Consider the following 72,089-nt stretch of genomic DNA (forward strand, 5'->3'; position numbering starts at 1 on the left):
ATGGGGAAAATAAAGCTCTGGAGATGGAGGGTGAGGATATCTTTACAACAATGTGAATGTAATTAATGCCACAGAACTGGATACTTAAAAATGGTTTCAATGGGGCTTCCCTCGCGGCACAGCGGTTAAGAATCCGCCTTTCAATGCAGGGGACACGGGTTCAAGTGCTGGTCCTGGAACATCCTGCATGCCGCAGAGCAACTAAGCCCGTGAGCCATAGCTACTGACCCTTCGTGCCACAACTACTGAAACCCATGCACCTAGAGCCTGTGCTCCACAACAAGAGAAGCCACCGCAATGAGAAGCCTGCACACGGCAACAAAGAGTAGCCCCTGCTCGCCACAACTAGAGAAAGGCTGCGTGCAGCAACAAAGACCCGACACAGCCAAAAAATAAAATAAAATAAGTTTTTAAAAGCTTTTAAAAATGGTTTAAATGGTAAACTGGAGTATTTTGTGAAAGTGGAAAACTTTATACTGCTATTTAAAGTTTTTTTATACACTTGAAATTTACTAGAAAACAAAGTACTTATCAAAACCACCATGTCACCACGCCGGAAACACAGACATCAAACTCTGTTATAGAGGCCAAGCCCTACCCAGATCCAGTTCACCCGCAGTGGTGATGCTAATCAGCCCTGTAGCAGTCCACATACTACAAGAGGCACCGTGGGAAGGTTACATTGGGAGCCACTATGTCTCGGGTGCTGAGGAAGACCCGGATGTAGCTGAAACCGTGGGATTGCTGAATTCTAGTTTTCCACATTCAACCGCCAAAAAACTGTTACAACTAAAACATGAATTCAGTAAAGCTGCAGGATACAAAAAAAGAAAAATCAACGCACAAAGATCATTTGCGATTCTATACGCTGATAAGGAACCATCAGAAAAAGAATTTTTTAAAAATCTCACTTACAACTGCATCCAAAAAGATAACGAGGAGTAGATTGAACCAAGGACGTGAAGGACCTGCACACTGAAAACTGGAAGACACTGATAAAGGAAACTGAACAGACAAAAATAAATGGAAAGGTACCCCGTGCTCATGAGTAAACAGAATACTGTGAAGATATGCATTCTAAGGTGGGACTTCCCTGGCCGCCCAGGGGTCGGGACCCTGCACTCCCGCTGCAGGGGCCGCGGGTTCCATCCCTGGTTGGGGAACTAAGATCCCGCATCCTGCATGCCACATGGTGTGGCCCCCAATTTTTTTAAATTAAAAAATATGCATCCTAGCCAAATTAATGTACACATTCAATGCAATCCCTACCCAAAGTCCAATGACATTTTCCATAGAAACAGAACAAACAATCTTAAGTTGTGTGTGGAGCCACGAAGGACCCAGAAGAGCCAGAGCGACCCTGAGGCAGGAGAACGAGCCGGAGGCATCTCGCTCCCAGACTTCACACTTCGTTACGAAGCTACAGTCTCAGCGAAGTGTGGCATTGGCACAGAAACAGGCACACGGGCCAGAGGAACAGAGCAGAGAGCCCAGGAGTCAACCTACAGCTATGCGATCAGTTAATTCACAAGAAAGAAGCCCAGAACGTACGCCGGGGAAAGGACAGGTCCCTCAATAAACGGTGCTGGGAAAACCAGGCGCCACTCGCCAAAGAACAACACTGAACTCTGTCTACACCCCACACAAAAGGGGCCAAACACCCAGTTTGCCACATCAAGCCCTTCCTCTCCCGGGTCCTCTGAAGACAGACACCCGCAGCGGTCAGCCACGCACAGGAACCTTCCCCCCACTTTTCCTCACCTTCTCCCTCAGCGGCATCACCTCCCGGCAGGTCCCGAGGAGACCAGGCTCCTCTCAGCATGAACTGGACCCTCCAGTGTCCCAGAGCTGAAGCCCCAGCGGGTCCTGAGGAGACCCGGCTTCCGTTAGTGTGGACTTGACCCCGGGTTGTACCGAAGCCAGGCCATCAGCGTGGACTCAGCCCCGCGTGTTCCTGAAGCCAAAGCCCCAGCAGGTCCCGAGGAGACAGGGCTCCTCCCAGCATGAACATGAACAGCGTGATCTGAACAGACATCCGGCGAAAAAAGATACAGATAGTAAAAGTCGTACAGAAACAAGCTCAACATTATATACCATTAAGGAACTACAAATTAAAATCATGAGACACCATAGCACACCAATTGGGACTGCTAAGCTCCAAAAATATGACAATACCAATTGCTAGAGGGTGAGGAACAGAAGGAACTCTCCCTCATAGCTGGGGGGATGCCTGTGCAGCCACTTTGTAAGACAATTTGGCAGTTTTTTCCAAAGCTAAACAAGTCTCACGTTGGGATCCAACAATCATACTTCCAGTATTTAGGCAACTGCTTTGAAAATCTATGTCCAAATGCAAACAAGGATGCAGTTATGCACAGCAGCACTTCCATAATGGCTAAAAACTTGAAATCAGGATATCCTTCAAAAGATGAATGCATAAGCAAATTGGGGTACATCCATGTCAAGGCGAGTAGAATATGCCACCCCAAAATATGTCTCTCTGGCATAAGGGTTATTGGTCTGCTTTAAAAAAATAGGGCTTCCCTGGTGGCTCAGTGGATAAGAGTCCACCTGCCGATTCAGGGGACACAGGTTCGAGCCCCGGTCCGGGAATATCCCACATGCCGCAGAACAACTAAGCCTGTGCGCCACAACTACTGAGCCTGCGCTCTAGAGCCCGCGAGCCACAACTACTGAGGCCGTGTGCCACAACAACTACTGAAGCCTGCACGCCTAGAGCCTGTGCTCCACGACAGGAAAATCCACCACAATGTGGTGCCCGCGGGCCGCAATGAAGAGTAGCCCCTGCTCGCCACACCCAGAGAAAAGCCTACATGCGGCAACGAAGACCCAATGAAGCCAAAAATAAAATAATAAATTTGTTTTTAAAAAAATCTCAGAAAGCTGAGTTTGCCGTTTTATGAAGGGCATTTACAATAGAGAAATCTCCATTTATAAGGGTATGTCCCTCTTTGCACCAAAAATAGAAGGATAATTAAATCTTAAGTAACTCTTTTCAATGGGGAAGTCCTGACTTAAATGTGCACACAGCCATACCCTTGTTTACTGTGCTTTGCATGATAACCTTCCATAACTGGCCTTCCCCCCTTCCCCAGCATCTTTTCTGTGTTTAGCTGAAGACGGTATTGAAGGGGATGGTTTGGGGAGTGACTCAGTTTTCCGTGGTATCCCCCCTCTATTCAGAAGGTATACATGTTATTAAACTTCTGCTTTTCTCCTGGTAATCTGTCTTTTATTACAGGGGCGGGGGGGGGGCCTCAACCAAGAACCTAGAAAAGTAGAGGGAAAGTTGTTTTTCCTCCCATACACATGCAGTGGAATACTACTCAGCAGAAAGGAATGCACCATCCACCTATGGAAAGACATGGATAAACCTTCAGCGTGTACTGCTAAGTGAAAACTCCAGCCTGAGCAGGCTGCACACAGTATGACCCCATTGATGACATCCCGGGAAAGGCAAAGCTACATAGATGATAAGCAGATCATGGGGTGGGGGGTTTGAAGTGTTCCATGTGATACTCTAGGATGGATACCTGTCACTATGCATTTGTCTAAGCCCATAGATGTGTGTAGCCCAAGGGGCCAATCATAATCTACTCAAATTTAGTTATTTAGGGTGTAGGATGTTGCACGATGGAATACGTCATGTGACAGAATCTAATTGTATTAGAAATATATGGAAACAACTCACTGTAGGGGATGGGGTAAAAGCTGCTGACTTAAGTTACCTTTGGAAATGAATGGAATCTGTAGGCTAAAGGCAAAATGGCCCGTATATAAACAGTGGGCTTTGTTTTATGAAGTTCTTTCCAGGGTGTAGCAGCTACCAATTCTGAAACCTCTGCACATGTAACCTGGAAAGGAGCAATGCATAGATAAATGGCAGATGGTGGGAGCCAGGCTCCTTGCTGTGGGAGTGCGAAGTTACAGGTACGCAAGGGGAGAGCCTCTGCCCTCGTAATCCTGGATCTGGGCTTCCTGGGAGGATGCCGACTGGCCGGGGGGAACACACAGATCTTCACGCCGGGAAGACCCTGCAGACATAGGAACTTCACACCCCATCTTTCCACCCACACCTGCTGGAAACACTCAGCACTCCGTAATCAGTCAACTGCAGCGTTTAAGACATTCTCACCCCTAAGCAGATAAAGGAGCATGAGGGTCTGGCTTACCCCTAAGCTGTCCCAGAATCTAGGCCCTGGGTGGAGCCAGGTTGGGGGTTCCTGGGTCTCTGAATCCAGGCCCTGGGGGTGGAGCCAGGTTGGGGGTTCCTGGGTCTCTGAATCCAGGCCCTGGGGGTGGAGCCAGGTTGGGGGTTCCTGGACCTCTGACCAGCAGGTGAGAGGAAGGAGGAAGACTGTCCTGAAGACAAAGGTGCCCTGAAGTCTGTGAGCCCAGGAGCCCCGATGGGACTCATTCCCAGTGAGGACATGGGCGGGGCCTGCAGTGGTTCTCTGTTCCCCCTGGGCCCTTTGATGAAGCCATGGCAGCACTGGGCCCAGACGTCTCCTGGCGGCGTCTCAAACTCTGACACAGTGGTTTTACAAAGGAACAAGAGAATGGAGCTGAGCCCCTGACGGCCACTCCTTTCTGGCTCTGAGTTGCTTCCAACAGGACCGCAGTCACCTGCATTAATCTGCTGTGACCCATCTGCCCCCACTTTGCCTTTCCTCTCCCTCCCTGCCATGATTCCAGTGACATTTCCAGCCCGGACCCCTCTCCCAGGCCAGACGCCTCCGTCCAGTCACTGCACACCCATCTCACCTTGGGGGCTTAGCAGGGTTTCAGAGGACTGGGATCCTGCAGCTCCCCACACCCAGGAGCAGCCCCACCTTCCCAGGTTGCTGAGCCCAGGCACCAGGTGTAACCGAGCAGGACCCTGCGGGGCCTTCCCAGGACAGAGCCCTCCCCCACACCCTCTGCTGTAGCTCCTCTCTGAAGTACCTGGATAACAGTGCCCGATGCATGCTTCCTCCACCACCAAGGGGAAGAAATTAACTACTTGATGATCAGGAACAGGTAACCCCGGAGCTCCTGGTGCTTAAGAATTTATAACGTTAACCGCCCGTTACCTCACCATCAACCAGAGAATCGTGCACCAGCTGATCACATACCCTGCGACCCCCCTCCTTCACTTGGCCTTGAAAATTGCTTTGCTGAAATCCTTCAGGGAGCTCGGGGTTTTAGAGCACAGGCCACCTGGCCTCCTTGTATCGGCACTTTGACAATTCAGGCTGCACCTTCCTCCACCACCCCCGGTGTCAGTAGACTGGCTCTGCTGCCCTCGGGCGAGCGGACCCACGTTCGGTTCGGTAACACTGGGGCCTCCCAGGCTCCCACTCGCCTCGGGCCCCAGTGACTGTCAGCTCCTCCTCCACAGTCTTGTTGCAGCAAAAACAGAAACGAAGTTTCCCTGCCCTGAGAACAAGGGGACAGCGAAAAGACTAGAGAAGAAACGTAACCTGGGCTGAAAGAGCTCATCACTCCTTGTTTCACTTTGTCATTCATTTGTAGTAACTAGATTTGTACTCTACAAAGCTAACCTCACTCCCTGACACTATGGGATTTACCTTCGGCACCCATCACCCCTCACTGTGTGTGTTACAGCCCCTGCTTCTCACTCCCTAACCTTATTATGTAACGCACTTACATTCTATACGCCCCTCACAACAAATCACCCCCTAGTTTTTCATTTCAGGGACAAGGTCACCGGCCGATAAACCAGAGGCAAACGGACGCAATTACCAGTCTGCTGGACCCCAATTACCGGCGACCTGATGCCAGCGATGACTGTTTTGAAATAATGCAAAGGAAAGGAGGAATGCAAGACCTTCACTACTTTGATCCTTATCCTCTACCCCGGACTACGGGAGCCCCACATATAAAATCTTCCCTGATTCTCAAAGAGGGGTGCCCAGCTCTTGTGGCTCTAGCTGGCTGTGCCTTCCCTGCTGCCTGGCAGAAAAATAAAACCATCTCTCTCTTCCTCCAAAACCCATCTCCGTATTTCTGTTTGGCCTCAGTGCACAGGGAAACCGATATTTCGACAACAGCCTGTGGCCAGTTCCCACACTAATTCCCCTCTACGCCCACAGCCGTGGCCCAAGCCCGGTCTTGTGCCTGGTTCCTCCATCAGGCCTGACAAACCTCCCTGCCCCACGGTGCGTCTCACACCCCACCCCAACGTGGTCTTTCTGAAGCATAAACGAGACTGTGACTCTCTCCCTCCTGTAATCCCCCAAAGTTTCCCCACTTTCGCTAGGGTATCTGCCAAGGCCCTGAGAGTCCCCGGCAGCCCCACTAGGCTGCTGACTCCTGGGTTCCCAGACACTGAGCACCTCAGCGGGCCAGGTGACACGGCAGGAAACCCCAGAACTGCTCACCTCAGGAGGGGGCTGGCACTGCCACTGCCTGATCAAAGAGAGCAGAGAAGGGTTCCCCAGCTGGGACACAAACTCTGCACGAGTGGCCTCTCCTTGAGCCATTAGCTCACCTCGTGTGACTTGAGGGAAGGAAGGACCGAGGCACACTTGCTTCCTAAGGAGGACGGTATAGGCTCAGTCATGTCTCCCCAAATCCACATGCTGAATCCCTAACCCCCAGGACCCCAGGATGTGTCTGTATTTGGAGATGGGATTTTTAAAGAGGTGATCAAGGTAAAAATGACGTCACTAGGGTGGATCCTAATCCAATAGGATTGATGTCCTACAAGAAGAGATTAGGACACAGATAGGCACAGGGGGAGACCATGTGAGGACCTGGGGAGAAGATGGCTGTCTAAGCACCAAGGAGAGAGGCCTCAGGAGAAGCCAGCGTGCAGACACCTTGATCTCCGACGGCATCCAGGACTGGGAGACAGGCCTGTTATTCAAGATGCGCAGTCTGTGGTATTGTTACGGCGGTCCCGAGCAGACTCACAGGGTAACTCAGGGCTCAGACTGGACAGAGCCCACGCTCCATCCCCCTGTACGTGAGTTACAGGAGCCCCAGGCGCTGAGGAGGGGGTCCCTGAGGAGGCACAAGATAGAAGATGCTAGGCATTAACACGACTGCATTCATGTTAAACGTGCCTGAAGTCCATTCACGCGAGATGGTTTTGTCCCGCGTGTACATCGGCACCTTTAGTCTGAACTGCAGACCTTTGGCTTCACCACCTCCACTGCGAGCATTAGCTTCACCTGCTGTGGACCATCTCCTATAGGATTTCCAGAACCACAGAGCATCGAAGCTTCACAGAACCCAGAATCTGTGCGCTAGTGTCTGGGCGACCCTCACAACAGAGCCGCACAGCTGCCCATCAGAGCCCATTTCCCTTTTTCCTGTGCACAGCTGCCCTGCACCTCCCAGCCTTCCCACCCCTTACAGCTGGGGCGCAGTGTCTCCTGTTACCAAGGGGAAGGGGTGGAGGTGGTGAGGGCCTTGGCCAGCCTGCATCCTAGGACGGAGGGCACGATGTCCCTGTGGTCACCCCACCCCGCTGGTTGAAACACTCACCTGGAAGCAGGGAGGAGAAACAAAGTGGGGGCAGAGCCTGGGAACTGACACCCACCTGCCCTGGACTCTCACAGGAAGGGGACAGAGACATCTTGAGCTTCAGCCCAGTTTTGGGAGACACTATGTTCCAGCAACAAACTTCTGCCTTAAAAGCCAAGGTGCTTTACAAACCCCTCCCCAGCTGTCACAGAAAGTCAGACTTCATCTCATCACATTTTCCTCAAACCCCAGCTCACGCTGAGACCACCTCTCAGGTGATGGTACTTCAGAGCAGCCCCTTTAGAAGATCCCTGGATTTCAGCTCTCACAGCCCTGCCTTCAGTTTAAGCGAGAAGTTTCCTTGACAACCTTGACAAACCTGCTCAGTTTCCTTAACAACCAAGCTTCGCAATCTCCCAAACTCTTCTCCTTCAAACATTCCTATTCTAGGCTTGATGAGCCTAAAGTGACAGTGCTGTCATCACGTGCCAGAGGGTGACTCCTCCAAGCCCGTAGTTACTGGTTACATGATGCTACTGATGATGACATCCCAGAAGAGCCAGCTTTGCAATATCACCATTTCTGGACTCGGCACTGGGTCCCTTTCCACGGACAGAGTGGAGTGGCTGTTTCCACGGGCCCCGTGGTGGAAGAGCTCCCCTAATGCAGCCAGGACTTCATCCTTTCCAGGTGATTCCAGGGTCCTCATTCTCCCCAGAACCCCACCCACATGGCTACTGTCTGTGCCAGTCTATACGGGACCTTGGTAATCTCCTAAAATGAGGGTTATTTTATACACAGGTAATGGGTTGAATGCTGGACCCCAAAGATGTGCCCCCCAGAACACAGGAACAGGACCATATCTGGGAAAAGCGTCTTTGTATATGTAGTTAAGGATCTCGAGGTGAGGTCATCTTGGGTTAGGGTGGCCCTCAATCCAATTGAGAGAGTCCTTAGGAGAGACAAAACAGGAGAGACTCAGACACAGAGGAGAAGCCATATTACGACAAAGGCAGAGATGGGAGAGATGCAGCCTCAAGCCTGGGGATGCCTGGAGCCCCTAGAAGCTGGAAAAGGCAGGAAGAACCCTATCCTGGAGTCTTTGGAGAGACTTCCGTCCTGCAGACACCTTGATCTCAAATGTCTGGTCTCCAGGACTGCGGGAGGATGAATTCCTGTTGTTTTAAACCACCCAGCTTGTGGTCATTTGTTACAGAAGCCACAGAACGGTCACACAGACCCTGCTCTGTAGGATCCTGGAAGTGCAGGTCTCATTAAAGGCCAACAGAGGCTGGATTGCAGAACCCTTAGGGTCAGCACTGGGCCCCAGAAATCCTAAAGCAGTGGCTGGACACAAGAATGTTGAGGGGTCAGCTGGAAGCCCATCCCTAAAGGTGCCGGCTGCACACGGCCTCCCCAGGTTTTTATGCCTGTACAAGTTGGGGATAAGTATTTCCATCCTGATTCAGGACTTCTGATGTCACCCTTCACGTTGCTAATTAAGAACCCACTAGTTACACAGAGGAAAACCCTATCAGGACACTTGCTCCAGTGGTAAACAATTCTGAAGTTGGTCAGAGGTGGGGAATCAGCTCCCAGGCAGCCAGCAGCCCCTCCGCAAGGCGCGTCCTCATTGCAAAGCTGGGGGACCGGGCCGAGGCGTCCCTGAGTAAACGTGAGCTGACTCCCAGGCCAGCTGCTGCTGAACTGTTCCCACCCTTCCCAGCTAAAACACCTGAATGTGCGCAAGGACTTGAAAGCCTAGAGGAAGGGCCGTGGAGCCACACCAGAGACAGCACGCAGGCCGAGTTGGTGCCTGCAGGCCAGGCAGGATGGTCGTAACCCCGGGCGCACTTCTGGAAACTTTCCATCTCCCTGCCTGACGTACCCCTCCTGTTCCGGCCCCCACTGCTTTTTTCCTTCCTCACCTCTGCCCGGTGTGAAATTCCAGTGGCAGGTATGGGTGACACATCCTCTTCTTTAGCAGGCAGCAAACTGGCAACTCCTGCAGAAAGTCCAGCAGAGCCCCACTCGCACCGGGCCACGCACAGAGCCGTGAGCCCTACTCCCTCCCACCAGCCCAGCCCCGAGACTGCTGACGGGGCAGAGAATATGGCGTCAGGCACAGCTGCAGGGGCTCTTGCTGTCTGGAGCGGTGTTTATATTGACCTCAGCCCAGGCACACCTGGGGAGGGCTGGCCGGCCCGATCAGGCTGCCCAGGTCAGCCAATCCTCACCCATCAGGGGCTCAGAGTTGCAGAAAATGGGCCTTGCTGAACTGGCCAGGTCCAAGGAACAGGTGTGGTTTCCTGAGGGTCAGGATAGACACGGGGCTGCAACTCTGCTTGTTTTCTCAACATTTTGTCTGGTTCATGAGTGGGAGACAACTTCAAGAAGACCCTCTCCTAATGAGAAGAAGCCAGGAGTAAGGGAGAGGAGGGGTGGTGGGTGGAGACAGAGGCCTGGTGCCTCAGCTGCAGTGGAAGCCTCTGGAAAACCCAGTGGAAGGAGGCCACACAGAGTGAAGCCCAAGCAGACCTGTCAGAGCTGCTGTTTGTTAGTTCAGGTCCTGCTCTGAGGTGCTTTGTGTCAGCTCTGACCAACAGGTGGGCTGGGGGTGCTCTGCAATGAGGGCTACTTGCACGGTTCCTGTGTGCCCAGCCTTTCTGGGTGCCTGCCCAGGTGACTTCCATACCCTGGGAGGGGCCTGACCACGAGAGCCCCGGAGGCTGCTGGGTACCTGCCCAGGTGAGCTCCATATCCTGGGAGGGGCCTGACCACGAGAGCCCCGGGGGCTGCTGGGTACCTGCTCAGGTGAGCACCATATCCTGGGAGGGGCCTGGCCACGAGAGCCCCGTGTGCTGGGAGGGGTGTGTGTGTATGAGCGTCCTCTCTGTGCAGCCGGCACAGAGTTGCTTAGCAACTTCCCTGTGGGCAGCGCTGGGATGAAATGAGAACCAGGAGATGCCACGGACCCCCTGAACCCCCGTCCATCCCGAGTGATGAGGTCAGTAGGTGGGTGCTGGCCACTGTGCTGCGTGAGGGAGACCCCACAGGTACCTCTTGTGCCTTCCACCTGACACCACGGAGGCCTCCTCAGGACAGAGCAGACAGCCTGCCTGGGGCAGGTGGGAGCTCCTGGTGACCCTGCAGGGGACACGAGAGGGACGGACCAGGCAGGAGGGGGTGGCAGCCCAGGCAGAGCCATGGGGCTCGGGGCCGAGGGGCCTTTCCGGGTCTGAGCTGAGGGTGGACGTGCAGGTGGTGAGTGTGATCCAGGAAAGCTACCCTGGTGACGTGAGGCTGAACCTGCTTCAGAGTGACAAGCCTTCCGGATGATCCCAGAACAGGACAGTGAGACGGATCCTGTTAGAAGAAGGTGAGTGAGTGCCCCCAGGAGGCGGCCCTGTGAGCTGGCCCCGGGAGGGGGTGAAGGGAACAGGCGTGGAAGCTGCGGGGAGTGGGCAGTCCCCCTGGGTGGGCGATGGGTGCAGACCCTACTCCGTGGTCCCACAGCCGTGCTTCCGGCTGGATTATTTGGCTTCTTGGAGCCTCAGCTTCCTGGTCTGCTCCTGGGGTGATGATGCTGAGTGAGACTCTCCGACGCTTCTTCACTGTCTGCCCCTCAAGCCTGTGAGAAACGGAATATTTCTTGCCATCTCAGTAAACAAAGGATGTCACAGCCATCAGCACCTGCAGCCCTCCAGTGTGAGGGGAATTCAGGATATGTAAATACAGAATGCAGGCCCCAGAGAGCGGAGGTGCATATCAAAGGAAGGAATTCGTGAGCCTGACTCCGGCATCTTCGCATACAAAGGAAAGCGCTGCATTCCTCACCTTGGAGAGCAGGTTCTCCTTAGCTGACAATCACCTTTTCACGTCCCCCATCACCTGCGCCAGCCCCCCGCCCTGTCCCCTCCCCCCGGTGCTTTAGCTCAGGGAGGAAGGGGCGCACAGGGCCTCGGCTGAACAAGAGGCCTGGGAGCCTCGGGAGGAACTTTCGCCGCTTTCCCCGCCGTCGGGAGGAGGGTCGCTGACGCTGCGGCCGGACCCTGCGCCTCCCTCGCCCCGTGTCCCCTCAGGACGCTCAGGCCGCCCTCTCCCCACGCCCCCCCGGGCCCCGCGAGCCAGGCCGAGGGCAGGGCCGAGAGGAGGGGCCGAAGTTCCCCGGGACCAGACCCCGAGGCCGCTCGTTCTGCACAGCAGCGGCGGGTGGCCGCGAAGCCCTTCCCCTCAGAAGCTGCTCTTGCGCGGCCGCCCGGCACCGGACCCACTTACCCGGCCCGCCGTCCCCACGACTGTCGCGGCTTCGGCCGCCGGGGCCCCTCCGCAGCCGGCAGCGTCAGTGAGGCCACCCTCCCCTCGGGCGCCAGGGCAGCTCCGTGACGGCGGAGGGAAGAGACCCCGAGCCGGGAGCTCCAGCTCTGAGGAAACGCGGGCTCCGTTCTGGGCGCAGTGGGTGGGGCCGTTCTGCCCCGAGGCATCCTGGGAGGGGGCGGGGCGCCGGGGGAGGAGCCGCCAGCAGCTCAGGGCCCCGTCGGGGGTCCTGGAGGGGCGGCCCGGCCTGAGGGCCCCGCCCACTGTGGCCGCAGCGCAGGCCTTTTTCCTGGAATCCCACACAAAAAGTCAGAAAGATACACACGGTCTACAGTGAATGTTCACAAATGGTGGTTGCTGCTGTGCTTACTATCCTATTAAACGTGTGAAATCCATAACACACTTGAAGTTCAAAATTAAATACGATTTTATTTATTTACTTATTTATTTTTTGCGATACGCAGGCCTCTCACTGCTGTGGCCTCTGCCATTGCGGAGCACAGGCTCCGGATGCGCAGGCTCAGCGGCCATGGCTCAGGGGCCCAGCCACTCCGCGACATGCGGGATCCTCCTGGACCGGGGCACGAACCCGTGTCCCCTGCATCGGCAGGCGGACTCTCAACCACTGCGCCACCAGGGAAGCCTCTAAATACGAATTTTCACCTTTCTAATTGTCTCTCTGCTATTCACAATTGTCGTTAATGAATCAGAGACTGTGGCATCACTAGTTAAAAATGAGCTTGTTAAAAAAATAGAACTCAGGCCCACCGGACCTACTGAATCACAATCTGCAATTTTACAGTCTCTCCAGTGTACCTGTGGACCCATGAATAGTTGTAAGGTACATTTCTACCTCGACATGTCTTTTCTGTCTGAGAAATACACACATCTTATCCAGTTTGATATAAATAAAACACTCAAAAATGCATATGCCTGTGTTGAAACCATCATTTTATTATTTCTTTTCCAGATAAGTATAGTCTCTATACTGGTTTTGTGGATCACATGCCATACTCTTTTTTTGTAGTTAGAAATAGAGAAAGTTACTTTGTAAAAAAAAAAAAAAAAAAAAAAAAATATATATATATATATATATATTAGTGGATGATTGAAGACACTCTTCTAAATTAAAACCAGTTCTCTTAATTTGCTCTTTTCTTCTTGGGTCATATTATGAACTCTTCCCGTGGCCACATGGCATGTGTACTTTTAATTTCAGGGACTGCTGACATTCCAGGATGTGCCCATAGATTTATCTCAAGAGGACTGGGAATGCCTGGACCAAGATCAATGGGAGTTGTACAGGGATGTGATGTGAGAAAAGTATAGGAACCTGCTTTCCTTGGGTGAGGATAACTTCCTTCCAGAATTCCTTATCCACCCACAGGGTTTAGAGGCCTTCATTTGTAGAATGTCTCCTGGAGTGTTCTGCTTCCTACAATAGGGTTTCAGATTGCAACGATTCAGGAAATATTGGGAGTTTGTGGGTATAATTTATGTTATTCTTTGAAAATTGCAGCCTTCTTTATAATATACTTTGTAACTGCTTGGGATGTGTCTATATGAACAGTGTACTATATGCTTCTGTTATAGTCCTTACAATATTTTATTCTCTTATTATCTGTAACAATCTTCCATGGATTCTTTGGGCTTAAGGTGTATTAAAAGGGAGACGGCGATTCTGGGACTTCCCTGGTGATGCAGTGGTTAAGACTGCGCCTGCCAATTCAGGGGACACCCCCCACACGTGTCCGTACCCCGAACTCGAGCCTCAGCCTCACCGGGGGCCTAACCCTAACCCTAGCTCCGGCCCTTCGCCGGGCCGCCAGGCCTGAAGCCTGAGGCCTAGCCTCACGGCATGCCGCGCCCTACGCCGCACACGCCCCCCCACACGTGTCCGTACCCCGACCTCGAGCCTCAGCCTCACCGGGGGCGTAACCCTAACCCTAGCTCCGGCGCTTCGCCGGGTCGCCGGGCCTGAAGCCTGAGGCCTAGCCTCACGGCATGCCGCGCCCTACGCCGCACACGCCCCCCCACACGTGTCCGAACCCGGACCTCGAGCCTCAGCCTCACGGGGGGCCTAACCATAACCCTAGAACCGACCCTTCGCCGGGCCGCCAGGCCTGAAGCCTGAGGCCTAGCCTCACGGCATGCCGCGCCCTACGCCGCACACGCCCCCCCACACGTGTCCGTACCCCGACCTCGAGCCTCAGCCTCACGGGGGGCCTAACCCTAACCCTAGCTCCGGCCCTTCGCCGGGCCGCCAGGCCTGAAGCCTGAGGCCTAGCCTCACGGCATGCCGCGCCCTACGCCGCACACGCCCCCCCACACGTGTCCGTACCCCGACCTCGAGCCTCAGCCTCACGGGGGGCCTAACCCTAACCCTAGCTCCGGCCCTTCGCCGGGCCGCCAGGCCTGAAGCCTGAGGCCTAGCCTCACGGCATGCCGCGCCCTACGCCGCACACGCCCCCCCACACGTGTCCGTACCCCGACCTCGAGCCTCAGCCTCACCGGGGGCCTAACCCTAACCCTAGCTCCGGCCCTTCGCCGGGCCTCCAGGCCTGAAGCCTGAGGCCTAGCCTCACGGCATGCCGCGCCCTACGCCGCACACGCCCCCCCCATGTGTCCGCACCCCGACCTCGAGCCTCAGCCTCACCGGGGGCCTAACCCTAACCCTAGCTCCGGCCCTTCGCCGGGCCGCCAGGCCTGAAGCCTGAGGCCTAGCCTCACGGCATGCCGCGCCCTACGCCGCACACGCCCCCCCACACGTGTCCGTACCCCGACCTCGAGCCTCAGCCTCACCGGGGGCCTAACCCTAACCCTAGCTCCGGCCCTTCGCCGGGTCGCCAGGCCTGAAGCCTGAGGCCTAGCCTCACGGCATGCCGCGCCCTACGCCTCACACGCCCCCCCACACGTGTCCGTACCCCGACCTCGATCCTCAGCCTCACGGGGGGCCTAACCCTAACCCTAGCTCCGGCCCTTCGCCCGGCCGCCAGGCCAGAAGCCTGAGGCCTAGCCTCACGGCATGCCGCGCCCTACGCCTCACACGCCCCCCCCACACGTGTCCGTAACCCGACCTCGAGCCTCAGCCTCACGGGGGGCCTAACCCTAACCCTAGCTCTGGCCCTTCGCCGGGCCGCCAGGCCTGAAGCCTGAGGCCTAGCCTCACGGCATGGAGCACCCTACGCCTCACACGCCCCCCCACACGTGTCCGTAACCCGACCTCGAGCCTCAGCCTCACGGGGGGCCTAACCCTAACCCTAGCTCCGGCCCTTCGCCGGGCCGCCAGGCCTGAAGCCTGAGGCCTAGCCTCACGGCATTCCGCGCCCTACGCCGCACACGCCCCCCCACACGTGTCCGTACCCCGACCTCGAGCCTCAGCCTCACCGGGGGCCTAACCGTAACCCTAGCTCCGGCCCTTCGCCGAGCCGCCAGGCCTGAAGCCTGAGGCCTAGCCTCACGGCATGCCGCGCCCTACGCCGCACACGCCCCCCACACGTGTCCGTACCCCGACCTCGAGCCTCAGCCTCACGGGGTGCCTAACCCTAACCCTAGCTCCGGCCCTTCGCCCGGCCGCCAGGCCTGAAGCCTGAGGCCTAGCCTCACAGCATGCCGCGCCCTACGCCTCACATGCCCCCGTACACGTGTCAGTACCCCGACCTCGAGCCTCAGCCTCACCGGGGGCCTAACCCTAACCCTAGCTCCGGCCCTTCGCCGGGCCGCCAGGCCTGAAGCCTGAGGCCTAGCCTCACGGCATGCCGCGCCCTACACCGCACACGCCCCCCCACACGTGTCGGTACCCCCGACCTCGAGCCTCAGCCTCACGGGGGGCCTAACCCTAACCCTAGCTCCGGCCCTTCGCCGGGCCGCCAGGCCTGAAGCCTGAGGCCTAGCCTCACGGCATGCCGCGCCCTACGCCGCACACGCACCCCCACACGTGTCCGTACCCCGACCTCGATCCTCAGCCTCACCGGGGGCCTAACCCTAATCCTAGCTCCGGCCCTTCGCCGGGCCGCCAAGCCTGAGGCCTAGCCTCACGGCATGCCGCGCCCTACGCCGCACACGCCCCCCCACACGTGTCCGTACCCCGACCTCGAGCCTCAGCCTCACCGGGGGCCTAACCCTAACCCTAGCTCCGGCCCTTCGCCGGGCCGCCAGGCCTGAAGCCTGAGGCCTAGCCTCACGGCATGCCGCGCCCTACGCCGCACACGCCCCCCCACACGTGTCCGTACCCCGACCTCGAGCCTCAGCCTCACCGGGGGCCTAACCCTAACCCTAGCTCCAGCCCTTCGCCGGGCCGCCGGGCCTGAAGCCTGAGGCCTAGCCTCACGGTATGCCGCGCCCTGCGCCTCACACGCCCCCTCACACGTGTCCGTACCCCGATCTCGATCCTCAGCCTCACCTGGGGCCTGACCCTTACCCTAGCTCCAGCCCTGACCCTGACCCCTAGGCCTCCCCCTCAGTTTGAAGCCTGAGGCCTAGCTTAACTGCACACTGCCCCCTACGACGCACACGCCCCCTAACACGCATCCGCACCCCGATCTCGACCCTCAGCCTCACCGGGGGCCTCACCCTAAACCTATCTCCAGCCCTGACCCTGACCCCTAGGCCTCCCCCGCAGCCTGAAGCCTGAGGCCTAGCCTAACGGCATGCCACGCCCTACGACGCACACGTCCCCTAACACGCATCCCCACCCCGATCTCGACCCTCAGCCTAACCGGGGGCCTCACCCTAACCCTAGCTCCAGCCCTGACCCTTCCCCTAGGCCTCCCCCGCAGCCTGTAGCCTGAGGCCTAGCCTAACGGCACGATGCGCCCTACAATGCACACGCCCCCTAACACGCATCCGCACCCCGATCTCAACACTCAGCCTCACTGGGGGCCTAAGCCTAACCCTAGCTCCAGCCCTGACCCTGACCCCTGGGCCTCCCCCGCAGCCTGAAGCCTGAGGCCTAGCCTAACGGCACACCGTGCCCTACGACGCACACGCCACCTAACACGCATCCGCACCCCGATCTCGACCCTCTGCCTCACCGGGTCCTAACCCTAACCCTAGCTCCAGCCCTGACCCTGACCCCTGGGCCTCCCCCGCAGCCTGAAGCCTGAGGCCTACCCTAACGGTACGCTGCGCTCTGCGCCGCACACGCCCCCTAACACGTATCCGCACCCCGATCTCGACCCTCAACCTCACCGGGGGCCCAACCCTAACCCTAGCTCCAGCCCAGACCCTGACCACGGGACCTCACCCGCAGCCTGAAGCCTGAGGCCTACCCTAACGATAACCCATACCCTGGCCCGTACACTCCCCCTAGCACGTATCTGTACCCCAATCTTTCCCTAACCCTCTCCCGGCGCTAAGCCTAACCGTAAGTCCTGTTCGTGAGACTCGTACAATTAAGACCTTAGTCCCTTTTTTCACCATTTTTGTGCAACCAATCCAGTTAAAATAGGAGGCGTTAACAACTGTAAAATTAATATTAAAAAGATCTCATTCTCTTAGGATTTCAGGAGCGTAATTCTGAAAGCTGGTCTGGAACTGACACTGACACTGAGAGACTTCGTAGCCAGTTGTCTAATTCTACCTAAGTAGGTTTTAACTTCTGACGTAGTATTGATGTATCCATAACAGTCGCTAATGACCACTACACGTATTTCTCTTCTATTAGTATCTGATCTAACATCATTGTTTGGAATTTAATAGTTAAGAGAGGATTCCTTGAAAACGTATGGTTGCAGCTATCAGCAGACATTATTTTGAGAATGGCTAGTGGCATCCTGAGTGTGATATAGCTAAGAAATTGAATTTCAACAATACAGGAATGTGGGGACTTACCTGGCGGTTCAGTGTTTAAGACTTCACCTTCCAATGCAGGGGTTGCCGGTTGGATCCCTGGGCAGGGTGCTAAGATCCCACATGCCTCGCAGCCAAAAAACCAAAACATGAAACAGAAACAATATTGTAATAAATTCAATAGAATTACAAAATGGTCCACATCAAAAAAAAAAACTTAAAAAGAAAACAAAACAAAAATTACAGGAATGCATCTAAATCACATCTACAATGGTCACTTAGGTTTATCTTGGGTGTCTGAACCCTAGTTACTCCTTTTTGACTGTCAAATGCATTCCCGTCCTCAATGCCAAAGCAGATGTACAATTCGTATCCAAAAGACCATAAAACAGGCCACGTTGGTCAGTAAAATTTAAGTTAAACCAGGTATAAGCCAGAGTGACTTCCTCACACCTCAATACGTGAAGAGTTTTTTTCCCTTTTCATTACAAGTCTTTCAATAGAAAGCATTGGTGATCAAAATGTCAATCCATCAGTGTCAGAATGATTCAGCTGTTTGGCCCATGTGTAGACCATGTCCCTCAGCGCTAGGCCTCCTTTATATTTGCCTAGTTAATCCGCATTGGGGGAATACTGATCAGCTATCGTGAACATGCTCAGAGGTATGTTAATGAGAAAACGCTTTATATAGGCCATACATTTTATTATTCATACCCAATTGTCACACAAGCATTGTACATGTGCTTTTAGCAGTAGACCTAAAGCAAACAGTGAAACATCATGAGTAAGTACATTCTGATCATTTCACTAGATAGTTTTCCTTTCCTCTTAAACATCAGGGCAAAATGAAGCCAACACAGTAACCTTCATAAATACACACTTCAGTACAGAGGTGTCATTTATCCAATTGCTCCAAGTCCTAAGTAGCTTGAGCGCAAGGACTTCCCTGTGTCTGGAAAACACAGATCAAAGCCAGTAACAAAAAACCAAATACATTATAACCATACTCACCAGTTGACTCAGTAACCAATCCTTTCATTAACTTTTTATGAAGCCATCCGATTCTACATTAAGATTTTTCATTTCTTACCCAGTTTGGCATTATGATATGAAACTTATCAGAGACCTGTGCTTGCCAAAAGGTCCTTCACATAGATCTTCTTGAAGATGGAGCACTTTTGCAAAGTGCTAGAGCACAACAGCAACTATCTATAAAACACATAAGGACTTAAAATTCATGGTTAAACATTTGATCACAATGTAAATGACAAAAGAAGCCATGGTTGCTGCTACATACAACATTTTAAAATATATAGAATTATGAGTGAAAAAATTTTACCAGGACATACTAGATTTTTAGGAATTCCATGTAATTTAACATACTAATCAAACATTTCTCTCTGAGATGGCTCAAGGGCCTTCTAAAGCATCTCAAAGTTAGCTGGAGATTAAAAAAACTGTTAGAATTGGCCAAACAACACTTATTCACTGAACCAAAGCAAAGAGATTTCAAACAAAAAGAGAGATCACAGACACAGGCAAAGGAACTCACAAGCTCTTTGCAATCAAAAGCAGCATTCCAAGAAAACTTTGGAGGGAGAAACCAAATCCAGGCTTGGCCTAACCCACTTCCAACAAAATCCATCTTAGAAAATCCTGGTCATGCACAACTCTTTTCTCAATGTTCCCTTTGCACAAATGTTCATCACCTTCTGTATCCATCTTATGTTGCCCCTTATTATTTTCTGCATTCAGAAACCACCAGCTCTAGTACAAAGTGACTTTCTTTTCTCTTTGTACCATCAGCCTGTTACCTAGCTGCTCACTTTCTTTATTACGTAGCTTCATAAATGCTTGAACATATGGAACTTCTTTTGTCTTTCTCTTCCTGTGACAAAATAACTCTAGCTGAAGGATAGTATAGTCATTTAGGCTACCATTCAAAGACCACCTTTCCTCGTTCTTCAAGAATGTATCCATACATTGGCCAGACAAAATTACAATAGAATTTCATTCTTTTCATAGTCTTAGGTTTACAACTATAGGTTGACCTGTATGCCAGGATTTTGCCCATTGGCTAGCAGATGGAACTGAAGAAGAAGCACTTCTTATGTTTGAACTATAGAACACACACACACAGACTAAGAACAAAACAAAATCCTAAACACCAACCGAAGCCTCAAACCAAAGGAACCAGAAACCAAAGAGAAACCAAAAACCAAACAGCACAAGGCTCAAATCAGCTTCCAAGTCTCAACTTAGCCTGTGACCTCTGTTCAAGTGGTGCACCTCCCAAATGAGATTTCCTGGAATGAAAAGTCACCCAAATGGGAACCGAGGTTCCCCCAAATGTACCGGGCTAAAAGGACCTCAGACTGCATGCCAGAGTGTTACCCCATGCTGGCTGAGTTGCTGCAACATCCCAAATGCTATTTTTCTGGTTCCCCAAAATAGTCCCTTGAAGTAGGACATTTGGGGCACTCCAGGCAGGAGGAAGAGAGGAACGTCCTCAAGGCAAAGACAGCCTCAGCAGCTGCTAGGGTGGTTCCTCTTCCACCATCTACTCCTGCCCCAGAGTTCTAACTGCTGGGATGACTGGGGCTCGGCCTTTCCAGGCAAGGGTCCCAGGTGGTCTGACCTCTAAAGGAATTCTGCAACTCTACACTCTCTCGGAAGAGGCTGGTGTGGAGAAAATCTCAGTGTCCGATCAAGTCAGGGTACCTACAGGGGACATCCCCAAGTCAGGCCCACATTGGGTACTAAATGTAATGTCTAATACTCGACCTCTGTGCACCAGTGCCAAATCGAATCTCAGAGAGAGGGGTTTGCAGGAAGTAGAAAAGAATAGCTTTACTGCTTTGGCAGCCAAAGGGGGACACAGAAAACTCGTGCCCTCAAAAACCATGTGTCCCAATGCAGGAGGATCTGGTGAGGAGGTTTACAGCAATGGTTTAAGGAAACAGTTGATCTTAAGGATTAGTGTGTGTACAGGGCCTTAACTCACTTTAATCTGGCCTCAGATGGTCTCTTGATGAGCTTCTCTGGAATGAAGAAGACTAAAATCTTCTATTTTGTGGGGGTTTTAGGTTGGTAAAGAGCCCAAAGATACTCTTACCTGTATCCCTTGAGGGAAAACCAGGATCCTGGCCCAAGGCTGCACTATTGCTTCTTGATGGTTTCTCTCTTGTCTCTGCATCTCCTCCTTTCCCTGATGAGCAACTGTTCGAACCTGCCCTTTGGAACTCAGGGAAGGTCCTGGAATCTCTAGCCTAACTAAGGCCCTGACACTGTTCCTAACTCAGACCCTGACACTCTCCCTAACTAAGGCACTGACACTACTCCTAACTCACTCCCTGACACTGTACCTAACAAAGGTTCTGATGCTAATCCTAACTCAAGCCCTGACACTGTCTCTAACTAAGGTCCAGCATCTGTCCCTAATACAGGCCCTGCTACCAGCAAGAACAAAAATCCAGACACTATGCTGAGCTAATATCCTGACCCATTTCTAACCAAGGTCCTGACACTGTCCCTAAGAAAGCCCTGTTGCTATCCCGACGTGAAGACCGGAGGCTGTGCCTAACTCAGGCCCTGATAATGGCTTTAGCAAAGCTCCTGAGGCTGATCCTAATGAGGCCCTTATGCTGCTCCTAAGTCATGCCCTGATAGTATCCCTAGCTAAGGACCTGACACTAGGCCTCACTCGAGCTCTGTCACTCTCCTTAAGTCTGGCTCTGACGCTGTCCCTACCTCAAGCCCTGACACTGGTCCTAAATTAGGTCCTGATGCTCTAAGTAACTAAGGTCTTGGCACTATCCCTAGTTCATGTCCTGACACTATTCCTAGACCTTAACCTAACCTTGTGTTTAACTAATGTCTAGCCTCTTATACTAAATAAATCCCTGTCGCTGTCCCTAACTAAGGCCCTGAAATTAGTTCCGAGGCCGTGACCCTGTCCCTAACTGAGGCCTGGAGGTCCTAACTCAGGCCCCGACACTACAACCTAACTCAGTACCTAACAAAGGCTCTGATGCTTGTCCTAGGTCATGCCCTGACACTGTCTCTGGGGCCCTGCTGCCGTCAATATCTAAAGTCCTGACATTATCCTGAGCCAATATCTTCACCCATGTCTTACCAAGGTCCTGAAACTGTCCCAACGTAAGCCCCGACGCTGTCCCTAAGTGAGGCCCTGAGGCTGTCCCTAACAGAGGCCATGAGAATGTCTTTAAAGAAGACCCTAACGTTGATCCTACAGATGCCCTTATACTACTCCTAAATCATGCCCTGACACTGTCCCTAACTCAGGCCCTAAAGATAGACCTCACTTAGGCCCTATTGCCGCACCTTAGTTAGGCTCTGACACTATCCCTACATCAGCCCTGACACTGGTCCTGATTAAGGCTCTGACTCTGGTCCTAACTAAGGCCCTGACGCTCTCAATGACTAAGGTCTTCACGCTATCCGTAGCTCACTTCCTGACACTACCCCTCGCCTGGAAGCTGACTCTGTCCCGAGCTAATGTTCTGCCTCTTATACTCCCTGAAGCCCTAATGCTCTCCCCAACTAAGGCCCTGACTAGCTCTAACTAAAACGCTGACACACTCTAACTACGGCCCGAAATCTGTCCCTAATATAGGCCTTGCTGACGGCAATAACTAAAATCCGGACACTATGCTGAGCTAATATCCTGAACCATTTCTAACCAAGGTCCTGACACTGTCCCTAAGAAAGCCCTGTCGCTGTCCCTACGTGAAGACGTGAGGCTGTGCCTAACTCAGGCCCTGAAGCTATGCCTAACTGAGGCCTTGATGCTGTGCCTAACTCAGGCCCTGACCATGTCTTTAACTAAGACCCTAATGCTGATGCAACAAAGGCCCTGATGCTGCTCCTAAGTCATGCCCAGACAGTGTCCCCAGCTAAGGGCCTGATGCTACGTCTCACTCAGGCCCTGTCGCTCTCCCTAAGTCAGGCTCTGATGCTGTCCCTACCTGAAGCCCTGACACTGGTCCTAAATAAGGCCCTGATACTCTCAGTGACTAAGGTCTTGACACTATCGCTAGGTCATTTCCTGACACGATCCCTAACCCTAACCCTGTCCCTAGCAAATGTCCTGCCTCTTATACTAACTGAAGCCTTTATGCTGTGAATCCCTCAGGCCCTGAATTTAGCCCCAAGGCCGTGGCACTGTCCCTAACTAAGGCCTAGATGCTCGTCCTAAATCCCACACTGACACTGTTCCTAACTCAGGCCCTGACACTGTACCTAACAGAGAACCAGATGCTAGTCCTAACACAGGCCCTGACACTGTGTCTAACTAAGGCCCTGCTGCCATCAATATCTAAAGTCCTGACAGTATCCTGAGCTTATATCCTGACCCATCTCTTACTAAGGTCCTGAAACTGTCTCTAAGTAAGCCTTGACGCTGTCCCTAAGTGAGGCCCTGACGCTGTCTCTAACAGAGGCCCTGATAATGTCTTTAACAAACCCCTTAGGCTGTTCCTACTGAGGCCCTTATGGTGCTCCTAAGTCATTCTCTGACACTGCCCCTAGCTAAGGGCCTGACTCTAGGCCTCACTCAGGCCCTGTCGCTCTCCCCAAGTCAGGCTCTGACGCTGTCCCTACCTGAAGCCCTGACACTGGTCCTAAATTAAGCACTGATGCTCTAAGTAGCTATGGTCTTGACACTATCCCTAGGTCATTTCCTGACGCTATCCCTAGACCTTAACCTAACCTTGTCTTTAACTAATGTCGAGCCTCTTACGCTAAATAAATCCCTGATGCTGTCCCTAACTAAGGCCCTGAAATTAGTCCTGAGGCCATGACCCTGTCCCTGAGACCTGGAAGCTGTCCTTAACAAAGGCCCAAGGTCCTGAAACTGACACTATCAGTTAAAGAACTGAGGCCCTGACACTCTCCCTAATTAAGGACTGAGGCTGTCTCTAACTAAGGCCCTGAGTCTATCTTTAACTAATGGCCTCACTCTTTCCCTAACAAAGGCCCTGATGCAGTCCCTAACTAAGGCCCTGACACGGTCCCTAAGAACATGAGCTGTCTCTCATTAATGCCCTGATGCGGCCCATAAATGATGTACTGAAGACGGCACTAAGGTCCTGACGATGTTACTAATGACCCCAAATGTCTCTTACTAAGGCCCTCAAATTACCCGAGGCCCTAAAGATGTCCATAACTAAGTCTCTGACACTATCTCTAACTAAGACCCTCAAGTTATCTTTAACTGAGGCCATAACAGCGTCCCTAACGAAGAACTTGACATTGTCTCTAACTAAGGCCCCGAGTCTGTCTTTACCTAACGGCCTCACTTTTTCCCCAACTACTCCCTGACGCTGCCCCTAACCAAGGCCCTGATGGTGTGCCTGATTGCCTGAGCTGTCTTTCACTAATAACCTGACTCTGCCGATAAATAACACCCCGGTTATGTCCCTAATGAACAGCCTGAAGTGTCTCTTACTAAGGTCCTCAAGGTTTTCTCTGAGGCCCTGACACCCTCCTTAATTAACGCCTTGACACTGCCTTTACCTAATGGCCTGATGCAGTTCCGACCTGAGATGCTGATGCTCTAAGACCTTGAAGTCTCTACCTGAGAAGCTGACACTGTCTGTAACTAATTTCCTGACTTTTTCCTTAACTAACATCCTAATTTTGTCTCTAAATAACGGCCTGACACTGGTCCTAACTACAGCCCTGATGCTGACCCTATCTAAGGCCCTGACGATGTCCCTACTAGACTTAGACGTCCCTCACTGTGGTCCTGATCCTGTCCATTACTAAGGCCCTGAATATGTGCTTAAGTAAGTCTCTGACACTGTCCTCAGGCGCTGACCCTCTTCCTAACTAAGGGCCTTGACGCTGTCTCTAAAGAAGGCCCTGACACTGCCCCTAAATAACAGCCTGACACTGGGCCCAAGTATGGACCTGATCCTGTCCGTGACTAAGGCCCTGAAGATGTCCCTCATTAAGTCTCTGACACTGCCCTTAATAAGCCCCTGACGCTGTCCCTATCTAATGGCCTAAGCTATAACTTACAAAGTCCCTAACACTATCCCCAAGACGCTGACGCCCTCCCTAACTTAGCCTTTGATGCTGTCCCTTAGTGCCTAAGCGATCACAAAATAATACCCTGATTCTATCGCTAAGGCCCTGAATATATCCTGAGAAAGTCTCTGAAGTGTCCCTCACTAACGGCCTAAACTCTCTCTTACTAAGTCCCTCAAGTTATCTCTGAGGGCCTGACAGCACTGGCCCTAACTAACGTCCTGATGCTGAACCTAACTAAGGCCTTGATGCCGATTCTACCTGAGGCCCGAGAACTGTCTGTAACCAATGACCTGCCTCTTTCCCTAACTAACACCCTAGTTTGGTCCCTCATTAACGTCCTGACACTGGTCGACACTACAGCCCTGATGCTGGCTCAATCTAAGGCCCTGACGATGTCCCTAATAGCCTTAGATGTCCCTCACTGTGGGCCTGACCCTGTCCCTAACCAAGGCCCTGACCCTCTTCCTAACTAAAGCTGTGATGATGTCTCTACCTGAGGTACTGACACTGTCTATAATAACGGCCGACTCTTTCCCTAACACCCTTATGCTGTCCCTAATAGCCTCGTGTACCTCTCAATAATGCCCTGAGCCTGTCCATAACGAAGGCCCTGAATATGTCCCTAAGTATGTCTCTGACGCTGTCCTTAACTAAAGCCCTGATGCTCTCTCTACCTAAGGCACTGACACTGTCTGTAATAATGGCCTCTTTCCCTAACTAACACCCTGATGCTATCCCTAACTGAGGCCCTGAAGATGTCCCCAATACCCTTAGGTGTTCCTCAGTATCACCCTGATCCTGTCCATAACGAAGGCCCTGAATATGTCCCTAGCTAAGTCTCTGATGCTGGCCCTAACTAAGGCCCTGATGCTGTCTCTACCTCAGAATCTGACATTTGAACGTCCTGACTCTCCCTAACATCCTGACGCTGCCCCTAAGTGAGGCCCCGACACTCTTCTTAACTAAGGACTTGCCGCTGTCCCTACCTAACACCCTGACACTGTCTGTAACTAACGACCTGACTCTTTCCCTGACTAACACCCTCGTTTTGGCCCTAACTAACGCCCTGACACTGGTTCTAATTATGGCCAAGATGCTGGCTCCAAGGCCCCGAAGATATCCCTAAGTAACAGCCCGAACTGTGTCTAACGAAGGCTCTCACGTTTTCTCTAACTGAAGCACTGACGCTGTCCCTTATAGTCTAAGCTGTCACTACATAATGCCCTGGTCCCGTCCATAACTAAGGCCCTGAATATGTCCCTAAGTACATCTCTGACGATGTCCTTAACATCCCGAACTCTCTTCAAGTTCCCTCTGCGGCTCTGACACCGGCCCTTCCTAAGGCCTCGCCCCGGGCTTGTCCCAGGCGGTTGCTCGGTTTTCTCTCGTCCGCGTCTCCAGCCAGCCGCCTGCCGTCGGCCACTCTAAGAGTCTGCGGTGCAGCGTCCCACGTGGGACGTGCCTGTGTCGGCTCAGCTGTGGGAGGAGAGTCACGGCCGCTCCGCCCTCCAGGGGACGGCGGCTCCGGGTAGGAATCTCTCCGCCGGTGTCTGGACACAGGGTTCTGTGCCCTTGTTTGCTGTAAATCCCTTGGAGTTACCTCTATTTTTTTTTAATGGCTATCCCCCTCAGCATATTCATGATTTAAATTATTTACCACATTAAAATTCAGGAATGACATTATTACAAAGAGCAGGAAGACACCGGATGCCCCCCCAATGATCTAGTACTTGGAGGATTTACAATTCTAATGAGAAAGCACTCACTCTCCTCACCCTCTTGGGCGTCAGCACAAGGCGGGGATCAGCTGCGTCCTTTATTTGTCCCTCTGATTTTCCAGAACCTTTCCTTCGAGAAGAAATCTCTGGGCTCTGCGGGAACTGTGAGTGGCGGCCATCAGGTAAATCTGAGCCTGAAAAGCAAGAGGAAGAGAGCTAGAGGCGGAGGGGAGAACCGGTGACGGGGAGAAGCAGGGGCATCCACGTTCAATCGCAGGCTGAGAGTCTGGGTTAGTCTCCACCGAAGCCAAGGACCCCCAGGAGCTGGCCCCGCTGGCCTTGTCACCTGGTGTGGGGACTGGGGACAGCCAGACCTCCATGGCCACTCTCAGAGGAACCAAGAAGGTGGGAGCGCACCCCTGAGAGCCAGATTGGAAACTGGTCATGCTGTGAAACAATAAGATGCCCTTTCCAGAAAAGTGAAGACTGTTCTCTTGGTTCTCAAAGACTTGCAAATACTCCGTGTCCTTCTGGAGGCACGCTGAAGCCTTCAGCCTTTGAGGGCAGTAATGGGAGTGCATCTGGCCTCAAAGCCATCCAGCACTCACTCCTTGAGGGTGCTGAGGATGACCCGCGTCCACCCCTTGGGTGCTGTGGGCCTGAAACTCCCTGACCACAGAGGATGGGAGGGGCCGCACAGATGCTCCACTGGATACCGGGGACTGGGCTGGTGGGTTACAGGCCTTTATCAGATACATGGTTTGCAAACATCTTGTGCCATTTGGGATGGCGGATTACCTTATTCCTTGCTCCTTTCACACACAACGGTTTTTCATTTTGAGGAAGTCCAATTCATCTATTTTGTCTTTTGTTGCTTGGGCTTTCAGTAGATCTAAGAAATCATGACCAAATCCAAGGTCATGAAGATTTACTCTCATGTTTTCTTCTACGAGTTTTATAATTTTGGTTCTTGCAACTAGGCCTTTGGTCCATTTAGCGTTGATTTTGTATATGGGGTGGGGGGAGGTAAGGGTCCAACTTTATTCTTCTGCATGTGGGTATCCAGTTGTTCTAGAACGTGTGCTGTGTGGGAGAAAATACCTGCAAATGATGCGACCAACCAGGGTTTGATTCTAAAATATACAAACAGCTCATACAACTCAAAAAAAGGAAAAAAAAAATCAATAAGTAGGCAGAAGGTCTAAATAGACATTTCTCCAAAGAAGACATACAGATGGCCAATAGGCACATGAAAAGATGCTCCACATCACTAATTATTAGAGAATGCAAATCAAAACTACACTGAGGTACCACCTCATAGTGGTCAGAATGGCCATCATTAAAATGTGTGCAAATAAATGCTGGAAGGGGTGTGGAGAAAAGGGAACCCTCCTACACTGTTGGTGGGAATGTAAATTGATGCAGCCACTATGGAAAACAGTATGGAGGTTCCTCAAAAACTAAAAATAGAGCTACCATATGATCCAGCAATCCCGCTCCTGGGCACATATCCAGACAAAACTATAATTCAAAGAGATACGTGCACCCCAGCATTCACAGCAGCACTATTCACAATAGCCAAGACGTGGAGGCAACCTGAATGTCCCTCAACAGATGAGTGGATGTAGAAGATGTGGTACATATATGCAATGGAATATTACTCAGCCATAAAACAGAATGAAATAATGCCATTTGCAGCTACATGGATGGACCTAGAGATGATCATACAAAGTGAAGTAAGTCAGACAGAGAACGACAAATACCATATGATCTCTCTTATATGTGGATGATAAAATGAGACCCAAATGAACCCATCTACAGAACAAAAACAGACTCACAAATATAGAAAACAGACTTGTGGTTGTCAAGGGGAAGACAGGGGAGAGGGATGGATCAGGAGTTTAGGATTAGTAGATGCAAATTACTATATAGAGGATGGATAGACAAGGTCTTACTGTACAGCACAGGGAACTGTATTCAATAGCCTGTAATAAACCATAATGGAAAAGAATATGAAAAATATGTATATATGTATGTATATACGAATCACTTTGCTGTACAGCAGAAATTAACACGACATGGTAGGTCAACTATACTTCAGTATCAATTAGTTTGAAGGCACTTTTATAAATTAGGTCTTATTTCTCTTGTCCTTTCATCCTGGGACAGATGTATAACAGAAACTAACCTGGATTACTCCGGGATGAACTCATATCACACAGAATTTTAACTGTTGAACGAACCATGAATACCAGTTACACCATGGGATGTCCTGATCCAATATGTAGTTTGTAAACCTTGTAGCAAGACTGCAGAATCCACTAAATTTGGAATTCAAACTGAAATGAAGCCACCTGTCCCATGACTGCTCCACAACTAGTTATACAACATCAATTGGAAACCGTATACAATCAAATGAATGTAGATAGAAAAAACTATAGCCTTCCTTTTTTTTTCTTTTAGATGAAGATGGTACTTAAGGCGATGTCTTGGGCCATTTCAGGGTGTTACTCAATTTCCTGGGTATCTCCCATGCACACAGGAGGTACACGTGGTAGTTAACTTGTTTGTGCAACTATATGAAGGTAGTTAATACCACAACACTATATACGTAAAGTGAATTAAATGCTAAAGTCATGTTTTGTATTTTTAATGACAATGGAAAAAAAAGTGTAGTGTTGATATTTGTTACAAAAATGAACATTAAAAACATTCTTAGTGAAAAAAGCCATACAGAAAAGACCACCTAGATCCCATACTCATCTTGTCTGCTTCAAATCCATCAAGGTTGTCCAAATGAGGGGGAAACTCAGTAATGGTTCCAGAAAAAGAAAACTGGATCAGGATGGAAAAAGACATTTTCACACAGTTGGGACAGCAGGTGAAAGTTGAAGTGGGGCTGAGTATTAAATTATACTGTGGACATCAGGATTTCTTCATTTAGGGGGTATATGCTGGTTCCTTGGGCGAAACACACTGAGCATTTTGTGTGAAGTGGCGAATGTGAGTACTTTTTGCCATGATTGCAACTTTTCTGTACATTTTAAATTACTGGAAAGTAAATTACTGTTCTAGACAACCATGTCAGTATCGTGCCAGAAAATCAGAAAAGACAGATATCAAATTTTGTTATAGAGGCCAAGACTTACCCAGATCAAGTTCAACCAAGGTTGTGATACTTATTTCCCTTGTAGGAGTCCGCATGGTATAAAGAGGCACCGTGGGAAGAGTATATTAGTAGCTACCATGTCTTGGGGTCCTGTGGATTACCTGGGGTGCAGTAGAAACTGTGAGATTTTAGTATTGCAATTTTTCACATTACTTCAAAAAATATGTTAAAAATAATTTCAGTAAAGTTGCAAACTATGCAATCAATATACACAAATCAGTTTTGTTTCTATACACTAATAATGAACCACCAGCAAGAAAAATTAAGAAAACAATCCCATTTACAATTCCATCAAAAAGTACGAACTATTTAGCAATAAATTTAACCAAGGACATGAAAGACCTATACACAGAAAACTATGAAGCATTGATAAAGGAACTGAAGACACAATAGAAAACAATATTCCATGCTCATGCATCAGAAAATTTACTATTATTAAAATGTTTATTCTACCTAAAGCCATCAACAAACAGTGCCAGGAAAACTAGACACCAGACTCCAAAGAACGACACTGGTCACCATCTACACTGCACGTAAAACTAACTAAAAGCGCACAGTATTCCACGAAAACCCTTTCTCTCCCGAGTCCCCTGAAGACGCACCCCACCCACCCAGCAGTCAGCTGCACAGGAAGATTCTCCACACTTGCTCGTTTTTTCCTCTTGCAGAGTCTCCTCACCAGTGGTTCCCGAGAAAACCCAGCTCCTGTCAGTGTGGACAATGCCTCATGGTCCAGAAACCTAAGCCCTGACAGGAGACAAAGCTCCTGTCTGCTTGTCACGGAGCAAAGTCTGTGGGCAGGGTGCACCTGTGCCCCCAGGGGCAGACAGGTGGGTCCGGCGCCCCCTGTGGGACGTCAGAGAAGTGCCGGGAGCGCCGCACTCACAAACCCAGAGGCCTCATCCGGAAGGCTGTTCTGCTGTATATACTAAGTTTGGAAATCCAAACTGAAACGCAGCCAAGTATCTCACTGTATCTTCTCAAAAGATGGCTAAGGAGCAATTGATTACAAACCATATGTAATGAAATGAATGTAGACACAAACTTTACAACTTCAAACAAAATTCACTCAAAATTGCCCATAGACAAATTTAAAATCACCAAACTATAAAAATCCTAGAAAAAAAGATAATCTACATGACTTTGAGTCTGGTGACCTTATTCAGAAAACTGGAAGACAAACCACAAACTGCAAGAAACTATTTCCCAAACACGTATCTGATAAAGGATCTGTACTCCAGTTATGCCAACAACGCCATTAAAACTTGGTAAAGATTGAAACACACACCTGGCTCAAGAAGATAAACAGGCAGTAAAGCATACAAGAATATACTCAGCATGCTGGTGGAATGCATGTACAACCAACTTCAGAAGACAGTTTGGCAGTTTTTTGCCAAATCTAAACAGTCTCACCTTAGGATCCAAGAAGTGTACCTCTTGTATTTAGACAACTGCTTTGAAAAACTGTGTTCAAACCAAAACTAGCATCAAGTAATGCACAGCAGCTCTATTCATAATGGGTAAAAACATAAAGATGTCAGGATGTCCTTCTGCAGATGAATTCATAAGCAAATTAGGGCACATCCACGTCAAGGGGAGCAGAACACACCACCCCAAAATGGGCCCATTTGACAAAAGGACTATTGGGACTGATTAAGTTAAGACACAGCAGACCCAGGAGAATCGTTCAAAACCAAGTAGAAAATGCCCCTTTAGGAGGTAAATTTACATTTATTAAGGATATCTCCATTTGTAAGCGTACGTCCCTCTCTGGACCAGGATTTGGTCTAAATATCAAGAAAAGCTTGTTGGTACTTCCCTGCTGGTCCAATGGTTAAGACTCCATGCTCCCAATGCAGGGGACCAGGGTTTAATCCCTGGCCGGGGAACTAGATCCCACATGCTGCAATTAAGAGCCCGCATGTCACAACTAAAGATTCACAGGCCACAACTAAGACCCGGTGCAGCCAAATAAATAAAAGTTCAAAAAAACTTGTCAATGAAATAGGCCTGGATGTAAATCTGTGTAACCATACCCTTGTTTACTGGGCTTTGACCAATAACATCCCTTAACTGGCTTCCTCCATTCCCTAACATCCTTCTTTCGTTCTCAGCAGAAGATAGCATTTAAGCTAATGGCTTGGGCCATTTCGGGGAGTGACTCAGTTTTCCTGGGTATCTTTCAAGTATACAGGAGGTATGCATGGTATATATTAAACTTCCGATTGTTTTCTCCAGTTCGTCTCTTTTTCATTACAAGGGAGATCTCAATAAAGAACATAGAAGTGTAGAGGGAAAATTATTTTTCCTCTCATATACGTGCAATGCAATAGTATTCAGAGATATAAAGGAGTGGACCATCAACCTGTGCAAAAAAAAAAAAAAATAGATGCATCTAACACTTACATTGCTAAGTGAAAGAATCCAGTCTGAAGTGCTACACACTGTACGACCTCATCTATGTGACATTCTAGAAAAGGCAAAACTGACAACGGTAAACAGTTTACGGAATATGTGGTTGAAACAGTCCATATGATACTTTAGTGGTGAATAATTGTCACTATGCATTTGTCTACACCCACAGAGTTTTTACAACCCAACAAGTAATTTACAATCTATTCAAACTTAGCTACTTAGGATATGAGAGTGTCAAAGACTGGAATGCAGAATGTAACAAAGAATCTAACTGATTCAGAAATGTATGAAAAAACTCACTGTTGGTAGCGGGACAGATGGGCTGACCTGAGTTAACTTTGGAAATGTACACACTCTGTAGGCCAAAGACACAATGTGCCATACATACACAGGGGACTCTATGTTATTTCCCATGAGGGGTAGTAGCTAACGGTACTGAAACTATAATATCAGTAATCGAATGGAACAAGCGCTTAATTAAATAAATGACAAATGGTGGAAGCCAGGTTTCTTACCACTGCAGTGGGATGTTACAGTCAAACAAAGGGAGAAGGTTACAGTATCCATGTCATAACAGATCCGGTTGGAGATATCAGTATAAACTATCTTTAGCCTACACATAGTTCCACATGGAAATCTTTATAATTATGTGTATAGATATAGCCTGGGATACATGCATATATTTCTATGTACTGTCAGCTGAGCACATTTAGCTCCCACATGTAAGTTTTTAAAACCATTCTCTAATAAAAAGAACAAGGGCTCTTTGAAGAAAGGGCTGATGCTAGGACTGAGACGGTAAATATAAGAAACAGGATAACCTTAAAATATCAGAAAGTAAAGAGGTACCAAAAATTTTAAAAACCCACAAAAGAAAAATTATGTAAAATGAAAACAGGAGGAAATGGAAAAAGCTCTCAACAGCCAAAGCAAGAATTAACTAAGCAGTCTAAAAATGTAGTGCTGGATTATAACCCAAAGTTTACAATAATTATTCACGGGTCCAAACTGGTAAAAATAAATTACATCATTTTTGATGAATGGTGTTAAACAGAAATCTCCTATGCAGAAAGCTTCTCAACAATATATGTAGCCACTCAGCTGTCCATCAAGGATGTGAAGCTAACCCCTCTCTCCTCAAGCATGGGTTCTGCATTATGACTTCCTCCTAAATAAGACACACAGGATGGACACGGGGAAAAAATTAACCGCACTGTGGGAAAACTTGACCAACACTACTTCAGCTGGGTGACCAAAGTTAAGAATATAAGTGAGAAGTTTCCTTAAGAGCCTGTCCTCTTGATATACAGTGAAGAGGAGTCACTTCACCTCTGTGATCTGCTTTCTCAAAGCCAAGTCGAACCACGACAAAACCACCAAGCAAATCCCAGTGCAGGGCAGTCTACAAAATACCTGCCCAGTCCTCCTCCACACTGTCAAGGTCATGGAAACCAGGAGAGTCTGAGCAACTGTCAGAGCCCAGAAGACACTAAACAGACATGATGACCCCATGTCCTATGAGACCCTGGAACAAGGAAAGGTATAACAAAGGGAACATGAACAGGAACTTCAGTTAATAGTAAAGTATCAATATTGGTTCATTATTTGTCATGATTCTGTAGAAAATTAGACAGGAAAAATTAAATGTCAAATAAGAAAAACCTACTGTAACAAACTGGAAATCTACAGGAAAAGGGGTATTTCTTTGTAAAAAAAAAAAAAAAAAAAAAAAAAAACCACATTACCAAAATGAACCCTAAATTAAGGAAAATACAAAAAGACCAATGAATCACCGAGGAACCTCTCCCCCATACTGGTTATCCTATCACTGTTCCAGGGTCTCCCTCTCCCGGGACAGGGAAGGAGCAGGGACAGAGCTGTCTGGCAGCTCCCCTAGTATATGACCCCACCCGGGGTCTTCACCTCCCCCAGCCACGCCTACCCAGTGAGGACACCTGAGGAAGGACCAGGGGTTATTGATTCAGATGTATCAACCAGGACTTTTTCTCTCCCCAGCGACTGGACACACTTACGGAAGTAAAATAAATTAGTATTTATCGTCAGGGTAGAAATGCATTAATACTTGCAAGTGGCAACTTGAAGGATGGGACTGGATCTGGCAGGTCCCGTGGCTCACACTGTCTCAGTGTGACCTTGCTTCTCTCCACACCTTTGTCCTGCTCGGTGCCTTTGGGGGACCCCATTCACAGGCACAGGCTCTCGCACTGCCCTTGGACCAACAGCTGTTCTAGGCTGGCAACCACTCACCATCCATTTTCCGAGAAAGAGTTTCTCCTTTTCCTGGATTCCAAGAAAGTCATGGCTTTAAATGCCTTTGATCTGGCTTGGGTGGCATTCTCACCCTTGACCCATCACCAGGAGATGGAAAATGGGACTGGCTAGATGTGGGCTGTAAACCCATCTTCGAGCTGGTGCAACACGCGCTCATTCTTCTGGAACTGTCTGGACTGGAAGCAGGTGAGATGTAATTCCCAAAGGAAAACTGAGGCACTTGGGCCTGAGAGCAGATGCTGGCTTGGAGAAAGCAGCAGATTCTAAGTCAATGACAGCTCACTGCACAGCACAGAATCTGACACAAAAGGAAGAAAGGGGTTCACCTAGGGTCAGGGCTGCAGCTACTCATCCAGTGCTCTTCCTGTCCTCCCAAGATGGCAAGAAGTTCTTTCACTTGCTGAAAAATCAGGATCATTGGTGGTGGTAAACGCAAGTCTCTTTCCTTGGGCGTCAGATCCTCACATCTCAGCCCATGTGCCCTCAGAAGACACACAGACTTCATCCCTGCCCCTGAGAGGTGGGAGCCCTTGAGCTATGCCATCTCCCTGGCCATATTAACTACCGATCCCTGAAAAACAATACTGTTCCTTTTCCAGTTTCTTCTCTCTCCTTTACTAACAGGAAGAAACCAAATGCTAAGGTGGTAAGGAAACTCGCGTGCAATGAAGTAACGGGAGGCTCAAGAACTCTTCCATGCCATGGAACCCATAATTGGCAGGCTTTCCAGAGGCCACTTGGATGTATATGGCTCTCCAAGACAAGGCAGTCTCAGTGTCAACCTCCCATTTGGAGGTCCAGTTGCTCCCATATCTTTGACTCCTAATGAATATGCATGTCAAAAGTTTCTAACGACTGAAAGGACAAAGGACTGCAGGGCCACGGTCTGCTGTATGGGTGTTGTGTCAGGGACACAATCCAATGTTTAGAGGATTATTACTTCTCTTGGCAGCCTATGAGGCTGTGAGCGGGAGGCCTTTTTCTCAACCACATGCACCTTGGTAGTTGAAACTTCTCATAGGAAGGTCTACACTGCCCAGGTAGCTCTTGAATCGCCCGGCATCATGGTCAGCTCCGTAACTGTCCATGATGGCCTGACAATGCCCAGGCTGGACTGAACTAGAGGACCACAGATGCCCGCCTGGCGAGTCAGAGGTCAAGGGCTGTCCTGCCTGAGACTTGATCATCTCTCATGCCCACTCAGATGGGACAAAGGATGCCTCCAGTTCCAGGAGGGCCCCACCGGCCCTTAAGAAGGCAGCATCCGGGGGCTGGCAGGTCACTGCACCCGGTCCTGTATAAATCCACACATGTCCACTGAGCACCCTCCTGTCTGGGCTGCGCTGGGCCCTGGGGCTGCCCAGGCAGAGTAGGGCCAGCATCACCCTCCCCAGGTAGGAGGGCCGAAGGAAACCATGCCTGACTTCTGACATGCTCCTCAATCCTTGACAGAGGTCGAGGTGGATAAGAAACAGTCCGAGACAAGAACAGACATTTCATTCTTCTCTCAGAGCCCAGGACTAGTGGGAGGGAGGCCAGAAAAACAGTTATTGACCTCAGCTCCCTGACTCCTGTCTGACCCTGGGCAAGTCCTATCCATTCTGGAGGCTTCAGAGAGGAGGAGAGGGGCGGGCAATGAGGGCCGATTGTGCTGAAACCTAACTCTAACCTTTACCCTAAGAACCCTAACCTCTAACTGTAACCCCCTAACAATCCTAGCCCCAGACCCCTAGACCCTCGCCCCTGACCCCTAAACTCTAATCCCTGACCCTTTAACCACAGCCCTCTACCATGACTCTCCAACAATGACCCATAACCCTAAACCGTGACCCCTGAACCCTCACACGGACTCAACCCCAGGCCTAAAGCCTGGCGTAGTGGGTACCGAGGGATGACTGTATGAACTCTCACAGAAACCAAGGAATTCAATCTTCCTGACCATGAATTTAGCAACGTTTTTTTAGATTTGACAGTAAAGCATAAGAAATGAAAGAAAAAGTAGATAAATTGGATTTCCTCAAACTTACAAACCTTTGTGCATCAAAAGAGGCTATCCAGAAAGTAAAGACAGCCCACAGAATGGAAGACAATATTGGCACATTATATATCTGATAAGACTCTCTACCTAGAATATACCCAGGACTTTTACAACTCATCAACAAAAAGACAAACAATAACATTTTTGAAACAGACAAATGGCTTGCACGGACTGCTCTCCAGGCAAGACACACAAATGGTCAACAAGGAAACGAAAAGCTGTCAAACATCAGTAGTCATGATGGAAACGCAAATTAAAACCCCAGTGTGGTGCCCCTTCACACACGCTAGAGTAAAAATAAATTTTAATATAAATTTTAGAATATGTAAATAAAAACAACAAATGCTGGCAACAATGTAGAGAAATTGGAACCCTTAAAAGTTACTTGTGGAGATGTACAATGGTGCAGTCTATGTGTTCAAAACTTTAGCATTTACTCAAAAATATAAAATATAATTACCATGTGGTTCAACAACTCCACTCCTAGACATATACCCCAAAAATGGAAAACAGGCGTTCAAACAAAAACTTGTACACCAATTATTCATAGCAGCACTGTTCAAAATAGCCCAAGGTAGAAAGGATTTCAATGTCCATCAGCAGGTAAACGGATAAGCAAAATAAGGTAGATCCATAAGCTGCATTATTCTGTCCCATAAAGGAATAAAGTAAAATTCTACAGCCACTGTGGAAAACTGTATGGTGGCTCCTCAGAAACATGGAAAACGTATGATCCCTTGATTCCGCTCCAGGGTGTACACCCAAAATATTGGAAAGCGAGGACTGGAACAGACATTTGTACCCCGTGTTCATAGCAACATTATTCACAACAGCCAAAAGGTGGAACACATCCTTCAGCAGATGAATGGACAAGTACAGTGTAGAATATACACAACGGAATATGATTCAACCTTGAAAACTAAGGTAATTCTCACACATGCTACAACGTGCATGAACCTTGAAGTCGTTATGCCAAGTGAAACCAGCCAGACACAGAAAGGACGCACGTTCTATGATTCCACTAGTATGAGGTATCCAGATAAGTCAAATTCAAAGACAAAGTAGAATAAGGTTGCCAGGGGTTGAGGTGAGTTAGGGTTTAATGGCTCCGGTTTCACATGGGGAAAATAAAGCTCTGGAGATGGAGGGTGAGGATATTTTTACAACAATGTGAATGTAGTTAATGCCACAGAACTGTATACTTAAAAATGGTTTCAATGGGGCTTCCCTCGCGGCACAGTGGTTAAGAATCCGCCTGCCAATGCAGGGGACACGGGTTCAAGCGCTGGTCCTGGAACATCCTGCATGCCGCAGAGCAACTAAGCCCGCGAGCCACAGCTACTGAGCCTTCGTGCCACAACTACTGAAACCCATGCGCCTAGAGCCTGTGCTCCACAACAAGAGAAGCCACTGCAATGAGAAGCCTGCACACAGCAACAAAGAGTAACCCCTGCTCGCCGCAACTAGAGAAAGCCTGCGTGAAGCAACAAAGACCCGACACAGCCAAAAACTAAAATAAAATAATTTTTTAAAAGCTTTAAAAAATGGTTTAAATGGTAAACTGGAGTATTTTGTGAAAGTGGAAAACTTTATACTGCTATTTAAAGTTTTTTATACACTTGAAATTCACTAGAAAATAAAGTACTTATCAAAACCACCATGTCATACCACGCCGGAAACACAGACATCAAACTCTGTTATAGAGGCCAAGCTCTACCCAGATCCAGTTCACCCGCAGTGGTGATGCTAATCAGCCTTGTAGGCGTCCACATACTACAAGAGGCACCGTGGGAAGGTTACACTGGGAGCCACTATGTCTCGGGTGCCGATTGCTGAATTCTAGTTTTCCACATTCAACCGCCAAAAAACTGTTACAACTAAAACATGAATTCAGTAAAGCTGCAGGATACAAAAAAAGAAAAATCAACGCACAAAGATCATTTGCGATTCTATACGCTGATAAGGAACCATCAGAAAAAGAATTTTTTAAAAATCTCACTTACAACTGCATCCAAAAAGATAACGAGGAGTAGATTGAACCAAGGACGTGAAGGACCTGCACACTGAAAACTGGAAGACACTGATAAAGGAAACTGAACAGACAAAAATAAATGGAAAGGTACCCCGTGCTCATGAGTAAACAGAATACTGTGAAGATATGCATTCTAAGGTGGGACTTCCCTGGCCGCCCAGGGGTCGGGACCCTGCACTCCCGCTGCAGGGGCCGCGGGTTCCATCCCTGGTTGGGGAACTAAGATCCCGCATCCTGCAGGCCACGTGGTGTGGCCCCAATTTTTTTAAATTAAAAGAATATGCATCCTAGCCAAATTAATGTACACATTCAATGCAATCCCTACCCAAAGTCCAATGACATTTTCCATAGAAACAGAACAAACAATCTTAAGTTGTGTGTGGAGCCACGAAGGACCCAGAAGAGCCAGAGCGACCCTGAGGCAGGAGAACGAGCTGGAGGCCTCTCGCTCCCTGACTTCACAGTTCATTACGAAGCTACAGTCCCAACGAAGTGTGGCATTGGCACAGAAACAGGCACACGGGCCAGAGGAGCAGAGCAGAGAGCCCAGGAGTCAACCTACAGGTATGCGATCAGTTAATTCACAAGAAAGGAGCCCAGAACATACGCCAGGGAAAGGACAGGCCCCTCAATAAACGGTGCTGGGAAAACCAGACGCCACTCGCCAAAGAACAACACTGAACTCTGTCTACACCCCACACAAAAGGGGCCAAACACCCAGTTTTCCACATCAAGCCCTTCCTCTCCCGGGTCATCTGAAGACAGACACCCGCAGCGGTCAGCCACGCACAGGAACCTTCTCCCCACTTTTTCTCACCTTCTCCCTCAGCGGCAGCACCTCCCGGCAGGTCCCTAGGAGACCAGGCTCCTCTCAGCCTGAACTGAACCCCCCAGTGTCCCAGAGCTGAAGCCCCAGCGGGTCCTGAGGAGAGCTGGCTTCCGTTAGTGTGGACTTGGCCCCGGGTTGTACCGAAGCCCGGCCGTCAGCGTGGACTCAGCCCCGCGTGTTCCTGAAGCCAAAGCCCCAGCAGGTCCCGAGGAGACAGGGCTCCTCCCAGCATGAACATGAACAGCGTGATCTGAACAGACATCCGGCGAAAAAAGATACAGATAGTAAAAGTCATACAGAAACAAGCTCAACAACATATACCGTTAGGGAACTACAAATTAAAATCATGAGACACCATAGCACACCAATTGGGACTGCTAAGCTACAAAAATATGACAATACCAGTTGCTAGAGGGTGAGGAACAGAAGGAACTCTCCCTATAGCTGGGGGGTGGTGCCTGTGCAGCCACTTTGTAAGACAATTTGGCAGTTTTTTCCAAAGCTAAACAAGTCTCACGTTGGGATCCAACAATCATACTTCCAGTACTTAGGGAACTGCTTTGAAAATCTATGTCCAAATGCAAACAAGGATGCAATTATGCACAGCAGCACTTCCATAATGGCTAAAAACTTGAAATCAGGATATCCTTCAAAAGATGAATGCATAAGCAAATTGGGGTACATCCATGTCAAGGCGAGTAGAATATGCCACCCCAAAATATGTCTCTCTGGCATAAGGGTTATTGGTCTGCTTTAAAAAAATAGGGCTTCCCTGGTGGCTCAGTGGGTAAGAGTCCACCTGACGATTCAGGGGACACAGGTTCGAGGCCCGGTCCAGGAAGATCCCACATGCCGCAGAACAACTAAGCCTGTGCGCCACAACTACTGAGCCTGCGCTCTAGAGCCCGCGAGCCACAACTACTGAGGCCGTGTGCCACAACTACTGCGCCCATGTGCCACAACTACTGAAGCCTGCACGCCTAGAGCCTGTGCTCCACGACAGGAAAATCCACCACAATGTGGTGCCCGCGGGCCGCAATGAAGAGTAGCCCCTGCTCGCCACACCCAGAGAAAAGCCTACATGCGACAACGAAGACCCAATGAAGCCAAAAATAAAATAATAAATTTGTTTTTAAAAAAAATCTCAGAAAGCTGAGATTGCCATTTTATGAAGGGCATTTACAATAGAGAAATCTCCATTTATAAGGGTATGTCCCTCTTTGCACCAAACATAGAAGGATAATTAAATCTTAAGTAACTCTTTTCAATGGGGAAGTCCTGACTTAAATGTGCACACAGCCATACCCTTGTTTACTGTGCTTTGCATGATAACCTTCCATAACTGGCCTTCCCCCCTTCCCCAGCATCTTTTCTGTTTTTAGCTGAAGACGGTATTGAAGGGGATGGTTTGGGGAGTGACTCAGTTTTCCGTGGTATCCCCCCTCTATTCAGAAGGTATACATGTTATTAAACTTCTGCTTTTCTCCTGGTAATCTGTCTTTTATTACAGGGGCGGGGGGGGCCTCAACCAAGAACCTAGAAAAGTAGAGGGAAAATTGTTTTTCCTCCCATACACATGCAGTGGAATACTACTCAGCAGAAAGGAATGCACCATCCACCTATGGAAAGACATGGATAAACCTTCAGCGTGTACTGCTAAGTGAAAAATCCAGCCTGAGCAGGCTGCACACAGTATGACCCCATTGATGACATCCCGGGAAAGGCAAAGCTACATAGATGATAAGCAGATCATGGGGTGGGGGGTTTGAAGTGTTCCATGTGATACTCTAGGATGGATACCTGTCACTATGCATTTGTCTAAGCCCATAGATGTGTGTAGCCCAAGGGGCCAATCATAATCTACTCAAATTTAGTTATTTAGGGTGTAGGATGTTGCACGATGGAATACGTCATGTGACAGAATCTAACGATTAGAAATATATGGAAACAACTCACTGTAGGGGATGGGGTAAAAGCTGCTGACTTAAGTTACCTTTGGAAATGAATGGAATCTGTAGGCTAAAGGCAAAATGGCCCGTATATATACAGTGGGCTTTGTTTTATGAAGTTCTTTCCAGGGTGTAGTAGCTAACAATTCTGAAACCTCTGCACATGTAGTGTGGAAAGGAGCAATGCATAGATAAATGGCAGATGGTGGGAGCCAGGCTCCTTGCTGTGGGAGTGCAAAGTTACAGGTACGCAAGGGGAGAGCCTCTGCCCTCGTAATCCTGGATCTGGGGAACACACAGATCTTCACGCCGGGAAGACCCTGCAGACATAGGAACTTCGCACCCCATCTTTCCATCCACACCTGCTGGAAACACTCAGCACTCCATAATCAGTCAACTGCAGCATTTAAGACATTCTCACCCCTAAGCAGATAAAGGAGCGTGAGGGTCTGGCTTACCCCTAAGCTGTCCCAGAATCTAGGCCCTGGGGATGGAGACAGTTTGGGGTTTCCTGGGACACTGAATCCAGGCCTTGGGGGTGGAGCCAGGTTGGGGCTCCTGGGCCTCTGAATCCAGGCTCTGGGGGTGGAGCCAAGTTGGGGGCTCCTGGGCCTCTGAATCCAGGCCCTGGGGGTGGAGCCAGGTTGGGGGTTCCTGGGCCTCTGACCAGCAGGTGAGAGGAAGGAGGAAGACCAGTCCTGAGGACAGAGGTGCCCTGAAGTCTGTGAGCCCAGGAGCCCCGATGGGACTCATTCCCAGTGAGGACATGGGCGGGGCCTGCAGTGGTTCTCTGTTCCCCCTGGGCCCTTTGATGAAGCCATGGCAGCACTGGGCCCAGACGTCTCCTGGCGGCGTCTCAAACTCTGACACAGTGGTTTTACAAAGGAACAAGAGAATGGAGCTGAGCCCCTGATGGCCACTCCTTTCTGGCTCTGAGTTGCTTCCAACAAGACCGCAGTCACCTGCATTAGTCTGCTGTGACCCATCTGCCCCCACTTTGCCTTTCCTCTCCCTCCCTGCCATGATCCCAGGGACATTTCCAGCCCGGACCCCTCTCCCAGGCCAGACGCCTCCGTCCAGTCACTGCACACCCATCTCACCTTGGGGGCTTAGCAGGGTTTCAGAGGACTGGGATCCTGCAGCTCCCCACACCCAGGAGCAGCCCCACCTTCCCAGGCTGCTGAGCCCAGGCACCAGGTGTAACCAAGCAGGACCCTGTGGGGCCTTCCCAGGACAGACCCCTCCCCCACACCCTCTGCTGTAGCTCCCCTCTGAAGTACCTGGATAACAGTGCCCGATGCATGCTTCCTCCACCACCAAGTGGAAGAAATTAACTACTTGATGATCAGGAACAGGTAGCCCCGGAGCTCCTGGTGCCTAAGAATTTATAACGTTAACCGCCCGTTACCTCACCATCAACCAGAGAATCGTGCACCAGCTGATCACATACCCTGCGACCCCCCTCCTTCACTTGGCCTTGAAAATTGCTTTGCTGAAATCCCTCAAGGAGTTCGGGGTTCTAAAGCACAGGCCACCTGGCCTCCTTGTATCGGCACTTTGACAATTCAGGCTGCACCTTCCTCCACCACCCCCGGTGTCAGTAGACTGGCTCTGCTGCCCTCGGGCGAGCGGACCCACGTTCGGTTCGGTAACACTGGGGCCTCCCAGGCTCCCACTCGCCTTGTGCCCCAGTGACTGTCAGCTCCTCCTCCACAGTCTTGTTGCAGCAAAAGCAGAAACGAAGTTTCCCTGCCCCGAGAACAAGGGGACAGCGAAAAGACTAGAGAAGAAACGTAACCTGGCCTGAAAGAGCTCATCACTCCTTGTTTCACTTTGTCACTCATCTGTAGTAACTAGATTTGTACTCTACAAAGCTAACCTCACTCCGACACTATGGGATTTACCTTCGGCACCCATCACCCCTCACTGTGTGTGTTACAGCCCCTGCTTCTCACTCCCTAACCTTATTATGTAACGCACTTACATTCTATACGCTCCTCGCAACAAATCACCCCTAGTTTTTCATTTCAGAAACAAGGTCACTGGCCAATAAACCAGAGGCAAACGGACGCAATTACCAGTCTGCTGGACCCCAATTACCGGGCGGCCTGACGCCAGCTGTGACTGATTTGAAATAATGCAAAGGAAAGGAGGAATGCAAGACCTTCACTACTTTGATCCTTATCCTCTACCCTGGACTGCAGAAGCCCCACATATAAAATCTTCCCTGATTCTCAAGGAGGGGTGCCCAGTTCTTGAGGTGCTAGCCAGCTGTGTCTTCCCTGCTGCCTCGCAGAAAAATAAAGCCATCTCTCTCTTCCTCCAAAACCCGTCTCCGTATTTCTGTTCGGCCTCGGTGCACTGGGAAGCCGATATTTCAACAACAGCCTGTAGCCAGTTCCCACGCTAATTCTCCTCTATGCCCACAGCCCTGGCCCAAGCCCGATCTTGTGCCTGGTTCCTCCATCAGACCTGACAAACCTCCCTGCCCCACGGTGCGTCTCACATCCCACCCCAACGTGGTCTTTCTGAAGCATAAACGAGACTGTGACTCTCTCCCTCCTGTAATCCCCCAAAGTGTCCCCACTTTCGCTAGGGTATGTGCCGGGAGAGACATCTGCCAAGGCCCTGAGAGTCCCCGGCAGCCCCACTAGGCTGCTGGCTCCTGGGTTCCCAGACACTGAGCACCTCAGCAGGCCAGGAGACACGGCAGGAAACCCCAGAACTGCTCACCTCCGGAGGGGGTTGGCACTGCCACTGCCTGATCAAAGAGAGCAGAGAAGGGTTCCCCAGCTGGGACACAAACTCTGCACGAGTGGCCTCTCCTTGAGCCATTAGCTCACCTCGTCTGACTTGAGGGAAGGAAGGACCGAGGCTTACTTGGTTCCTAAGGAGGATGCTATAGGCTCAGTCATGTCTCCCCAAATCCACGTGCTGAATCCCTAACCCCCAGGACCCCAGGACGTGGCTGTATTTGGAGATGGGATTTTTAAAGAGGTGATCAAGGTAAAAAAGAGGTCACTACGGTGGATCCTAATCCAATAGGATTGATGTCCTACAAGAAGAGATTAGGACACAGATAGGCACAGGGGGAGACCATGTGAGGACCTGGGGAGAAGATGGCTGTCTAAGCACCAACTAGAGAGACCTCAGAAGAAGCCATCCTGCAACACCTTGATGTCAGATGTCTGGTATCCAGGACTGGGGGAGGATGAACTCCTGCTGTTTTTTTGTTTGTTTGTTTGTTTGTTTGCGGTATGCGGGCCTCTCACTGTTGTGGCCTCTCCCGTTGCCGAGCACAGGCTCCGGACATGCGGGCTCAGCGGCCATGGCTCACGAGCCCAGCCGCTCCGCGGCATGTGGGATCCTCCCGGACCAGGGCACAAACCCATGTCCCCTGCATCGGCAGGCGGATTCTCAACCACTGCGCCACCAGGGAAGCCCCACTCCTGCTGTTTTAAACCAACCAGCTTGTGGTCGTTTGTTACAGAAGCCACAGAACAGTCACACGGACCCTGCTCTGTGGGACCCTGGAAGTGCGGGTCTCATTAAAGACCAACAGAGGCTGGGTTACAGAACCCTTAGAGTCAGCACTGGGCCCCAGAAATTCTAAAGCAGTGGCTGGACACCAGAACGTTGAGGGGTCAGTCGGAAGCCAATCCCTAAGGGTGCCGGCTGCACACGGCCTCCCCAGGTTTTTACGCCTGCCTGTACAAGTTGGGGATAAGTATTTCCATCCTGATTCAGGACCTCTGATATCACCGTTCACGCTGCCAATTAAGAACCCACCAGTTACACAGGAAAACCCTAGCAGGACACTTGCTCCAGTGGGAAAGAATTCTGAAGTTGGTCAGAGGTGGGGAATCGTCTCCCACGCAGCCAGCAGCCCCCACCGCAAGGCACGTCTTCACTGCAAAGCTGGGGGACCGTGCTGAGGCGTCCCTGAGTAAACGTGAGCTGACCCCCAGGCCAGCTGCTGCTGAACTGTTCCCGCCCTTCTCAGGTAAAACATCTGAATGTGTGCAAGGATTTGAAAGCCTAGAGGAAGGGCCGTAGAGCCACACCAGCCACGGCACACAGGCCGACGTGGGGCCTGCAGGCCAGCCAGCATGGTCCTGGCCCCGGGCGCTCTTCTGGAAGCTTTCCATCTCCCTGCCCAATGTACCCCTCCTGCCCCGGCCCCCACCGCTTTTCTCCGTCCTCACCTCTGCCTGGGGAGAAATTCCAGCGGCAGGTATGGGTGACACATCCTCTTCTTTAGCAGGTGGCAGCCCGGCAACTCCTGCAGAAAGTCCAGCAGAGCCCCACTCGCACCGGGCCACGCACAGAGCCATGCACAGAGCCATGGGCCCTACTCCCTCCCACCAGCCCAGCCCCGAGACTGCCGATGGGGCAGAGAATATGGCGTCAGGCACAGCTGCAGGAGCTCTTGCTGCCTAGAGAGGGGTTTATATTGACCTCAGCCCAGGCACACCTGGGGAGGGCTGGCCGGCCGGGTCAGGCTGCCCAGGTCAGCCAATCCTCGCCCCTCAGGGGCTCAGTTGCAGAACATGGGCCTTGCTGCACCGGCAAGGTCCAAGAACAGGTATAGGTCCTGAGGGTCAGGATAGACAAGGGGCTGCAGCCCTGGCTTGTTTTCTAATCATTTTATCTGGCCCATGAGTGGGAGACAACTTCAAGAAGACCCTCTCCTAATGATGGGAACCCAGGAGTCAGGGAGAGGAGGGGTCGTGGGTAAAACAGAGGCCTGGTGCCCCAGCTGCAGTGGAAGCCTCTGGAAGACCCGGTGGAAGGAGGCCGCACAAAGTGAAGCCCAGGGTCACAGACCTGTCCCGGAGCCGCTGTTTGTTAGTTCACGTCTTGCTCTGAGGTGCTTTGTGTCAGCTCTGACCAACAGGTGAGCTGGCGGTGCTCTGAAAGAAGGGCTACGTGCACAGTTCCTATGTACCCAGCCTTGCTGGGGTACCTGCCCAGCTGAGTTCCATACCCTGGGAGGGGCCTGACCACGAGAGCCCCGTGGGCTGCTGGGTACCAGCTCAGCTGAGTTCCATACCCTGGGAGGGGCCTCACCACGAGAGCCCCATGGGCTGCTGGGTACCTGCTCAGCTGAGCTCCATACCCTCGGAGGGACCTGACCATGAGAGCCTCATGGGCTGCTGGGTACCAGCTCTGCTGAGCTCCATAACCTGGGAGGGACCTGACCACGAGAGCCCCGTGCGATGCTGGGTACCTGCTCAGCTGAGCTCCATACCCTGGGAGGGGCCTGACCACGAGAGCCCCGGGGGCTGCTGGGTACCAGCTCAGCTGAGCTTCATACCCTGGGAGGGGCCTGACCACGAGAGCCCCGTGGGCTGCTGGGTACCTGCTCAGCTGAGCTCCATACCCTGGGAGGGGGCTGACCACGAGACCCTATGGGCTGGGAGGGGTGTGTGTGTATGAGCGTCCTCTCTGTGCAGCCGGCACAGAGTTGCTTGGCACCTTCCCTGTGGGCAATGCTGGGATGAAATGAGGACCAGGAGATGCCACGGACCCCCTGAATACCTGTCCATCCCGAGTGATGAGGTGAGTAGGAGGGTGCTGGCCACTGGGCTGCGTGAGGGAGGCCCCACGGGTATCTCTTGTGTCTTCCACCTGACACTACGGAGGCCTCCCCAGGACAGAGCAGAGGGCCTGCCTGGGGCAGGTGGGAGCTCCTGGTGACCCTGCAGGGGACATGAGAGGGACGGACCAGGCAGGAGGGGGAGGGAGCCCAGGAAGGGCCATGGGACTCGGGGCCAAGGGGGCCTTTTTGGGTCTGAGCTGGGAGTGGACGTGCAGGTGGTGCGTGTGATCCAGGAAAGCTGCCCTGGTGACGTGAGGCTGAACCTGCTTCAGAGTGACAAGCCTGCCGGGTGATCCCAGAACAGGACAGTGAGACGGATCCTGTTAGAAGAAGGTGAGTGAGTCCCCCCAGGAGGAGGTTCTGTGCGCTGGCCCCGGGAGGGGGTGAAGGGAACGGGCGTGGAACCTGCGGGGAGTGGGCAGTCCCCCTGGGTGGGTGGCAGGTGCCGACCCCACTCCGTGGTCCCTCAGCTGTGCTTCCGGCTGGATTACTTGGCTTCTCGGAGCCTCAGCTTCCTGGTCTGCTCTTGGGGTGATGGCAGCACGGACTAACTAGTAATTTGCTCAGAACAGGGTAGGAAGGGGTCTAGTGGAAATTCCACGGAACACCGTCAGCATGGGAATCACGGGCCCTGTTTCCCGCAGGTCTGTCTTCAGGATCAGGGGAGCAAATCCGAGCAGACTTGCAGCAGAGCCGGGGGAGGGGCTCCGTTTGGTGGGTCCCCCTGTTTCCTGAATCTCGGAAGGAGCAGCTCCAGCGGGCAGTGGCAGCTTCATCCCACACCTGGAAGCATCCAGACCTCAAGGCCCAGCAGCCCCCGAGCCCTGTGTCTGGGCCCCCGGGAGGCAGACGGGACAGGCCGGCGTCCTCCTTGCCCTCTTTCTGCCCAGAACATTCGAGGTCCAGGCCGTCAATGGGGAGAAGCAGGGATGGGGGTGTCGCACGTGGGAAGAGGACACGGAGCAGCGTGTGTGCGTGGACGTCCACACCGGGAATGTGGGTCGGTGGGGCGCGGGCTCTGGGAGGTGCAGATGGGGGGCCTGAGGGAGCAGGGCGGGGCCGGGGGTCCTGGGGGGCGGGGGGCGAGCTGTGCCTGTGCCGGGCCTCAGACTCCACGGGGCTTCCCTCCCCTGGACACTGGGAGGAGGGGCCGAGCAGCGTGGATGGACGGACCCCTCGCGTCCCCAGGCCCTGGCAGCCTCGGCCCTTCAGGCTCTGGGCCGGGGAGCCTGAGGAGCGCAGGTGCAGCTGTGCCCACAGGGAGGCCTGCAGGGGCCGAGCAGGAAGCGCCGGGTGGTCTCGCCTGTGCGGAAGCTTCCGAGCCGGTGTCCGGGGGGAGCTCTCACCTCGCACGTGGGTTTCGAGTCCACAGCTCAGATCACCTTCTAGCCGCCTGCTTTGTTTTCTAGACACAGAGTCCTAACATCTCCTGTGTCCCCTGCCCGTGAAAAGGCGCGTCTGATCTGGCACCAGGTGCTGCCTCTGGTCCCTCCTGACTGGACGCCCGGCAGCCAGTGTCACCGCGTCACGACTGTCAGGGGGTGTCAGGCGTGGGGGGACGAGAGCACAGGGTGCAGGCCCACGAGGGGCCGTGCCGTCCGCGGAGCCGGTGCTGTGGCTGTACGTGTTCCCTCCCCGACCCCGCGGGCAGAGAGCACCGCCCCCTTCCAGACTGCTACCAAGTGAAGTCACGTGACCCCTGCTCGGCCCCGGCCTGGCGAGGCGCTCTGCCTCAGCGGGGAAGCTTTCCTTTTTCCACGGGGGTGCAAGTAGGCAAATAACAAAACCAAAGCTGAGATCAGCACAGCACAGGCTCTGTTCAGTGGCCAGAGAATGCAGAAGCGGGACCTAAGTTCACAGATCACCTTCTCGCCCTCCTGGAGAGAGTGCTTTAATTTTAAAGAGTAAAGACAAAGGGAGGGGGAGTGAGGCTAATGATGGGGTGAAGAGGCCTTCCGGGGAAGGGGCGGGGCCTTTTCCAAGGGGGTGGGGCACCACCTCCTTTTACCCGTTTCTGGTCGTTCATGTCCAGTCACGGCCACCGGTAGGTGTGTCACTGAATATGCTGATATAGTAAATTCAACACGTGATGAGACTCAGGGTCTGTTGCAGGTCACATTCGTTGCCATCTTGGTCCCATCTGTTTGTTTGTTTGTAGCTTCCTTTCTTATCTCTGGACGCCTTAACTTAAATACTTAGGTGAACTCCTGCTGAAGGTGGGGGTGGAGGACAGCCCTGTGAAAGGTGGGAGCACGGGTTCTGAGCAGGGCCTGGGGCAGCTCTGACAACAAGAGGCGGAGCCTGAGACGGGCGGTCAGTCTGAAGCCCACACTGGGGCCTGTGGTCGGCTTGCGGAGGTGGTCAGCCGGGGCACGTGTCAGCGAAGGTTCTCGGTGTTTACACAGAAGATATGAACATGGGCCCAGATGCAGAGCTGCCTGCGGACGCTGCTACAGAAACCCCTGATTCTTTCCTGAGAAAAGTGTTGGGGGGGCATTCAGGCAACAGGGCAAACTGTTTGCTTTGGATGTTCCTGTGGGGAAGTGGGTGCATAGCAACAGGGGCTCAGCCTGCATAACCCCAGAAGCCTTCCCAGGACAGCTCCAGAACTGCTTCTGGAATGGCAAGGAGAAGTGGGTCTTCCACCCACTAGACGTGGAGGAGAGGGCTGGGGTCTGCAGGGCCGCCCTCACCTTCAGGGACCGGCTGGGAGGCTCACAGGACTCGGCACATGCTCGTGGCTTGTATGCTCACAGCTGAAATGGGTCACAGCACGCGGTAGCGATGCAGGGAGGGAGGGCCCCTGCTCCCATCACCTCCTGACCCTCCATGCCCCCTCCTTCCCTCGAGGGTCTCTAGGGTGTCTCTTCCCCCAGCCACAAAGGGCAGAACCACAAAAGTTACCCGCACCCCCGTGTCCCCAGGGAAGCTCATTAGAGGCTTGGCACCCGGCTGGGGGCTGGTCACGTGGTGTTCTCTGTCCTCACCCTCCAAAATTCTGGTGCCCAGAAGGGGAGCCGGTGTTCAGCATGAACCACATGGTTTGTGCACACAGCACAGGCGCAGGGGGCTGCCCCTAACGGGAGGTGGGAGGGCTTAGATCAGGGCAGGGGCCTGCTCAACAGCTGCATTAGCTTCCTGGGGCAGCTGTGACAAACGACCACAAACGGAGGCTCAGAGCAACAGAAACCTGTCCTCTCTCAGTCCTGCAGACCAGACGTCTGAGATCAAGGTGTCCCAGGGCCACGCTCCCTCCGGAGGCTCCAGGGGAGGGTCCTGCCTGCCTCTTCCAGCTTCTGGGGGCTCCAGGTGTCCCTGGCCTTGCGGCCACATCCCTCCTGTCTCTACCTCCATCTTCACATGGTGCCTCTTGTGTGTCTGTGTCTCTCTTCCGGTCTCTTAGAGGGACTCTGTCACTGATTTAGGGCCACCCGGATCCAAGATGACCTCACCTTCAGATCCATAACTAATTATACCTGCAAAGACCCTACTTCCAAATACAGTTCCATTCTCAGATTCTGGGGGGTATGATGTGGACATAACTTCTGGGGGCCCCCATTCAACCCACTGTAGTACCCAGTTCCCAGACACCAGCCGACCTTCCTCAGGACAGCATCAGGCTGGTGATGTTCTGTGTTTCCGCACGGAGTTGTCTCTTGTTTCTTGTGGTGACAGTGAGGTTGGGTGGGGGAGGCTTCTGGCTGACCCCCGGTCATTCCAGGGACCACGCTGACGTGTCCTTCCCGGGAGGGTGCGAGCACGGCCAGGACTCCCTGGGAATGCTCCACATCGACCGCTCGGTGGTCAGACACCTGCATGGGCTGGACCGGGCCCCGGACCTCTGCACCTTCTACCACATCCACAGCCTGGTGTGCTCTGTGCAGGCCTCGGACCAGGAGGTGCGAACCGGCAGGATCGGTGGGAGCCCTCCTGCCTGCCACGTGGCCTCCAGCCCACCACAGACCCTCCAGTCCTGCCATGGACACCTCCATCACATTAGCCTCCAAGAGGGCTTCTGGGAGGGGTGAAACTTGACCATGAAGAAGACAGGGCCGGCCCTACCTGCAGCAGGTGCAGGCAAGGACTGGGGGTGCTTGGCTACTTGTCCCCAAAGACCCAGAATGTGGGCTCTGTCTTGATGGGTCCACCTCCACCTGGGCTCACCTGGGGGGTCGCTGCAGGGAGAGCGCATCCTTAGGTGATTTTCCAACTCTCCCCACCCCCAGCTTCACCCCCTGGGCTCCCCCTGGCCCAATAATAGTCTTTAAATAGTGTCTCTCACTCATCAGGCCTGCGTGGGAGATTTTAGTATTGTGTGGGAGTCAGCGACCAGCGGCCATGTGTCCTGGGTGTCTTGGGAGGGGCAGGAGCCTCACTCTCACGTTCCTGCCCCAGGGGACCTGGGGTCGGGGCAGCAGACCCAGGCTCTCTTCTGGTAGAAGCTCCCTCTCTGTGAGCAAGTCTTCCCCGGCTCCCATTATCCTTACTGGAGGCTCGGGAGGCCACAGCATCAGGGCACCTCTAGCACCAAGACCCCACCCTAGGGAGCTTCTCAAGAGAAGGGACCAGGCCTGGGGGTGGAGGGAAGGAGTGGTCAGCCTCTTCAGGATCCCCGGGGCTAGGATGCCTCCTACGTAGGAGGGCCTTGGACTCAGCTTAACTACCACCCGGGTCTCCTACCCCCTCCCCTGGGAGGGGGTCCTTCAGATTCCAGGGCCCCAAGATCCTCCCCATCGACCTCTGACCCCAACTGAAGAGTCGGGGGCCCAGAGACCCCCTCCCCGGCTTCTCTTTTCTTGGAGGCTCCCAGATTCCCTGAAGCTGTTATACCCCGGGTTTATTATGCTGAAGGATGCAAGTTAAAATCAGCGAGGATGGAGGCGACGAGCAGGGTCCAGCATCCTCGGCTGTGGCCGCCCAGGGAAGCCCACCTGAGTCCTGAAGTGCAGGGTTTATTGGGGTCTGTCTCGTCCATGTGGGGACCACCGTGTGCCTGACCTTGGCCTCCGGCCCCCGGGGGCGACTCAGGAAGCCCCACCGTGTATCACGCCGTCAGCACAGACCGGCCTGGAGCGAGGTCCACGGAGCACGGACACTCCCGTTGGACTCAAGGTGACCTCTGGAGCCAGGACAGAGGCCCGGCCTCTCTGTGGGCAGGTGATCCCACACCGCACGGGCCCTGGTGCGGTGCCCGTTCTGTGGGGTCAGCTGGGTGCACGCGGGTCAGCCAGTGTCTGTGTCTCAGCCTGTGACCACTGACCACACTGTCCTGCTCTGCTCACGAGAGCGAGGCCAATGGAGGGACAACGGGGGTGGGAACAAAGCCGGGTCGGCGTCAGGCTGGGTGAGAAAGGGCCAAGGAGCGAGAACAATGCTGCCCTTGCCTGGTGAGCCGAGCGTCAACGTCCGCCCTGTGGGCAGCCCCTCTCCCCAGGTCCCGAGGCAAGGCTGCCTTTCCTGCACCCTGGGGCAGGGTCATGCCTGTGTATACAGCAGGACGCACAGCCGTGCACGCAGCAGGTCTGATGCCCGCCCTTGGAGTGTACCTGGGGGCTTGGTGAGGGTGGATCATCCCGACAGGACCTGGGCCGAGCCCGGGGAGGATGGAGGAGAGAAGCGTTCGGGAGCCTCTGCAGGGGGTCCTCACCTGTCTGCACAGGGGGCCTGAGGACACCGACCGGGAGTGGGCAGCCGGGGAGCCCAGTCCTGGGTCATCCCTGAGGCTGGATGAGGGGTGTGGAGCTGGGCGTCATGGCGGTGGGGCGGAGGAGCTGATCGCAGGACCCTGTGGAGACAGAGCACACAAGGCAGAAGGGAAGGTGGAGACCGTGCCCGATGCAGGATGGAGACACTAGCAGGTGGCGCTGCAGGGACCGGATCAGGGCTGCTCCCTGCAGGGCGGCCACCGAGCCCTGCACCGCTGGAAGCCCCGCGGCGTCTGGACAGAAACCCAGAGGATGGGGGGACAGAGGGGCGGGAAGAGTTTGGAAAAGTCACGCCATCTCCACGTGTCCTGGGGAAGGGGACCCCGCTCCAGCCTCCTTCCTTAGATTCTCCCCACTTGGGGAAGTCTGCAAACTCAAAACCCAGTTGTGTAAGCCTTGGAATTTGTCGGGAGGATGAAATGGAAGTGGGGAAAGGAATGAAAAACAAGGTCTATGTGATTGGACAGCACATGCCACTCTAATTTCCAATCAGGAATAGGAATTCCCAAAAAGCTCAAGAAGCCCCTGTAACCAGAATGGGGCTTGAAGCAATCCCGCGACTTTGTGGTCGGTTACAGAAACAAGATGAAGACACTTGCTGAGGGGCACGGCAATCCAAAACGCCTGCAGAGTTCTACATGATACTATAGTCCAAAGTTATATTGAGGTCAGACTATGAAGAGGCGTTGAACGCAAGGGAGAACTGCAGGAAACGGAGGTCAACGGGTACATCGGAATGGCCCCGATAGCACATGAAAAGCGCCAGAACGTGGACAATGATGCGGTTGGCCAAAAAGGGCGTATGCGTTTTTTCCTGAATATATTCAGGAAAAAACGCATACGCCCTTTTTGGCCAACCAAGCAACCTGGGAGAGCAAATCAGCACTACAAAGAAATCTCTCGCCCCCCCCGGGGGCAAAAGGGCCAGGCGAAAAAAGTCTAAAAACCAGAAAGGCAGGACAGGCCACGGAGTCAAGGGAGCCTTGTTAAGCTGATGGGCGGGATGTCAATGGCCAACAGCCAATCTTCACAAGTGTATCCTCTTTCCCAAACCATGGAAAACACAGAACCACAGAGCATAGGGCACTTCCACACATGGGCGTTGACCTTGGGAAAATGAAAAAATCAACCAGACACAGGGACCCCAAAGTTGAGGGCTGCTGTCTTGACAAGAACCTCCACTCCGGTACACGTTTCATATCCCAGGAAAGAGCCAAGTGGACAAAGACAAGTGGACAAGTGGACAAGTGGTGCTACGTAGGTCCAATGGAGTGTCACTCAGCCATGAAATCCACGTCATGAGGCTGGTAGCAGCATCCTGAGTGGATTTAGGTACGATCATCCTCAGTGAAATAAGTCCCACAAAAAAAGAAACTTATGATATCACTTATCGAGGGAATGTAAAAATCGCTCCCCATGAACTGAATCCCCAAACAGAACAGAGTCACGCTTTTAGAAAACACACTTATGCCTGCTTCAGGGGAAAGGTGAGGTGGGGTGACGCATAAAACTCGAGCTTGAAATGAGCACAGATACCCTTCCGAAAACCGAATATGGAATGGACACGACCTACTCCTTGCTCAATCAACTGGACTCACCAGAGCCTGTTCATCGCACAAGTATCTATCCGACTAGTAAGCATCTTAAAAGCTAAGTCTTGATATCTCTGTGTAAGTGCATCAAGTGTGTGTAAAGCGGCCTAAAACCAGCAGGGAAAATCAGCTCAGACCCATTCTGAGGATACATTTCCAACACAAAGAAGAAACAAGCAGGGCAAAACAGAGAGAAATTCTTCCAAAATGCGTTCAGGGACTGGCATGCAACCAGGATTGACCACATCTACAGCCCCAGTGGCAGAAGACATAAGGCTGGACACTCTTGGGGCTGAGATGATTGGTGAGGTTGGGAAAGCAAGTGCAGACCCTTGAAAGGAATCCTGCGTGCTCCCCATTCCATGGGTCCCAACTTTCCAGGTTCAACGCAATCTTCCGACAGCGAAAGCACTCATTGGAAACCCAGCGGATGCTACACCGTGGGATCGGGAAAGCTTTCTGAAACTCACCTCAGTTTTCATCTCCTGGTGCTCGTGTTCTCCATTCAGGCCCCCTTACTAACAATCTCCCCACTTGGAGACTCGGCGCCTTTCCATGCCTCTTTCGTACCGTCTGCAATTTGTCCGCAGGATGAACTGCAAGAGGGGGAACCAATGAGAGACTCGCTGGAGGTGTTTGGTCGGGCACATGTCACTCTCATTTCCCATCGCGAAGAAGAATTCACCAGAGGCTCAGCCTGCCACCCCGAATGGACAATAGGGCGTGAAGCCATCCAGCCGAGTTGCGTCCCACTCACAAAAAAGCGACTTGGGAAATGGAGCTCAGGGGCACTGCACTTCCCAAAGCTGCAGAGTTCTAAACGATAACTATCGCCCCAAAATATATTGAGGTCAGGGTACGAAGAGGCGTTGAACGCAAGGCAGAACTGCAGGAAACGGAGGTCAACGGGTACATCGGAATGGCCCCGAAAGCACATGAAAAGCGCCAGAACGTGGCCAACCAAGCAAGCTGGGAGAGCAAATCAGCACTACAAAGAAATCTCTCGGCCCCCCCCCCCCCCGGGCAAAAGGGCCAGGCGAAAAAAGTCTAAAAACCAGAAAGGCAGGACAGGCCACGGAGACAAGGGAGCCTTGTTAAGCTGATGGGCGGGATGTCAATGGCCAACAGCCAATCTTCACAAGTGTATCCTCTTTCCCAAACCATGGAAAACACAGAACCACAGAGCATAGGGCACTTCCACACATGGGCGTTGACCTTGGGAAAATGAAAAAATCAACCAGACACAGGGACCCCAAAGTTGAGGGCTGCTGTCTTGACAAGAACCTCCACTCCGGTACACGTTTCATATCCCAGGAAAGAGCCAAGTGGACAAAGACGAGTGGACAAGTGGACAAAGACAAGTGGACAAGTGGACAAGTGGTGCTACGTAGGTCCAATGGAGTGTCACTCAGCCATGAAATCCACGTCATGAGGCTGGTAGCAGCATCCTGAGTGGATTTAGGTACGATCATCCTCAGTGAAATAAGTCCCACAAAAAAAGAAACTTATGATATCACTTATCGACGGAATGTAAAAATCGCTCCCCATGAACGGAATCCCCAAACAGAACAGAGTCACGCTTTTAGAAAACACACTTATGCCTGCTTCAGGGGAAAGGTGAGGTGGGGTGACGCATAAAACTCGAGCTTGAAATGAGCACAGATACCCTTCCGAAAACCGAATATGGAATGGACACGACCTACTCCTTGCTCAATCAACTGGACTCACCAGACCCTGTTCATCGCACAAGTGTCTATCCGACTAGTAAGCATCTTCAAAGCTAAGTCTTGATATCTCTGTGTAAGTGCATCAAGTGTGTGTAAAGCGGCCTAAAACCAGCAGGGAAAATCAGCTCAGACCCATTCTGAGGATACATTTCCAACACAAAGAAGAAACAAGCAGGCCAAACCAGAGAGAAATTCTTCCAAAATGCGTTCAGGGACTGGCATGCAACCAGGATTGACCACATCTACAGCCCCAGGGGCGGAAGACATAAGGCTGGACACTCTTGGGGCTGAGACGATTGGTGAGGTTGGGAAAGCAAATGCAGACCCTTGAAAGGAATCCTGCGTGCTCCCCATTCCATGGGTCCCAACTCTCCAGGTTCAACGCAATCTTCCGACAGCGAAAGCACTCATTGGAAACCCAGCGGATGCTACACCGTGGGATCGGGAAAGCTTTCTGAAACTCACCTCAGTTTTCATCTCCTGGTGCTCGTGTTCTCCATTCAGGCCCCCTTACTAACAATCTCCCCACTTGGAGACTCGGCGCCTTTCCATGCCTCTTTCGTACCGTCTGCAATTTGTCCGCAGGATGAACTGCAAGAGGGGGAACCAATGAGAGACTCGCTGGAGGTGTTTGGTCGGGCACATGTCACTCTCCTTTCCCATCGCGAAGAAGAATTCACCAGAGGCTCAGCCTGCCACCCCGGATGGACAATAGGGCGTGAAGCCATGCAGCCGTGTTGCGTCCCACTCACAAAAAAGGGACTTGGGAAATGGAGCTCAAGGGCACTGCACTTCCCAAACCTGCAGAGTTCTAAACGATAACTATCGCCCCAAAATATATTGAGGTCAGGCTACGAAGTGGCGTTGAACGCAAGGCAGAACTGCAGGAAACGGAGGTCAACGGGTACATCGGAATGGCCCCGATAGCACATGAAAAGCGCCAGAACGTGGACAAGGATGCGGTTGGCCAAAAAGGGCGTATGCGTTTTTTCCTGAATATATTCAGGAAAAAACGCATACGCCCTTTTTGGCCAACCAAGCAACCTGGGAGAGCAAATCAGCACTACAAAGAAATCTCTCGCACCCCCCCCCACGGGCAAAAGGGCCAGGCGAAAAAAGTCTAAAAACCAGAAAGGCAGGACAGGCCACGGAGTCAAGGGAGCCTTGTTAAGCTGATGGGCGGGATGTCAATGGCCAACAGCCAATCTTCACAAGTGTATCCTCTTTCCCAAAACATGGAAAACACAGAACCACAGAGCATAGGGCACTTCCACACATGGGCGTTGACCTTGGGAAAATGAAAAAATCAACCAGACACAGGGACCCCAAAGTTGAGGGCTGCTGTCTTGACAAGAACCTCCACTCCGGTACACGTTTCATATCCCAGGAAAGAGCCAAGTGGACAAAGACGAGTGGACAAGTGGACAAAGACAAGTGGACAAGTGGACAAGTGGTCCTACGTAGGTCCAATGGAGTGTCACTCAGCCATGAAATCCACGTCATGAGGCTGGTAGCAGCATCCTGAGTGGATTTAGGTACGATCATCCTCAGTGAAATAAGTCCCACAAAAAAAGAAACTTATGATATCACTTATCGAGGGAATGTAAAAATCGCTCCCCATGAACTGAATACCCAAACAGAACAGAGTCACGCTTTTAGAAAACACACTTATGCCTGCTTCAGGGGAAAGGTGATGTGGGGTGACGCATAAAACTCGAGTTTGAAATGAGCACAGATACCCTTCCGAAAACCGAATATGGAATGGACACGACCTACTCCTTGCTCAATCAACTGGACTCAGCAGACCCTGTTCATCGCACAAGTATCTATCCGACTAGTAAGCATCTTAAAAGCTAAGTCTTGATATCTCTGTGTAAGTGCATCAAGTGTGTGTAAAGCGGCCTAAAACCAGCAGGGAAAATCAGCTCAGACCCATTCTGAGGATACATTTCCAACACAAAGAAGAAACAAGCAGGGCAAAACAGAGAGAAATTCTTCCAAAATGCGTTCAGGGACTGGCATGCAACCAGGATTGACCACATCTACAGCCCCAGTGGCAGAAGACATAAGGCTGGACACTCTTGGGGCTGAGATGATTGGTGAGGTTGGGAAAGCAAGTGCAGACCCTTGAAAGGAATCCTGCGTGCTCCCCATTCCATGTGTCCCAACTTTCCAGGTTCAACGCAATCTTCCGACAGCGAAAGCACTCATTGGAAACCCAGCGGATGCTACACCGTGGGATCGGGAAAGCATAATGAAACTCACCTCAGTTTTCATCTCCTGGTGCTCGTGTTCTCCATTCAGGCCCCCTTACTAACAATCTCCCCACTTGGAGACTCGGCGCCTTTCCATGCCTCTTTCGTACCGTCTGCAATTTGTCCGCAGGATGAACTGCAAGAGGGGGAACCAATGAGAGACTCGCTGGAGGTGTTTGGTCGGGCACATGTCACTCTCATTTCCCATCGCGAAGAAGAATTCACCAGAGGCTCAGCCTGCCACCCCGGATGGACAATAGGGCGTGAAGCCATCCAGCCGAGTTGCGTCCCACTCACAAAAAAGCGACTTGGGAAATGGAGCTCAGGGGCACTGCACTTCCCAAAGCTGCAGAGTTCTAAACGATAACTATCGCCCCAAAATATATTGAGGTCAGGGTACGAAGAGGCGTTGAACGCAAGGCAGAACTGCAGGAAACGGAGGTCAACGGGTACATCGGAATGGCCCCGAAAGCACATGAAAAGCGCCAGAACGTGGCCAACCAAGCAAGCTGGGAGAGCAAATCAGCACTACAAAGAAATCTCTCGGCCCCCCCCCCGGGCAAAAGGGCCAGGCGAAAAAAGTCTAAAAACCAGAAAGGCAGGACAGGCCACGGAGACAAGGGAGCCTTGTTAAGCTGATGGGCGGGATGTGAATGGCCAACAGCCAATCTTCACAAGTGTATCCTCTTTCCCAAACCATGGAAAACACAGAACCACAGAGCATAGGGCACTTCCACACATGGGCGTTGACCTTGGGAAAATGAAAAAATCAACCAGACACAGGGACCCCAAAGTTGAGGGCTGCTGTCTTGACAAGAACCTCCACTCCGGTACACGTTTCATATCCCAGGAAAGAGCCAAGTGGACAAAGACGAGTGGACAAGTGGACAAAGACAAGTGGACAAGTGGTGCTACGTAGGTCCAATGGAGTGTCACTCAGCCATGAAATCCACGTCATGAGGCTGGTAGCAGCATCCTGAGTGGATTTAGGTACGATCATCCTCAGTGAAATAAGTCCCACAAAAAAAGAAACTTATGATATCACTTATCGAGGGAATGTAAAAATCGCTCCCCATGAACTGAATCCCCAAACAGAACAGAGTCACGCTTTTAGAAAACACACTTATGCCTGCTTCAGGGGAAAGGTGAGGTGGGGTAACGCATAAAACTCGAGCTTGAAATGAGCACAGATACCCTTCCGAAAACCGAATATGGAATGGACACGACCTACTCCTTGCTCAATCAACTGGACTCACCAGAACCTGTTCATCGCACAAGTGTCTATCCGACTAGTAAGCATCTTCAAAGCTAAGTCTTGATATCTCTGTGTAAGTGCATCAAGTGTGTGTAAAGCGGCCTAAAACCAGCAGGGAAAATCAGCTCAGACCCATTCTGAGGATACATTTCCAACACAAAGAAGAAACAAGCAGGCCAAACCAGAGAGAAATTCTTCCAAAATGCGTTCAGGGACTGGCATGCAACCAGGATTGACCACATCTACAGCCCCAGGGGCGGAAGACATAAGGCTGGACATTCTTGGGGCTGAGACGATTGGTGAGGTTGGGAAAGCAAATGCAGACCCTTGAAAGGAATCCTGTGTGCTCCCCATTCCATGGGTCCCAACTCTCCAGGTTCAACGCAATCTTCCGACAGCGAAAGCACTCATTGGAAACCCAGCGGATGCTACACCGTGGGATCGGGAAAGCTTTCTGAAACTCACCTCAGTTTTCATCTCCTGGTGCTCGTGTTCTCCATTCAGGCCCCCTTACTAACAATCTCCCCACTTGGAGACTCGGCGCCTTTCCATGCCTCTTTCGTACCGTCTGCAATTTGTCCGCAGGATGAACTGCAAGAGGGGGAACCAATGAGAGACTCGCTGGAGGTGTTTGGTCGGGCACATGTCACTCTCCTTTCCCATCGCGAAGAAGAATTCACCAGAGGCTAAGCCTGCCACCCCGGATCGACAATAGGGCGTGAAGCCATGCAGCCGTGTTGCGTCCCACTCACAAAAAAGGGACTTGGGAAATGGAACTCAAGGGCACTGCACTTCCCAAACCTGCAGAGTTCTAAACGATAACTATCGCCCCAAAATATATTGAGGTCAGGCTACGAAGTGGCGTTGAACGCAAGGCAGAACTGCAGGAAACGGAGGTCAACGGGTACATCGGAATGGCCCCGATAGCACATGAAAAGCGCCACAACGTGGACAAGGATGCGGTTGGCCAAAAAGGGCGTATGCGTTTTTTCCTGAATATATTCAGGAAAAAACGCATACGCCCTTTTTGGCCAACCAAGCAACCTGGGAGAGCAAATCAGCACTACAAAGAAATCTCTCGCCCCCCCCCGGGGGAAAAGGGCCAAGCGTAAAAAGTCTAAAAACCAGAAAGGCAGGACAGGCCACGGAGTCAAGGGAGCCTTGTTAAGCTGATGGGCGGGATGTCAATGGCCAACAGCCAATCTTCACAAGTGTATCCTCTTTCCCAAACCATGGAAAACACAGAACCACAGAGCATAGGGCACTTCCACACATGGGCGTTGACCTTGGGAAAATGAAAAAATCAACCAGACACAGGGACCCCAAAGTTGAGGGCTGCTGTCTTGACAAGAACCTCCACTCCGGTACACGTTTCATATCCCAGGAAAGAGCCAAGTGGACAAAGACGAGTGGACAAGTGGACAAAGACAAGTGGACAAGTGGACAAGTGGTGCTACGTAGGTCCAATGGAGTGTCACTCAGCCATGAAATCCACGTCATGAGGCTGGTAGCAGCATCCTGAGTGGATTTAGGTACGATCATCCTCAGTGAAATAAGTCCCACAAAAAAGGAAACTTATGATATCACTTATCGAGGGAATGTAAAAATCGCTCCCCATGAACGGAATCCCCAAACAGAACAGAGTCACGCTTTTAGAAAACACACTTATGCCTGCTTCAGGGGAAAGGTGAGGTGGGGTGACGCATAAAACTCGAGTTTGAAATGAGCACAGATACCCTTCCGAAAACCGAATATGGAATGGACACGACCTACTCCTTGCTCAATCAACTGGACTCACCAGACCCTGTTCATCGCACAAGTATCTATCCGACTAGTAAGCATCTTCAAAGCTAAGTCTTGATATCTCTGTCTAAGTGCATCTAGTGTGTGTAAAGCGGCCTAAAACCAGCAGGGAAAATCAGCTCAGACCCATTCTGAGGATACATTTCCAACATAAAAAAGAAACAAGCAGGGCAAAACAGAGAGAAATTCTTCCAAAATGCGTTCAGGGACTGGCATGCAACCAGGATTGACCACATCTACAGCCCCAGCGGCGGAAGACATAAGGCTGGACAGTCTTGGGGCTGAGACGATTGGTGAGGTTGGGAAAGCAAATGCAGACCCTTGAAAGGAATCCTGCGTGCTCCCCATTCCATGGGTCCCAACTCTCCAGGTTCAACGCAATCTTCCGACAGCGAAAGCACTCATTGGAAACCCAGCGGATGCTACACCGTGGGATCGGGAAAGCTTTCTGAAACTCACCTCAGTTTTCATCTCCTGGTGCTCGTGTTCTCCATTCAGGCCCCCTTACTAACAATCTCCCCACTTGGAGACTCGGCGCCTTTCCATGCCTCTTTCGTACCGTCTGCAATTTGTCCGCAGGATGAACTGCAAGAGGGGGAACCAATGAGAGACTCGCTGGAGGTGTTTGGTCGGGCACATGTCACTCTCATTTCCCATCACGAAGAAGAATTCACCAGCGGTTCAGCCTGCCACCCCGGATCGACAATAGGGCGTGAAGCCATCCAGCCGTGTTGCGTCCCACTCACAAAAAAGCGACTTGGGAAATGGAGCTCAGGGGCACTGCACTTCCTAAACCTGCAGAGTTCTAAACGATAACTATCGCCCCAAAATATATTGAGGTCAGGCTACGAAGAGGCGCTGAACGCAAGGCAGAACTGCAGGAAACGGATGTCAACGGGTACATCGGAATGGCCCCGATAGCACATGAAAAGCGCCAGAACGTGGACAATGATGCGGTTGGCCAAAAAGGGCGTATGCGTTTTTTCCTGAATATATTCAGGAATAAACGCATACGCCCTTTTTGGCCAACCAAGCAACCTGGGAGAGCAAATCAGCACTACAAAGAAATCTCTCGCCCCCCCCCCGGGGCAAAAGGGCCAGGCGAAAAAAGTCTAAAAACCAGAAAGGCAGGACAGCCCACGGAGTCAAGGGAGCCTTGTTAAGCTGATGGGCGGGATGTCAATGGCCAACAGCCAATCTTCACAAGTGTATCCTCTTTCCCAAACCATGGAAAACACAGAACCACAGAGCATAGGGCACTTCCACACATGGGCGTTGACCTTGGGAAAATGAAAAAATCAACCAGACACAGGGACCCCAAAGTTGAGGGCTGCTGTCTTGACAAGAACCTCCACTCCGGTACACGTTTCATATCCCAGGAAAGAGCCAAGTGGACAAAGACGAGTGGACAAGTGGACAAAGACAAGTGGACAAGTGGACAAGTGGTGCTACGTAGGTCCAATGGAGTGTCACTCAGCCATGAAATCCACGTCATGAGGCTGGTAGCAGCATCCTGAGTGGATTTAGGTACGATCATCCTCAGTGAAATAAGTCCCACAAAAAAAGAAACTTATGATATCACTTATCGAGGGAATGTAAAAATCGCTCCCCATGAACTGAATCCCCAAACAGAACAGAGTCACGCTTTTAGAAAACACACTTATGCCTGCTTCAGGGGAAAGGTGAGGTGGGGTGACGCATAAAACTCGAGCTTGAAATGAGCACAGATACCCTTCCGAAAACCGAATATGGAATGGACACGACCTACTCCTTGCTCAATCAACTGGACTCACCAGACCCTGTTCATCGCACAAGTGTCTATCCGACTAGTAAGCATCTTCAAAGCTAAGTCTTGATATCTCTGTGTAAGTGCATCAAGTGTGTGTAAAGCGGCCTAAAACCAGCAGGGAAAATCAGCTCAGACCCATTCTGAGGATACATTTCCAACACAAAGAAGAAACAAGCAGGCCAAACCAGAGAGAAATTCTTCCAAAATGCGTTCAGGGACTGGCATGCAACCAGGATTGACCACATCTACAGCCCCAGGGGCGGAAGACATAAGGCTGGACATTCTTGGGGCTGAGACGATTGGTGAGGTTGGGAAAGCAAATGCAGACCCTTGAAAGGAATCCTGCGTGCTCCCCATTCCATGGGTCCCAACTCTCCAGGTTCAACGCAATCTTCCGACAGCGAAAGCACTCATTGGAAACCCAGCGGATGCTACACCGTGGGATCGGGAAAGCTTTCTGAAACTCACCTCAGTTTTCATCTCCTGGTGCTCGTGTTCTCCATTCAGGCCCCCTTACTAACAATCTCCCCACTTGGAGACTCGGGGCCTTTCCATGCCTCTTTCGTACCGTCTGCAATTTCTCCGCAGGATGAACTGCAAGAGGGGGAACCAATGAGAGACTCGCTGGAGGTGTTTGGTCGGGCACATGTCACTCTCCTTTCCCATCGCGAAGAAGAATTCACCAGAGGCTAAGCCTGCCACCCCGGATCGACAATAGGGCGTGAAGCCATGCAGCCGTGTTGCGTCCCACTCACAAAAAAGGGACTTGGGAAATGGAACTCAAGGGCACTGCACTTCCCAAACCTGCAGAGTTCTAAACGATAACTATCGCCCCAAAATATATTGAGGTCAGGCTACGAAGTGGCGTTGAACGCAAGGCAGAACTGCAGGAAACGGAGGTCAACGGGTACATCGGAATGGCCCCGATAGCACATGAAAAGCGCCACAACGTGGACAAGGATGCGGTTGGCCAAAAAGGGCGTATGCGTTTTTTCCTGAATATATTCAGGAAAAAACGCATACGCCCTTTTTGGCCAACCAAGCAACCTGGGAGAGCAAATCAGCACTACAAAGAAATCTCTCGCCCCCCCCCGGGGGAAAAGGGCCAAGCGTAAAAAGTCTAAAAACCAGAAAGGCAGGACAGGCCACGGAGTCAAGGGAGCCTTGTTAAGCTGATGGGCGGGATGTCAATGGCCAACAGCCAATCTTCACAAGTGTATCCTCTTTCCCAAAACATGTAAAACACAGAACCACAGAGCATAGGGCACTTCCACACATGGGCGTTGACCTTGGGAAAATGAAAAAATCAACCAGACACAGGGACCCCAAAGTTGAGGGCTGCTGTCTTGACAAGAACCTCCACTCCGGTACACGTTTCATATCCCAGGAAAGAGCCAAGTGGACAAAGACGAGTGGACAAGTGGACAAAGACAAGTGGACCAGTGGACAAGTGGTCCTACGTAGGTGCAATGGAGTGTCACTCAGCCATGAAATCCACGTCATGAGGCTGGTAGCAGCATCCTGAGTGGATTTAGGTACGATCATCCTCAGTGAAATAAGTCCCACAAAAAAAGAAACTTATGATATCACTTATCGAGGGAATGTAAAAATCGCTCCCCATGAACGGAATCCCCAAACAGAACAGAGTCACGCTTTTAGAAAACACACTTATGCCTGCTTCAGGGGAAAGGTGATGTGGGGTGACGCATAAAACTCGAGTTTGAAATGAGCACAGATACCCTTCCGAAAACCGAATATGGAATGGACACGACCTACTCCTTGCTCAATCAACTGGACTCAGCAGACCCTGTTCATCGCACAAGTATCTATCCGACTACTAAGCATCTTAAAAGCTAAGTCTTGATATCTCTGTCTAAGTGCATCAAGTGTGTGTAAAGCGGCCTAAAACCAGCAGGGAAAATCAGCTCAGACCCATTCTGAGGATACATTTCCAACACAAAGAAGAAACAAGCAGGGCAAAACAGAGAGAAATTCTTCCAAAATGCGTTCAGGGACTGGCATGCAACCAGGATTGACCACATCTACAGCCCCAGTGGCAGAAGACATAAGGCTGGACACTCTTGGGGCTGAGATGATTGGTGAGGTTGGGAAAGCAAGTGCAGACCCTTGAAAGGAATCCTGCGTGCTCCCCATTCCATGGGTCCCAACTTTCCAGGTTCAACGCAATCTTCCGACAGCGAAAGCACTCATTGGAAACCCAGCGGATGCTACACCGTGGGATCGGGAAAGCATAATGAAACTCACCTCAGTTTTCATCTCCTGGTGCTCGTGTTCTCCATTCAGGCCCCCTTACTAACAATCTCCCCACTTGGAGACTCGGCGCCTTTCCATGCCTCTTTCGTACCGTCTGCAATTTGTCCGCAGGATGAACTGCAAGAGGGGGAACCAATGAGAGACTCGCTGGAGGTGTTTGGTCGGGCACATGTCACTCTCATTTCCCATCGCGAAGAAGAATTCACCAGAGGCTCAGCCTGCCACCCCGGATCGACAATAGGGCGTGAAGCCATCCAGCCGAGTTGCGTCCCACTCACAAAAAAGCGACTTGGGAAATGGAGCTCAGGGGCACTGCACTTCCCAAAGCTGCAGAGTTCTAAACAATAACTATCGCCCCAAAATATATTGAGGTCAGGGTACGAAGAGGCGTTGAACGCAAGGCAGAACTGCAGGAAACGGAGGTCAACGGGTACATCGGAATGGCCCCGATAGCACATGAAAAGCGCCACAACGTGGACAAGGATGCGGTTGGCCAAAAAGGGCGTATGCGTTTTTTCCTGAATATATTCAGGAATAAACGCATACGCCCTTTTTGGCCAACCAAGCAAGCTGGGAGAGAAAATCAGCACTACAAAGAAATCTCTCGCCCCCCCCGGGGGCAAAAGGGCCAGGCGAAAAAAGTCTAAAAACCAGAAAGGCAGGACAGGCCACGGAGTCAAGGGAGCCTTGTTAAGCTGATGGGCGGGATGTCAATGGCCAACAGCCAATCTTCACAAGTGTATCCTCTTTCCCAAACCATGGAAAACACAGAACCACAGAGCATAGGGCACTTCCACACATGGGCGTTGACCTTGGGAAAATGAAAAAATCAACCAGACACAGGGACCCCAAAGTTGAGGGCTGCTGTCTTGACAAGAACCTCCACTCCGGTACACGTTTCATATCCCAGGAAAGAGCCAAGTGGACAAAGACGAGTGGACAAGTGGACAAAGACAAGTGGACAAGTGGACAAGTGGTGCTACGTAGGTCCAATGGAGTGTCACTCAGCCATGAAATCCACGTCATGAGGCTGGTAGCAGCATCCTGAGTGGATTTAGGTACGATCATCCTCAGTGAAATAAGTCCCACAAAAAAAGAAACTTATGATATCACTTATCGAGGGAATGTAAAAATCGCTCCCCATGAACGGAATCCCCAAACAGAACAGAGTCACGCTTTTAGAAAACACACTTATGCCTGCTTCAGGGGAAAGCTGAGGTGGGGTGACGCATAAAACTCGAGTTTGAAATGAGCACAGATACCCTTCCGAAAACCGAATATGGAATGGACACGACCTACTCCTTGCTCAATCAACTGGACTCACCAGACCCTGTTCATCGCAGAAGTATCTATCCGACTAGTAAGCATCTTCAAAGCTAAGTCTTGATATCTCTGTGTAAGTGCATCAAGTGTGTGTAAAGTGGCCTAAAACCAGCAGGGAAAATCAGCTCAGACCCATTCTGAGGATACATTTCCAACATAAAGAAGAAACAAGCAGGGCAAAACAGAGAGAAATTCTTCCAAAATGCGTTCAGGGACTGGCATGCAACCAGGATTGACCACATCTACAGCCCCAGCGGCGGAAGACATAAGGCTGGACAGTCTTGGGGCTGAGACGATTGGTGAGGTTGGGAAAGCAAATGCAGACCCTTGAAAGGAATCCTGCGTGCTCCCCATTCCATGGGTCCCAACTCTCCAGGTTCAACGCAATCTTCCGACAGCGAAAGCACTCATTGGAAACCCAGCGGATGCTACACCCTGGGATCGGGAAAGCTTTCTGAAACTCACCTCAGTTTTCATCTCCTGGTGCTCGTGTTCTCCATTCAGGCCCCCTTACTAACAATCTCCCCACTTGGAGACTCGGCGCCTTTCCATGCCTCTTTCGTACCGTCTGCAATTTGTCCGCAGGATGAACTGCAAGAGGGGGAACCAATGAGAGACTCGCTGGAGGTGTTTGGTCGGGCACATGTCACTCTCATTTCCCATCACGAAGAAGAATTCACCAGCGGTTCAGCCTGCCACCCCGGATCGACAATAGGACGTGAAGCCATCCAGCCGTGTTGCGTCCCACTCACAAAAAAGCGACTTGGGAAATGGAGCTCAGGGGCACTGCACTTCCCAAACCTGCAGAGTTCTAAACGATAACTATCGCCCCAAAATATATTGAGGTCAGGCTACGAAGAGGCGCTGAACGCAAGGCAGAACTGCAGGAAACGGATGTCAACGGGTACATCGGAATGGCCCCGATAGCACATGAAAAGCGCCAGAACGTGGACAATGATGCGGTTGGCCAAAAAGGGCGTATGCGTTTTTTCCTGAATATATTCAGGAAAAAACGCATACGCCCTTTTTGGCCAACCAAGCAACCTGGGAGAGCAAATCAGCACTACAAAGAAATCTCTCGCCCCCCCCCCCCCGGGGCAAAAGGGCCAGGCGAAAAAAGTCTAAAAACCAGAAAGGCAGGACAGCCCACGGAGTAAAGGGAGCCTTGTTAAGCTGATGGGCGGGATGTCAATGGCCAACAGCCAATCTTCACAAGTGTATCCTCTTTCCCAAACCATGGAAAACACAGAACCACAGAGCATAGGGCACTTCCACACATGGGCGTTGACCTTGGGAAAATGAAAAAATCAACCAGACACAGGGACCCCAAAGTTGAGGGCTGCTGTCTTGACAAGAACCTCCACTCCGGTACACGTTTCATATCCCAGGAAAGAGCTAAGTGGACAAAGACGAGTGGACAAGTGGACAAAGACAAGTGAACAAGTGGACAAGTGGTGCTACGTAGGTCCAATGGAGTGTCACTCAACCATGAAATCCACGTCATGAGGCTGGTAGCAGCATCCTGAGTGGATTTAGGTACGATCATCCTCAGTGAAATAAGTCCCACAAAAAAAGAAACTTATGATATCACTTATCGAGGGAATGTAAAAATCGCTCCCCATGAACGGAATCCCCAAACAGAACAGAGTCACGCTTTTAGAAAACACACTTATGCCTGCTTCAGGGGAAAGGTGAGGTAGGGTGACGCATAAAACTCGAGTTTGAAATGAGCACAGATACCCTTCCGAAAACCGAATATGGAATGGACACGACCTACTCCTTGCTCAATCAACTGGACTCACCAGACCCTGTTCATCGCACAAGTATCTATCCGACTAGTAAGCATCTTAAAAGCTAAGTCTTGATATCTCTGTCCAAGTGCATCAAGTGTGTGTAAAGCGGCCTAAAACCAGCAGGGAAAATCAGCTCAGACCCATTCTGAGGATACATTTCCAACATAAAGAAGAAACAAGCAGGGCAAAACAGAGAGAAATTCTTCCAAAATGCGTTCAGGGACTGGCATGCAACCAGGATTGACCACATCTACAGCCCCAGCGGCAGAAGACATAAGGCTGGACAGTCTTGGCGCTGAGACGATTGGTGAGGTTGGGAAAGCAAATGCAGACCCTTGAAAGGAATCCTGCGTGCTCCCCATTCCATGGGTCCCAACTCTCCAGGTTCAACGCAATCTTCCGACACCGAAAGCACTCATTGGAAACCCAGCGGATGCTACACCGTGGGATCGGGAAAGCTTTCTGAAACTCACCTCAGTTTTCATCTCCTGGTGCTCGTGTTCTCCATTCAGGCCCCCTTACTAACAATCTCCCCACTTGGAGACTCGGCGCCTTTCCATGCCTCTTTCGTACCGTCTGCAATTTGTCCGCAGGATGAACTGCAAGAGGGGGAACCAATGAGAGACTCGCTGGAGGTGTTTGGTCGGGCACATGTCACTCTCATTTCCCATCACGAAGAAGAATTCACCAGAGGTTCAGCCTGCCACCGCGGATCGACAATAGGGCGTGAAGCCATCCAGCCGTGTTGCGACCCACTCACAAAAAAGCGACTTGGGAAATGGAGCTCAGGGGCACTGCACTTCCCAAACCTGCAGAGTTCTAAACGATAACTATCGCCCCAAAATATATTGAGGTCAGGCTACGAAGAGGCGCTGAACGCAAGGCAGAACTGCAGGAAACGGATGTCAACGGGTACATCGGAATGGCCCCGATAGCACATGAAAAGCGCCAGAACGTGGACAATGATGCGGTTGGCCAAAAAGGGCGTATGCGTTTTTTCCTGAATATATTCAGGAATAAACGCATACGCCCTTTTTGGCCAACCAAGCAACCTGGGAGAGCAAATCAGCACTACAAAGAAATCTCTCGCCCCCCACCCCGGGGGCAAAAGGGCCAGGCGAAAAAAGTCTAAAAACCAGAAAGGCAGGACAGGCCACGGAGTCAAGGGAGCCTTGTTAAGCTGATGGGCGGGATGTCAATGGCCAACAGCCAATCTTCACAAGTGTATCCTCTTTCCCAAACCATGGAAAACACAGAACCACAGAGCATAGGGCACTTCCACACATGGACGTTGACCTTGGGAAAATGAAAAAATCAACCAGACACAGGGACCCCAAAGTTGAGGGCTGCTGTCTTGACAAGAACCTCCACTCCGGTACACGTTTCATATCCCAGGAAAGAGCCAAGTGGACAGAGACGAGTGGACAAGTGGACAAAGACAAGTGAACAAGTGGACAAGTGGTGCTACGTAGGTCCAATGGAGTGTCACTCAGCCATGAAATCCACGTCATGAGGCTGGTAGCAGCATCCTGAGTGGATTTAGGTACGATCATCCTCAGTGAAATAAGTCCCACAAAAAAAGAAACTTATGATATCACTTATCGACGGAATGTACAAATCGTTCCCCATGAACGGAATCCCCAAACAGAACAGAGTCACGCTTTTAGAAAACACACTTATGCCTGCTTCAGGGGAAAGCTGAGGTGGGGTGACACATAAAACTCGAGTTTGAAATGAGCACAGATACCCTTCCGAAAACCGAATATGGAATGGACACGACCTACTCCTTGCTCAATCAACTGGACTCACCAGACCCTGTTCATCGCACAAGTATCTATCCGACTAGTAAGCATCTTAAAAGCTAAGTCTTGATATCTCTGTCTAAGTGCATCAAGTGTGTGTAAAGCGGCCTAAAACCAGCAGGGAAAATCAGCTCAGACCCATTCTGAGGATACATTTCCAACATAAAGAAGAAACAAGCAGGGCAAAACACAGAGAAATTCTTCCAAAATGCGTTCAGGGACTGGCATGCAACCAGGATTGACCACATCTACAGCCCCAGCGGCAGAAGACATAAGGCTGGACACTCTTGGGGCTGAGACGATTGGTGAGGTTGGGAAAGCAAATGCAGACCCTTGAAAGGAATCCTGCGTGCTCCCCATTCCATGGGTCCCAACTCTCCAGGTTCAACGCAATCTTCCGACAGCGAAAGCACTCATTGGAAACCCAGCGGATGCTACACCCTGGGATCGGGAAAGCTTTCTGAAACTCACCTCAGTTTTCATCTCCTGGTGCTCGTGTTCTCCATTCAGGCCCCCTTACTAACAATCTCCCCACTTGGAGACTCGGCGCCTTTCCATGCCTCTTTCGTACCGTCTGCAATTTGTCCGCAGGATGAACTGCAAGAGGGGGAACCAATGAGAGACTCGCTGGAGGTGTTTGGTCGGGCACATGTCACTCTCATTTCCCATCACGAAGAAGAATTCACCAGAGGTTCAGCCTGCCACCGCGGATCGACAATAGGGCGTGAAGCCATCCAGCCGTGTTGCGACCCACTCACAAAAAAGCGACTTGGGAAATGGAGCTCAGGGGCACTGCACTTCCCAAACCTGCAGAGTTCTAAACGATAACTATCGCCCCAAAATATATTGAGGTCAGGCTACGAAGAGGCGCTGAACGCAAGGCAGAACTGCAGGAAACGGATGTCAACGGGTACATCGGAATGGCCCCGATAGCACACGAAAAGCGCCAGAACGTGGACAATGATGCGGTTGGCCAAAAAGGGCGTATGCGTTTTTTCCTGAATATATTCAGGAAAAAACGCATACGCCCTTTTTGGCCAACCAAGCAACCTGGGAGAGCAAATCAGCACTACAAAGAAATCTCTCGCCCCCCACCCCGGGGCAAAAGGGCCAGGCGAAAAAAGTCTAAAAACCAGAAAGGCAGGACAGGCCACGGAGTCAAGGGAGCCTTGTTAAGCTGATGGGCGGGATGTCAATGGCCAACAGCCAATCTTCACAAGTGTATCCTCTTTCCCAAACCATGGAAAACACAGAACCACAGAACATAGGGCACTTCCATACATGGGCGTTGACCTTGGGAAAATGAAAAAATCAACCAGACACAGGGACCCCAAAGTTGAGGGCTGCTGTCTTGACAAGAACCTCCACTCCGGTACACGTTTCATATCCCAGGAAAGAGCCAAGTGGACAGAGACGAGTGGACAAGTGGACAAAGACAAGTGAACAAGTGGACAAGTGGTGCTACGTAGGTCCAATGGAGTGTCACTCAGCCATGAAATCCACGTCATGAGGCTGGTAGCAGCATCCTGAGTGGATTTAGGTACGATCATCCTCAGTGAAATAAGTCCCACAAAAAAAGAAACTTATGATATCACTTATCGAGGGAATGTAAAAATCGCTCCCCATGAACGGAATCCCCAAACAGAACAGAGTCACGCTTTTAGAAAACACACTTATGCCTGCTTCAGGGGAAAGCTGAGGTGGGGTGACGCATAAAACTCGAGTTTGAAATGAGCACAGATACCCTTCCGAAAACCGAATATGGAATGGACACGACCTACTCCTTGCTCAATCAACTGGACTCACCAGACCCTGTTCATCGCACAAGTATCTATCCGACTAGTAAGCATCTTAAAAGCTAAGTCTTGATATCTCTGTGTAAGTGCATCAAGTGTGTGTAAAGCGGCCTAAAACCAGCAGGGAAAATCAGCTCAGACCCATTCTGAGGATACATTTCCAACATAAAGAAGAAACAAGCAGGGCAAAACAGAGAGAAATTCTTCCAAAATGCGTTCAGGGACTGGCATGCAACCAGGATTGACCACATCTACAGCCCCAGCGGCAGAAGAC

General features: G+C 51.3%; 1 long non-coding RNA gene across 1 annotated transcript; it reads left to right on the top strand.

The window, feature by feature from the left end:
• The first annotated feature begins 10,434 nt into the window (after positions 1–10,434).
• Positions 10,435–11,975, top strand: LOC136793365 (uncharacterized). Its single transcript, XR_010838565.1, has 3 exons — positions 10,435–10,501; positions 10,756–10,873; positions 11,011–11,975. It is a non-coding gene; the product is annotated as an uncharacterized lncRNA (long non-coding RNA).
• The last annotated feature ends 60,114 nt before the right edge of the window (positions 11,976–72,089 follow it).

Source organism: Kogia breviceps, chromosome X (assembly GCF_026419965.1).
Source record: "Kogia breviceps isolate mKogBre1 chromosome X, mKogBre1 haplotype 1, whole genome shotgun sequence".
Taxonomy (NCBI): domain Eukaryota; kingdom Metazoa; phylum Chordata; class Mammalia; order Artiodactyla; family Physeteridae; genus Kogia; species Kogia breviceps.